We start from the raw sequence: 72089 nt of genomic DNA, 5'->3' as shown, positions 1-72089 counted from the left end.
ACGTGTCCCCTCCAGCTGAAATGTGGGGTGTACTACCCTTCCCCAGGGAGTTCCTCATCACTAAGGGGGAAAGACCTGGACAGACCGTCAGCATTGGCGTGATCTGTGCCAGGGCGATGTTCCACAGTGAAGTCCATACCCTGTAGGGAGATGGACCACCTCAACAGTTTTGGGTTCTCACCCCTCATTTGCATCAACCATCTGAGGGGCCGGTGGTCTGTCTGAACCCGTAAGTGAGACCCAAACAAGTAGGGTCTTAGCTTCTTCAGTGCCCAGACCACAGCAAATGCTTCTCGCTCTATTGCACTCCACCTACGTTCCCGTGGAGGTAACCTCCTACTGATGAAGGCTACAGGTTGGTCCCAGCTCTCCTCAGTCATCTGTGAGAGAACAGCCCCTACACCATGCTCTGAAGCGCCTGTTTGCACTAGAAATTCCTTGGAGAAATCAGGAGCCAAGAGCACGGGCGCCGTGCACATGGCAGTTTTCAGGGTGTCAAAAGCCTTCTGACAGGTGTCAGTCCAAATCACATTCCTGGGCTGCTTCTTGGAAGTCAGCTCTGTCAAGGGGGCCACAATAGTACCATAGCCCTTGACAAACCTCCTGTAGTACCCAGTGAGCCCCAGGAAGGCTCTCACTGCAGTCTGGGTCTTGGGGGTTCCCAAGCCAGGATGGTCTCAATTTTGGGTTGCAAGGGTGCCACCTTGCCACTCCCCACTTGGTGTCCCAAGTACACCACGTAACCCTGCCCCATCTGGCACTTCCTTGCCTTGATTGTGAGGCCTGCCTTGCGCAGGGCCATCAACACTTCCCAGAGGTATCGCAGGTGTTCTGGCCAGGTGCCACTGAACACTGCTATGCCATCCAGGTAGGCGGCACTGAACTCATCCAGCCCAGCCAACACCTGGTTGACCAACCTCTGAAAGGTGGCAGGGGCATTCTTCATTCCAAATGGCATGACCCGGAACTGGAAATGCCCATCTGGTGTAGAGAATGCTGACCTCTCCTTTGCCCCATCGGTCAAGGCGATCTGCCAGGACCCAGACGTTAAATCAAACGTGCTGAGGAACCGGGCAGCCCCTAACCGATCAATGAGCTCATCAACTCTGGGGATAGGGTGCGAGTCAGTCTTGGTGACTGAATTGAGTCCTCTGTAGTCCACACAGAACCGGGGTTCAGGTGTGGCTCCCGGCGCAGCAGCCTTTGGGACCAAGACCACGGGGCTGGACCAAGGACTGCTGGAGGACTCAACCACCCTAAGAGCAAGCATCTTGGAGACCTCCTCCTTGATGCAGGCCCTGACCCTGTCAGTTACCCTGTAGGCCTTATGCCTCACAGGTAAGCTGTCTCCTGTGTCCACATCATGGACGCACCAATCTGTGACACCAGGAACCAGGGAGAACAGATCTGGAAATGGCCCCAGCAATTGGCGGCAGTCTTCCTGTTGCTCAGGTGTCAGGGTGGGTGAGAGGTTAACTCCATCCACTGACCCATCTTTCTCAGAGGCTACCAAGAGGTCAGGAAGAGGCTCAGACTCCTCCTCCATTCCATCATCAGTTGCCAACAACATGCCCACTTCGGACCTCTCCAAGTGGGGCTTAAGGCGGTTAACATGTAGGACCCTCAAAGGGTTCCTGGGAGACTGCATGTCCACCAAGTAGGTGACAGGACTTTTGCGCTCCACAACCTCAAATGGACCTGTCCAATTATCCTGAAGTGCACAAGGCTCCACTGGGGCCAAGACCCACACCTTTTGGCCAGGTTGAAGCTCCACCAGAGTGGCATTCTGGTCGTACCACCGCTTCATCTCTTCCTGGCTGGCTTCCAGATTTGCCTCAGCAAGTTGCCTGAATCGCCTGGTCTGGTTTCTGAAGGCCAGCATGTAACTGTATACATTCTGGGGAGGTTTCCTGGGAGATTGCTCCCAGCCTTCCTTTACCAAACTCAGAGGTCCTCTCACTGGGTGACCATACAGCAGTTCAAAGGGGCTGAACCCTAGGGACTTCTGTGGCACCTCACGGTATGCAAAGAGAAGGCATGGCAAGAGGACGTCCCACTTACGCCTCATTGGACCTTCCAGGCCCATGATCATGCCCTTTAGGGTTCGGTTGGATCTCTCAACCAACCCATTTCCTTGGGGATGGTAAAGGGTGGTGAACTTGTAGGTTACACCACACTCTTGTCAAAGAGATTTCATATACTTGGATATGAAATTGGTCCCCCTGTCACTCACCACCTCTAGAGAGAATCCCACTCGTGAGAAAATTCCCATCAGTGCCCGTCCCACCATGGGGGCCGTCACTGTCCTCAGAGGGATGGCTTCAGGGTAACGGGTGGCATGGTCCACCAAGACCAGGATGAACCTGTTGCCCATGGCTGTCTTGGGGTCCAGAGGCCCAACAATGTCAATACCCACTCGCTGGAATGGAGTACCGACCACGGGGAAGGGTTGCAGAGGAGCCTTGTGCCTCCCTCCGCTCTTACCACTTGCCTGGCAAGTCTGACAAGATCTACAATGAGCGTCTGAGCTCATGTGCATTTGGGGCCAGTAAAAGTGGGTGACAAGCCTGTCATAGGTCTTGTCCATCCCCAAATGTCCTGCTAATGGCACATCATGAGCCAGCCCCAGTAGGAAGGCTCTGAACTTCTGGGGTACCACCAGCACACGGGCTGACCCAGGTTCAGCAGCCTTAGGCTCTGAATACAGGAGGTCATTCTCCCAGTACACATAATGTGTCTTGGCCTGAACACCATTGGCCTGGTATGCAGCCTGCTGCCGCATACCCACGAGAGAAGGGCATTCTTTCTGCTCCCTGCAGAATTCCTCCCTGGAGGGGCCTCCTTCTTGCTGCCAATGGGTCAGCTCAGGTAGGTCCCCCAGTTCAGCAATCTGTTCCCCAGTAGGCTCCAGGGCATCCCCCTCAAGGTCTGCTTCCTCCTGGACCGTGGGAACTTCAGGGGCCGGTTTCCCGCGCCCCCTGCACCTTTTCCCTAAGGCCGGTTCCTGGGCCTCTCCTTCAGGCCCCAGGATTTCTTGAGCACCCCTACTGGCTGCCATTGACCGGGTGGTCACGCAAGCCCAGTCAGGCAGACCCACCATCCTCAGGTGAGTCGTCTTCTCCACCTTTCCCCAAGGGGAGTCTTCCAAGTCATTCCCTAGCAAACAGTCTACAGGCATGGCTTTCCTCACACAGACCTGCAGAGTACCAGAGACCCCCCCCCCCACTCGAAGGGAACTTGAGCCATCGGACACTGACTCTCTGAATTATCAGCATTGATAACTCTACAGTAGGCATGGGGTACAACCTGCTATTGAGACACCAGGTGCTGCCTCACTGCAGTCCCACTGGCTCCTGTGTCTCTAAGAGCCTCAGCTTTCCTACCATTGATGGTCACCACCTGCCCATATTTTTTAGTGTTAGAGGGCAGGTAGTTCTCAGGGACCATCTCACTGTCTCCTAGCGAGACCAGGGTCATTTGGACAGGATCTCCACCCCTGGGGATTACTACTTCTTCCCCCAAATTAACACTACTTACTTGCCGGGGTGGAGCACCAGTGGGTGCTGTTTTACCAAACAGGCGACACTTGGGGTCACTGGCAATGTGCCCCGGTTCACCACATCTGTAACAATGGAAGGGCCCCTTTGGAACAGGTCTACCTGTCGGGGCCCGTTCTGCTTCGGGGGTGGGGGAGGCTGAGAACCTTTCTGCTGGTTCCCTGGGGGACTACTTTGGGGGCCTTTAGGGAACCCTTTCTGTTTACCCCTGTCCCCCCACTCTTCTGCTGGGGACCCTGCCCACCTTTGGCTGAGTCTCCCACTGGACCCTTGTGGACCCTGGTGCTGAGCCAGCGGTCCGCCTCCTCAGCAAGCTTCCTAGGGTTAGTCAGCTTGCTATCAATCAGGTGCTGGCGTAGCTCAGGAAAACAACTACCGGACAAGTGCTCCCATGCAATTAAATCAAAGAGACCTTGAAAATCATTCACCTTACTACCCTTCACCCAACCATCCAGTGCTCTGCAAAAAAAAGTCACATACTCCACATATGTACTCCCAGGAAGCTTACTACAACCCCTGAACCTCTGTCTATACATTTCAGGGGTAAGCCCATACCTGGTCATTAAGGCCTCTTCATGCGGGGATAGGAACTTTGTTCTTCAGTGGGCAAATCTAGCAGGGTGTCCCGCCCTTCGCTAAGGAACCTTCCCCACAACCCCGCTCCCCAATCCTTGCCAGGGACCCGGTGGGAGGACATGGCTACTTCAAAAGCCCTAAACCACTGTCCTATGTCATCCCCCCTAAAGAACTCCTTAACTACATCTTTGGGGATGTACACCTTGGACTCTACCTGCACAGGCGTTGTGCTGCCACCAGAGGGAGGATGCTCCAAACTTTTCTCCTTCAGACTCATCTCCCTCAATTTCACTTCATGTTCCATTTGTATTCTTCGCTCTTCCAGAGCCATTCTTTTGCTCTCAAGATCCAGTTCGCCCTTCAATTTTAACTCTGCCAGCTTCATTTCATGATCCCTGGTTGCCTGTCTGTCTGCCAGCTCCTCTGGCGACAGGCCTCTGCCAAAGCTATGGATGCTGTCTGCTCTTTCATGTTCAACAAGATCCACAGGTGTATCCTGATCCACAGGTGCATTCCTTGATTCAATCCAGGCTTTCAGGGCTCTGTGGTAATCCTCCTTGTTCTTGCACCCTGCATGTGGAACCTTGAATTTCTTAATAAAGCTCCATAGTTCTTTTCTCTTGTAGTCATCCAACTTTGATGCATCCCATTCTACCTCCAACACATCAGAGGCTACAGATTCTGCCCTCTCCACGCTGTTTGGGCCAGGCATGATTTCAACACTAGGGATCTTCTTCCAGCAAGGACTTTTTTTTTAAAAAAGTCTGTGGCTAAGTTACTGGACGGTGATCACTGTGCAAGAGTCAACAATCACTGCATGGACACTGCAAATGTAAATTTGTGATCCTCTCGCTGCTGCCAATGTTAGAATTGGGGGTCTCTGGTTGGCGCAGTGCAGCACTGGCGACAAGCAGGGACCCTCTCCTCTAAGTCAGGGCAAAGGATTACTCCCAGAAATAACCCGTGCTCACCCTCTAGGTAGTGTGGCGCAAGCAGTCTAGGCTAAACTCTGGAATACATAGGGTTAAACAGTTGCAGTATCACACACAATAACCATCAACCCCCCACACAATGACACAAAACTGTATTTCTGTAAAAATATCTTCTTTATATATATTTTTAAAGCAGGCTTGTAAATACGGTCTTTGTACAAAAAATGGTTCCAGTTACTTGTTTCAGGTTGCCACAGTTCTTGTTCAGCTTTTCACAATAGTCCTCAAAAAGGTGTTCTTTGGGGCCTTCTGCCCAGTTTCCACAGAGTACAGTATTCCTCAGCCTCTACCCATCCCTTGACTCTCCCCGAGGTCTCCCTTCATCTCATTCCTTAGCCTCTACCCACCCCTTGACTCTCCCCGAGGTCTCCTTAATCTCACTCCCCAGCCTCTACCCACCCCCTGACTCTACCCCAGGTCTCCCTTCATCTCATTCCTCAGGCTCTACACATCCCTCGACTCTCCCCGAGGTCTCCCTCCATCTCATTCCTCAGCCTCTACCCATCCCTTGACTCTCCCCAGAGGTCTCCTTCATCTCACTCCCCAGCCTCTACCCATCCCTTGACTCTCCCCCGAGGTCTCCCTTCATCTTACTCCCCAGACTCTATCCATCCCTTGACTCTCCCCGAGGTCTCCCTTCATCTCACTCCCTAGCCTCTACCCATCCCTTGACTCTCCCCCGAGGTCTCCCTTCATCTTACTCCCCAGACTCTATCCATCCCTTGACTCTCCCCGAGGTCTCCCTTCATCTTACTCCCCAGCCTCTACCCATCCCTCATCTCTCCTCTGAGGTCTCCCTTCATCTCACTCCTCAGTCTCTACCCACCCCTTGACTCTCCCCGAGGTCTCCCTTCATCTCACTCCGCAGCCTCCATCCATCCCTTGACTCTCCCCGAGGTCTCCCTTCATCTCACTCCCCAGCCTCTACCCATCCCTTGACTCTCTCCCGAGGTCTCCCTTCATCTCACTCCCCCGCCGCTACCCATCCCTTGACTCTCCCCCGAGGTCTCCCTTTATCTCACTCCCCTGCCTCTACCCATCCCTTGACTCTCCCCGAGGTCTCCCTTCATCTCACTCCCCAGCCTCTACCCACCCCTTGACTCTCTTCGAGGTCTCCCTTCATCTCACTCCCCAGCCTCTACCCACCCCTTGACTCTCCACGAGGTCTCCCTACATCTCACTCCCAGATTCTACCCACCCCTTGACTCTCCCTGAGGCCTCCCTTCATCTCACTCCCCAGCCTCTACCCATCCCTTGACTCTCCTCTGAGGTCTCCCTTCCTCTTACTCCCCAGCCTCTACCCACCCATTGACTCTCCCTGAGGCCTCCCTTCATCTCACTCCCCAGCATCTACCCATCTCTTGACTCTCCTCTGAGGTCTCCCTTCATCTCACTTCCCCGCCTCTACCCACCCCTTGACTCTCCCCAAGGCCTCCCTTCATCTCACTCCCCAGCCTCTACCCATCCCTTGACTCTCCTCTGAGGCCTCCCTTCATCTCACTCCCCAGCCTCTACCCATCCCTTGACTCTCCCCGAGGTCTCCCTTCATCTCACTCCCCAGCCTCTTCCCATCCCTTGACTCTCCCCGAGGTCTCACTTCATCTCACTCCCCAGCCTCTACCCATCCCTTGACTCTCCCCGAGGTCTCCCTTCATCTCACTCCCCAGCCTCTACCCATCCCTTGACTCTCCTTCCTGAGGTCTCCCTTCATCTCACTCCTCAGCCTCTACCCATCCATTGATTCTCCCCGAGGTCTCCCTTCATCTCACTCCTCAGCCTCTACCTGTTGGACTTGGCCCTTCTGGCAGGTTCACCCCTAAACGTTTTGCTTTTTATGGGGACCTGGTGATGGTGATTTTTGGGTTCTGCGCACTTTCACTGTGTCCCAGTGGATAGTGCGTGAAGTAAGGTTGGCCTGCCCTCCCATAGGAATACATGGGGAATGTATGTGTCCCTGGTAGTTCCTGATGCGAGGGGTGTACAGGCTCGAATCTGGTATGTGCGGACTCGTGTGATTGAATGCTGCGTGATGATGTATGCGGCGTGAATGTGTCTAGTGGGAAGTGCCACTTCTAGACATTGGTGTGTGTGTGCAGTGAGGGTGCTGGCGTCTGATTGGCTGGAGCTGGCTGGCAAACCTGGCTCCAGGAAGTCTGGATGGGTCTGCCCAGGAGTGAGTGGAGAGATCAGCCTGAGTGATGTGAGGGAGGGCTACACATGGTTCCTGATGGGGCTGGGCTTTCCTACACAATGCTGGCTCCGCCCCCTGTGGTGCGTCTAACGACCCTAGCCTCCCTAGTGAATGAAAGGGGTGGTTGAGCCATCAAGGGTGCTCCAAAACCAGCAGCGACTGGTTTCTCCCCCACCCTGCACCTCCAAACAAAGGGTTTTACAGTATAAGAAGGGGCTGTGTCCCCTTACCGTTGGTTCTCTTCCAGGATCCTGAGGGGGGCTGCTGCTGCTGTTGCTGGGCAGGAGGACCGCCACTTGGACTGCCTTCCTGCCTGGAGGCCCAGTGAGCCCAGCCTTGCCCCCCTGACTTCCTCAAGGACTTTGCCTGGACTTTGCTTCTGCTAAGCGCCTCGGAGCGCTTTACTTGGGCCCCTAGCGCTTGAGAGCGCTTTCTTTTGGTCCTAGCGCTGGGGAGCGCTTTTGTGCACAGCCGGTGCCCATCCGGCATTTGCCCGCTTTATTTGCTGATTTTAAAGCCCCCTGGCAGGTGCCCACCCTGCCAGGGACCTTGCCTCTATTTTTGTGCTTTTCTTACGGGAGCTCACCCTGTTTATTCCTGCCCGAAGATTTCACCGCCGCCGGCCCGGGACCCCCCCTGACATCATTCCCTGGGCCGCGCTGTGATTGGCTGCCGGCCCGGGATACCCCCGTGACGTTGTTCCCCCAAGCCGCGCTGGGATTGGTGCTCGCCGGGAGTTGCCCGGCAACTGAAGGAGCGTCCTCGAGGACGTTGGGAAATGGCGGCCTAATTGCGGCTGGGGCGCCGGCCGCACGTACTGCCCAGGAGAAACCGGAAGCAGCGGGAGCCGACCCCGTGCTCCAGTGAGGGAGGAAGAAGGACGTCAGCCCCGGAAGCAGGAAGCAGCGGGAGCCGACCCCGTGCTCCTGCGTGTGACCGCCAGCTAGGCTCCCCGCGTGGTGTGGGAGGAGAGCCCAGCACATGAGAGAAGAGCCCCCGCCAGAAGAAGTCGCACGGTAAGTGGAGCCGGGCCTGAGGGGACTCCGTAGGTGCAGACGAAGGGAGGAGGGCATCGGGGCACATTGCCGGTGCCCGCCCCTCCCCCCTGTGCTATCCTGGTTGCAGGAACATACCTAGGGGCATTGCTTCTAAGCCCTGGCGCTCCAACAGAGGGGCCATTGTTTTCAGAGTCCCCCGTGGGGGACTCCAACGGTCGGGGGCATTGGTTCCTTTCTTGAGCTCAGGAGGCTCACACGTCGATTCTCGCCCCATTGGTTGTGTCGAATCCCCAGAGGGGGACTCCACAGAAGGTGCCAGTTGTATTTAGAGCCCAGAGAGGCTCTGGGGCATTTCCTTGTCTTCGAGCCCTGAGAGGCTCTTGGGCCCCAGTTGTTCTTTAAGCCCAGAATGGCTCCAGACCATATTTGTTTTACGAGCCCAGAGAGGCTCGAGGTGCCATTACTTTGCAGAGCCCAGCGAGGCTCTTGAGGGGCAGTTGGTTGGTTAGAGCCCCGTGGCTCCCACGCTGTGTTTTGCCCCATTGTGTTTTTAGGCCACGAGGCTCCCACGTTGGCCCCATCATTTGCACCAGTTGCCCAGCACTTTGTGGGCAACTGCTACGTTTAGGCTTGTGTTCTTGGCTGCCTGCGCAGCCTGCCTGACATTTGGGACACGGGGCGTCCTAGCCCTAGAGAGGCCAGTTGGCCTAGGGACTGCCACAGGTTGTGGCTAATGTGATTCTGGCACATTTATGATTTATGTGCCAATGTGATTACTGCACAATTGTTATTGCTACACCTCTGAATGTTTTTAGGCATCATGTGTTTTCCTTCCTTACACCACTGAATGTATGTTATGCATCATGTGTTATGTGCTTATACCCCTACAGGTATTGTGATACCTAGGGGGTTGTTCTCCTAGTACAGGTGGTGCTTGTGAGGTCCTGGTTACCAGTGATTACTGGTTGTGTGCTATTTCTTGCTACAGTGATTTTCTATGCTATGTTCTAAGTGCTATTTCTAAAAGTGCTGATTTCTGACAGTGGTCTAGGTGGTCCTGTCTTGTACATATCCCCTGTAAATTCTGCCCGTGCCTGTTGGCACATTGTAAAGTGTGTGTTTTTATCTAATGTGTTTTGGTGTAATACAACGGCTATTTTTATACATAACCTTGTGTGGAGTTTCCTTTGTGGTGAGCCTTGGGTGTTGTTGCTGGGGGTGCGTGCGCAAACACTTAACTCACATTGCCTCCGAGTTTAGCCTTACTGCTCGTGCTACGGTACCAAGGGGGTAAGCAGGGGTTATCTTGGCGTGTAACTCCCTTGCCCTGACGTGGAAGTGGTGGTCTCTGACTGACCTTGGCGCAAGCCCTGGCCAGCCAGGGATCCCATTTCTAACACTACCCATCCCTTGACTCTCCCCTGAGGTCTTCCTTCATCTCACTCCTCAGCCTCTACGCATCCATGACGCTCCCCGAGGTCTCCCTTCATCTCACTCCCCAGCCTCTACCCATCCCTTGACTCTCCCCGAGGTCTCCCTTCATCTCACTCCCCAGCCTCCACCCATCCCTTGACTCTCCCTGAGGTCTCCCTTCATCTCACTCCCCCACCTCTACCCATCCCTTGACTCTCCCCGAGGTCTTGCTTCATCTCACTCCCCAGCCTCTACCCATCCATTGACTCTCCCGGAGGTCTCCTTCATCGCACTCCCCAGCCTCTACCCATCCCTTGACTCTCCCCGAGGTCTCCCTTCATCTCACTCTCCCACCTCTACCCATCCCTTGACTCTCCCCGAGGTCTCCCTTCATCTCACTCCCCAGCATCTACCCACCCCTGACTCTCCCCGAGGTCTCCCTTCATCTTATTCCTCAGCCTCTACCCATCCCTTGACTCTCCCCGAGGTCTCCCTTCATCTCATTCCTTAGCCTCTACCCATCCCTTGACTCTCCCCAAGGTCTCCCTACATCTCACTCCCCAGCCTCTTCCCACCCATTGACTCTCCCTGAGGTCTCCTTCATCTCACTCCCCAGTCTCTACCCACCCCCTGACTCTCCCCGAGGTCTCCCTTCATCTCATTCCTCAGTCTCTACCCATCCCTTGACTCTCCCCGAGGTCTCCCTTCATCTCATTCCTCAGCCTCTACCCATCCCTTGACTCTCCCTGAGGTCTCCTTCATCTCACTCCCCAGCCTCTACCCATCCCTTGACTCTCCCCCGAGGTCTCCCTTCATCTTACTCCCCAGCCTCTATCCATCCCTTGACTCTCCCCGAGGTCTCCCTTCATCTCACTCCCCAGCCTCTACCCACCCCTTGACTTTCCCCGAGGTCTCCCTTCATCTCACTCCCCAGCCTCTACCCACCCCTTGACTCTCCCCGAGGTCTCCCTACATCTCACTCCCCAGCCTCTACCCACCGTTTGACTCTCCCCAAGGCCTCCCTTCATCTCACTCCCCAGCCTCTACCCATCCCTTGACTCTCCCTGAGGTCTCCCTTCAACTCACTCCCCAGCCTCTACCCACCCCTTGACTCTCCCTGAGGTCTCCCTTCATCTCACTCCCCAGCCTCTACCCACCCCTTGACTCTCCCCGAGGTTTCCCTACATCTCACTCCCCAGCCTCTACCCACCCCTTGACTCTCCCCGTGGTCTCCCTTCATCTCACTCCCCCTCCTCCACCCATCTCTTGAATTTGAATTTGAATTGGGATTTGTAAAGCGAGTAGCTACCCTAGGGCGTCCCAGCGCTGACATGACCTAAATTCCAGAAGGGGAGTAGAAAAGTGACAGTTTATGGGAAGAGCCTAGTTTTTAATTGCCTACGGAAGGCCAGAAGATTGTGTTCTCTCCTCATGGCAAGTGGGAGAGCGTTCCACAGTTTTGGGGCGTTGTAAGAGAACAAACGCCCCCCGGAACGGGACTTTTTTATTCTAGGAACGCTGGTAAGGGAGAGGGAATCAGATCTAAGTTGTTTGGTAGAGTGATGGGGTTTGACGAAGGATCTCAGAATCGGGGGGCCTCTGCCTTGCATTATTTTGTGTGAAATGCATAAGGCCTTAAAGGTAATCCCTTCTTTCACTGGAAGCCAATGCAGGCTTTTGAGTGCCGGTTTAGCAGAGCATCTCGATTTGGTTCCGGTTAGGAGTCTGGCCGCAGCGTTCTGCGCGCATTGTAGTCTATAAATAACTGATGCCGGAGCCACCAGGTACAGGACGTTGCCATAGTCCAATCTGGAGTTCACCAGCCCCTGTAGCAGTAGCTTCCTTGATTGGAAGGGGATCAGATGGAGGATTTTTCGCGCCATTCGAATGAGTCCAAAGCAGGTGCCCGTGGTTTTTCTGGCCTGAGTTTTGAAGTTGAGATCTTGATCCAGCCAGATGCCAAGGCTTTTGACTTCGGGTTTGGGGGTAGGAGGCGTTCCCATGCATGGAGGCCATGAAAGGGATGAGGGGAGTTTGTGTGGGTTTCCTAGGAGAAGTATCTCGGATTTTTCTCCGTTTAGTTTTAATCGAGATTCACACATCCAGAGGAAAACGCTCTCGAGACACCTTTCCAGATTGTCTAGGCTTTTGCTCAGCTGATTGAAAGAGACCACCAGCTGGGTGTCATCGGCATACATGACTGTTTTTATGCCGAATGGGGCAATAACGTCCTCTAAAGGGGACATGTAGACGTTAAAAAGTGTGGGGCTCAGGGAGGAGCCCTGGGGGACCCCACACTGTAGCGGCAGGGCTTTGGACACGGCTGTGCCATCCAACACCTGGAAGGTTCTTTTTTCCAGAAAGGATTTGATCCAGGACAGGGCGGAGCCAGAGACTCCTATCAGACTTAGCCGGTGGATTAAGATGGCATGATCCACCGTGTCGAAGGCGGCACTCAGATCGAGAAGGATCACTGCCACTGATCCTCCTGCGTCTATGATGGTTCTTGCCTCTTCGACCACGGCTAGCAGAGCAGTGTCAGTTCCCTGTCCGGGTCTAAACCCTGTCTGAGATTGGCGGAGGAGGTTGTTGATTTCTAGGAAATTGGAGAGTTGGTGATTGACAATTCGTTCGGCCACTTTGCTGATAGCAGGAAGAAGGGAGATGGGTCTGAAGTTGGTTGGGTCCGTGGGATCAAGGTGGGGTTTCTTTAGAAGAGCCCTAACTGTGGCTTTTTTCCAGTTGGCTGGAACAGCGCCAAGTGTAAAAGAGGTGTTAATGAGGTGGGTTAAAGGAGGGGCAGCAGTGGAGGCGACCAGTTTTAATTTGCTCATGGGAGCTGGGTCCGATGGGGCACCACTTTTTACGGTTTGTAGAGTGGACAGAAATAGCTCTGTGGTAATCTGGGGGAAAGTTTGGAGGCATGGAGCCTCGGAGCAGGGGGGGGGGGGATGGCTGGGATTTGAAAGGAATTGGGGGAAGGAAGTGAGTTAAGAATTTTATCAATTTTTGATGAAAAGAACTCAGCAAGTTGGTTGCATCTAGTGCCCGATGGGTCGGGTGTGGGTACGGGGTCTGGGATTTTGGAGAGTGAGCGAATGATGCGGTAAGTTTCTCTCGCAGAGTTGGCTGCCGTTGATATTTTACCTCAAAGAAGGTTGCCTGCGTGTTTTTTATACAATTTTTGTAATTTTTGATGGCGGCCCTGTACTCGTTTTTGCTTTCCGTCGTCCAGTTCTTTCTCCACAGGCGCTCGAGATTTTGGCATTTCTTCCTGAGATTACGTAATTCTTGGGTGAACCACGGGGATTTGGCTGTTCTCTTTTTACTGGGGAGGGGTTTGACTGGCAGGGTGACGTCGAGGGATTGGGTAATCCACTCGTGAAGTTGGACGTCAGCTCTGGAGGGGTCTGGGTCCAGTACTGGTATAGTGGAAGTAAGTGCTTGTGCCCAAGAGTTTATATCCAGATTTTTCCACGGACGGGAGGGTGCTTGGGGAGGGGGTCTATCTGGTGTCTTAACCGAGAATTTTAGCGCAAAGGGGACTAAGAAGTGGTCTGACCATGGGACAGGGAGGGGGTTATTTACAACCAATCTCGTGAGGTTGGTAAATATGGGGTCCAGCAAGTGGCCCTTGTTGTGGGTAGGCTGGTTACTTTGAAGGTGGAGATTCAGGGAGGCTAGATCTGCTTTGAGATTGGCAGCTGTTTTGTTAGTAAGGTCATTGAAGTGGAGATTCATGGCCTCCCAAGACCATTAAATTCGGGGATAGACAGGCGAGGGAGGAGATGGTGTCCATTAGGGAATCACAGAATCGTCGTTGCAGTCCTGGTGGGCGATAAACTAGTATCCCTGAAATGGTAGTGGATGGAGGCCGATGGATAGAGAAATGTACGTTTTCACAGTCCAAGATGGGGCTTTCTTTAAATTGGCAAGATAGGAAGTCTCTGTAGATAATCGCTATCCCACCTCCAATACCGGCCGGTCTGTCCATGTGCTTTATAAGGTAGCCAGGGGGGAGTGATTGGATGATATCTGGCTCCGAGTCTGGGGTGAGCCAGGTTTCTGTGAGAAAAAGGGCCTCAATTTCCGAATCCTGCAGGAGCATGTTGATTTCTGCCTGGTGCTTCGGGAGGGATCTGCAGTTCAGCAGGGCCATCCCGAGCCAGCGTGGCTTGGGTGGTAAGTTGGGGGTCAACCGGTATGTACAGTTTGAACAGCGGGAGTGTCGCCCCTCTAAGGAAATGGTACAGCACAGGGCGCGGATGAAAGATCCCTTAGCCTGTGCAGGGTCTCCTGGGTATATCTTAGTGGTAATGGAGTAGGTGCAGCAGGGGTCCTGGGTTCTGGGCTCGGTCTGGCGCGGACGCGCAGACGGCGCTCCCGCTGCGCTCCTCCGCTGCGCTTCCGGCCGAGGCACATGATATATGCGGTTGCCGAGGGGGTGGTACCAGTGGGCGTGTCCTACAAAGGGGCGTGGCCTGAGTCCTCGCGGTGCTGGCGTTGTGAGGAGTGCTCAGGTGAAGGCTACGCGGCAGCGCTAATATCCGCTACCCGTGCCGATTTCGTGCTTGGTCAAGTGCCCTGCGGCGTGGTGAGTTATTAAAAGATACACAAATAAATTGAAGTGACAATAGTAAGTTTTATTAAAAAGCTGTGCTTAGCGCGAATCGCTCTCCCGGCTTCCGCCTCAGGAGTTTGGTCTCCCCGAGGTCTCCCTTCATCTCACTCCCCAGCCTCTACCCATCCCTTGACTCTCCCCCGAGGTCTCCCTTCATCTCACTCCCCAACCTCTACCCATCCTTTGACTCTCCCCCGAGGTCTCCCTTCATCTCACTCCCCCGCCTCTACCCATCCCTTGACTCTCCCCCGTAGTCTCCCTTCATCTCACTCCTCCGCCTCCACCCATCCCTTGACTCTCCCCGAGGTCTCCCTTCATCTCACTCCTCAGCCTCTACCCATCCCTTGACTCTCCCTAAGGCCTCGCTTCATCTCACTCCCCAGCCTCTACCCATCCATTGACTCTCCCCCGAGGTCTCCCTTCATCTCTCTCCCCCGCCTCTACCCATCCCTTGACTCTCCCCGAGGTCTCCCTTCATCTCACTCCCCAGCCTCTACCCACCCCTTGAGTCTCCCCGAGGTCTCCCTTCATCTCACTCCCCATCCTCTACCCACCCCTTGACTCTCCCCGAGGTCTCCCTTCATCTCACTCCCCAGCCTCTACCCGTCCCTTGACTCTCCTCTGAGGTCTCCCTTCATCTCACTCCCCAGCCTCTACCCATCCCTTGACTCTCCCCGAGGTCTCCCTTCATCTCACTCCCCAGCCTCTACCCCTCCCTTGACTCTCCCCCGAGGTCTCCCTTCATCTCACTCCTCAGCCTCTACCCATCCCTTGACTCTCCCCGAGGTCTCCCTTCATCTCACTCCCCAGCCTCTACCCGTCCCTTGACTCTACCCCGAGGTCTCCCTTCATCTCACTCCCCAGCCTCTACCCGTCCCTTGAGTCTCACTGAGGTCTCCCTTCATCTCACTCTCCAGCCTCTACCCGTCCCTTGACTCTCCCCCGAGGTCTCCCTTCATCTCACTCCCCAGCCTCTACCCGTCCCTTGACTCTCCCCCGAGGTCTCCCTTCATCTCACTCCCCAGCCTCTACCCGTCCCTTGACTCTCCCCGAGGTCTCCCTTCATCTCACTCCCCAGCCTCTACCCGTCCCTTGACTCTCCCCGCGGTCTCCCTTCATCTCACTCCCCAGCCTCTACCCGTCCCTTGACTCTCCCCGAGGTCTCCCTTCATCTCACTCCCCAGCCTCTACCCATCCCTTGACTCTCCCCCGAGGTCTCCCTTCATCTCACTCCCCAGCCTCTACCCATCCCTTGACTCTCCCCCGACATCTCCCTTCATCTCACTCCTCATCCTCAACCCACCCCTTGACTCTCCCCCGAGGTCTCCCTTCATCTCACTCCCCAGCCTCTACCCACCCCCTGACTCTCCCCGAGGTCTCCCTTCATCTCACTCCTCAGCCTCTACCCATCCCTTGACTCTCCCCGAGGTCTCCCTTCATCTCACTCCTCAGCCTCTACCCATCCCCTGACTCTCCCCGAGGTCTCCCTTCATCTCACTCCTCAGCCTCTACCCATCCCTTGACTCTCCCCGAGGTCTCCCTTCATCTCACTCCTCAGCCTCTACCCACCCCTTGACTCTCCCCGAGTTCTCCCTTCATCTCACTCCTCAGCCTCTACCCACCCCCTGACTCTCCCCGAGGTCTCCCTTCATCTCACTCCCCAGCCTCTACCCACCCCTTGACTCTCCCCGAGGTCTCCCTTCATCTCACTCCTCAGCCTCTACCCATCCCTTGACCCCCCCCCCAGGTCTCCCTTCATCTCACTCCTCAGCCTCTACCCATCCCTTGACTCTCCCCCGAGGTCTCCCTTCATCTTACTCCCCCGCCTCTACCCACCCCTTGACTCTCCTTCTAGGTCTCCCTTCATCTCACTCCCCAGCCTCTACCCATCCCTTGACTCTCCCCGAGGTCTCCCTTCATCTCACTCCCCAGCCTCTACCCATCCCTTGACTCTCCCCCGAGGTCTCCCTTCATTGCGCACCTGGTGCAGAACAATGCAGCTAATGTCCCAAAAATTTATTTTAAACGAAGAATACGAAAACTCCACATTTAAAATTCATATAAAAGGCCCGTGCAATCCCAGCAGCAGAATCCTGTGAATGGAACACCTGTGACGTGCCAGGCCCTGCACTGTGACGTCACGAGGTCCAGGCTAGCATCAGGAGCAGAATCCTGTGGATGGAACACCTGTGACGTGCCAGGCCCTGCACTGTGACGTCACGAGGTCCAGGCTAGCATCAGGAGCAGAATCCTGTGAATGGAACACCTGTGAAGTGCCAGGCCCTGCACTGTGATGTCACGAGGTCCAGGCTAGCATCAGGAGCAGAATCCTGTGGATGGAACACCTGTGACGTGCCAGGACCTGCACTGTGATGTCACGAGGTCCAGGCTAAACGCAGAGGGGAATCCTGTGGATGGAACACCTGTGAGGTGCCAGGCCCTACCCTGTGATGTCACGATATCCACACTAGCACCAGCAGGGGAATCCTGTGAATGGAACACCTGTGACGTGCCAGGACCTGCGCTGTGATGTCACGAGGTCGAGGCTAGCAGCAGCAGGGGAATCCTGTGGATGGAACGCCTGTGACGCTCTATGCCCTCCACTGTGACGTCACGAGGTCGGGGCTAGCAGCTGCAGGGGAATCCTGTGGATGGAACACCGGTGACGTTCCAGGCCCTCCCTCAGCCTGTGATGTCACGAGGTCGAAGCTAAGTGCAGAGGGGGGGCCTCCGCCGGAGCAGAGACAAGGAGAGGCCCCTGAGGGGGCAGAAGGTCGGGCAGGATTAGATCGTCTTTGAGGTTCATCGCAGGATCCTTTTGTGACTAAATAGATTTTTGCTTTTTTCTTAGGTAATTGAATTAATATCCGTGTCTCGGCTGCTCCCCCCCCCCCTTACACTGCAACACTTGTCATCGCCCATAAGCCGGTGATGCATGATGACAGGTTGAATGTCTATTGTGACGTGTCCGTGGTATACAAGGCTGGTAACCAGGCAGCCGCGGCATTGCACTCATGAGCACTGGATGGAGAGGAGCACTGCTGGCGGCCGGAGCCGAGGCCCCCGAGAGGCCGAGGGGCCGGGGCCTCACAGGCTCCAAAAAGAACTGGACGGGGCTGGGTGAAAGGGAGGTGAGTATAGAAACCAAATGAAAACCGAACTTGAAACCAAACTGAAACCGAACTTGAATCCAAACTTTAAACTGGCTTGATACTGACTTGATACTGGCTTGATACTGGCTTGATACTGACTTGATACTGGCTTGATACTGGCTTGATACTGGCTTGATACTGGCTTGATACTGGCTTGATACTGACTTGATACTGACTTGATACTGGCTTGATACTGACTTGATACTGACTTGATACTGGCTTGAAACATCCCTTCCCTCTTCCTTTCTCTTTCCCGTTTTTCCTTCTCTGCCTTACTTTCCTATCTCTCCTCTCCTATCCCCTTCTCCCCCTTTCTTTTAAGTTCCCTTTTTCTCCATCACTCTTTAATCCTCTCCCCTTCTGTCAATCCCCTCCCCTTTCCATCCAATCCATTCCTGTCCCACCCGGCACTCTCTTATCTCCTTTTCCATCTCCACCCTACCCCTTCCCTTCTCTTCCTCTCCATTCCCTCCCATTCACAGCCTCTTTCCCTTCCAATCTGTTCCTATTGCCTCCGCTCCTTTTCTGCTCCCCTTTCCCTTCACCCATCCCTTCTTCCATACCCTACCCTACCCCTCATTACCCTTCCCCTCACCTCCCTCTCTCTCATTTACCCTCTCCCCCTCTATTCTCAATTCCTTTCCCTGCCTTCCTCCTCCTTTCTCTTCTCCGCCTTCTTCCCCTCATTCTTCCTTTCCTTTCCTTTCCTTTCCATTCCCCAACCCATCCCTTCTTTCCCTTTACCCCACCCTCCAACTACCCCTCTCCCTCCATGTCCCCCCTCCCCCTTTATTTCCATTACTTTCTTCTTTACCTCTTTAATCCTCTCCCCTTCTGTCACCCCCCTTCCCTTCCACCCCATTCACTGCCTCACCTCCCATCCCATTCTGTTACCCCACACAAACCCCCCCACACACACAACCCCTCACAAACACCCCCCACACACACAACCCCACACACACAACACCCCACACTCACAACCCCACACAAAAACCCCACACACAACCCCCCCACACACAACCCCCCACACACACAACCTCAAACACACAACCCCACACACACAACCACACACACAACCCCCCCACACACACAACCCCCCCCACTCACAACCCCCCACACACAACCACAACCCCCCACACACAACTCCACAAACACACTCCCCCACACACACCCACACATACAACCCCACACACACACAACCACACCACACACAACCCCCACACAACATCCCACGCAAACACACAAACCCCCCCCACACATACATGACACACACACACAACCACAACTCCCACACACACAACCACAACCCCCCACACACACAACCCCACAAACACCCACACATACAACCTCACACACACAACCACACCACACACAACCCCCCACACACAACCCCCCACAACATCCCATGCACACACAAAACCCCCCACACATACATGACACAACCCCCCACACACAACCCCCCACACACAACCACACACAACCACCCTACCCCCCACACACACAACCCCACACACCGCACACAACCACACACACCCCCACAAACACACACAACCCCACATACACACAACCCCACACACAAACACACAACCCCACACACACACACACACAACCCCCCCACACACACACTCACTGTCACTCAAACACTCACTGTCACTTACAATCACTGACACAATCACTGACACACTCACTGACACTCACTGACACACTCACTGACACTCTCACTGAAACTGACACTCACACTGACACTCTCACTGACGCTGACACTCTCACTGACACTGACACTTTCACTGACAATCTCATCGACACTCTCACTGACACACTCTCACTGACACTCTCACTGACACTGACACTCTCACTGACACTCACTGACACTCAGACACTCTCACTGATACTCACTGACACTCTCACTGACACTCTCACTGACACACTCACTGACACCCTCACTGACACTGACACTCTCACTCACACTCTCACTCACACTCTCACTGAAACTCTCACTGACACTCACTGACACTCACTGAAACTCTCACTGACACTCACTGATACTCCCACTGACACTCTCACTGACACTCACTGACACTCTCACTGACACTTCCACTGACACTCACTGACACTCACACTGACACTCACACTGACACTTTCACTGACACCGACACTCTCTCTCACACTCACTCACACTTTCACTCACACTCTGACTGACACCCTCACCGACACTCACTGACACTCTCACTGACACTTACTGACACTCACTGACATTCTCACTGACACTCTCACTGACACTCACTGAAACTCTCACTGACACTCTCGCTGACACACTCACTGACGCTCTCACTGACACACTCACTGACACCCTCACTGACACGCTCACTGACACTGACACTCACACTCTCACTCACACTATCACTGAAACTCTCACTGACACTCTCACTGACACTCACTGAAACTCTCACTGACACTCTCACTGACACTCACTGATACTCCCAATGACACCCTCACTGACACTCACTGACACTCTCACTGACATTCCCACTGACTCTCTCACTGACACTCACACTGACACTCTCACTGACACTCACACTGACACTCTCACTCACACTCTCACTCACACTCTCACTCACACTCTCACTCACACTTCACTCACACTCTCAATGACACCCACTGACACTCTCACTGACACTCACTGACACTCTCGCTGACACTCTCACTGACAGTCACTGACAGTCACTGACACTCACTGACACTCTCACTGACACTCTCACTGACACTCACTGACACTCTCACTGACACTCCCACTGACACTCTCACTGAAACTATCACTGACACTCTCACTGACACTCTCCTTGACACTCTCACTGACACTCTCACTGACACTCTCACTGACACTCACACTGAAACTGACACTCTCACTGACACACTCACTGACACACTCACTGACACTGACTCTGACACTCTCACTCACACTCACACTCTCACTCACACTCACAGACACTCTCACTGACACTGACACTCTCACTGACACTCACACTGACACTGACACTCTCACTGACACGCTCACTGACACACTCACTGACACTCTCACTGACACTGACACTCTCACTGACACTCACACTGACACTCTCATTGACACTCTCACTGACACTCTCACTGACGCTCTCACTGACGCTCTCACTGACACTGGCACTCTCACTCACACTCTCACTCACACTCTCACTCTCAATCACTGACACTGACACTGACACTCTCACTGAAACTCTCACTGACACTCACTGACACTTTCACTGACACTCTCACTGACACTCACTGACACTCTCACTGAATCAACTCACTGACACTCTCACTGACACTGACTCTCCCACTGACACTCTCACTGACACTCTCACTGACACTCAATGACACTCTCACTGACACTCTCATTGACACTCTTACTGACACTCTTACTGACACTCACTGACACTCCCACTGACACTCTCACTGACACTCTCACTGACACTGACACTCTCACTGAAACTCTCACTGACACTCTCACTGACACTCACTGACACTTTCACTGACACTATCACTGACACTCTCACTGACACTCTCACTGACACTGACACTCTCACTGACACTCTCACTGGCACTCTCACTGACACTCACTGACACTCTCACTGACACTTCCACTGACACTCTCACTAAAACTATCACTGACACTCTCACTGACACTCACTGACACTCTCACTGACACTCTCACTGACACTCACTGACACTCTCACTAAAACTATCACTGACACTCTCACTGACACTCACTGACACTCTCACTGACACTCTCACTGACACTCACTGACACTCTCACTGACACTCACTGACACTCTCACTGACACTCTCACTGACACTCACTGACACTCTCACTGACACTCTCACTCTCACTGACACTCTCACTGACACTCTCACTGACACTCTCACTGACACTCATTCACACTCTCACTGACACTGACACTCTCACTGACACTCTCACTCACACTCTCACTGACACTCTCACTCACTGACAGTCTCACTCACACTATCACTCACACTCTCACTCACACTCTCACTCACACTCTCACTGACACTCACTGACACTCTCACTGACACTCACTGACACTCTCACCGACACTCTCACTGACAGTCACTGACACTCACTGACACTCACTGACACTCTCACTGACACTCTCACTGAAACTATCACTGACACTCTCACTGACACTCTCACTGACACTCTCACTGACACTCTCCTTGACACTCTCACTGACACTCTCACTGACACTCACACTGAAACTGACACTCTCACTGACACTCTCACTGACACACTCACTGACACACTCACTGACACTGACTCTGACACTCTCACTCACACTCACACTCTCACTCACACTCACAGACACTCTCACTGACACTGACACTCTCACTGACACTCACACTGACACTGACACTCTCACTGACACGCTCACTGACACACTCACTGACACTCTCACTGACACTGGCACTCCCACTCACACTCTCACTCTCAATCACTGACACTGACACTGACACTCTCACTGAAACTCTCACTGACACTCACTGACACTTTCACTGACACTCTCACTGACACTCACTGACACTCTCACTGAATGAACTCACTGACACTCTCACTGACACTGACACTCCCACTGACACTCTCACTGACACTCTCACTGACACTCAATGACACTCTCACTGACACTCTCATTGACACTCACTGACACTCTTACTGACACTCACTGACACTCTCACTGACACTCCCACTGACACTCTCACTGACACTCTCACTGACACTGACACTCTCACTGAAACTCTCACTGACACTCTCACTGACACTCACTGACACTTTCACTGACACTATCACTGACACTCTCACTGACACTCTCACTGACACTCTCACTGACACTCTCACTGACACTCACTGACACTGACACTCTCACTGACACTGACACTCTCACTGACAATCTCATCGACACTCTCACTGACACTCTCACTGACACTCTCACTCTCACTGACACTCTCACTGACACTCTCACTGACACTCTCACTGGCACTCTCACTGACACTCACTGACACTCTCACTGACACTTCCACTGACACTCTCACTGACACTCACTGACACTGACACTCTCACTGACACTGACACTCTCACTGACAATCTCATCGACACTCTCACTGACACTCTCACTGACACTGACACTCTCACTGACACTCTCACTGACACTGACACTCTCACTGGCACTCTCACTGACACTCACTGACACTCTCACTGACACTCTCACTGACACTCACTGACACTGACACTCTCACTGACACTGACACTCTGACTGACAATCTCATCGACACTCTCACTGACACTCTCACTAACACTGACACTCTCACTGACACTCTCACTGACACTGACACTCTCACTGACACTCTCACTGACACTCTCACTGACACTCTCACGGACACTCTCACTGACACTCTCACGGACACTCTCACTGACACTCTCACTCTCACTGACACTCTCACTGACACTCTCACTGACACTCATTGACATTCTCACTGACACTGACACTCTCACTTACACTCTCACTGACACTCTCACTCACACTCTCACTGACACTCTCACTCACTGACACTCTCACTGACACTCTAACTGACACTCTCACTGACACTCTCAATGGCACTCTCACTGACACTCAATCAGACACTCAATGACACTCTCACTGACACTTTCACTGACACTATCACTGACACTCTCACTGACACTCTCACTGACACTCTCACTGACACTCTCACTGACACTCACTGACACTGACACTCTCACTGACACTGACACTCACTGACAATCTCATTGACACTCTCACTGACACTCTCACTGACACTGACACTCTCACTGACACTCTCACTGACACTGACACTCTCACTGACACTCTCACTGGCACTCTCACTGACACTCTCACTGACACTCTCACTGACACTTCCACTGACACTCTCACTAAAACTATCACTGACACTCTCACTGACACTCACTGACATTCTCACTGACACTCTCACTGACACTCTCACTGACACTCTCACTCTCACTGACACTCTCACTGACACTCTCACTGACACTCTCACTGACACTCATTGACATTCTCACTGACACTGACACTCTCACTTACACTCTCACTGACACTCTCACTCACACTCTCACTGACACTCTCACTCACTGACACTCTCACTGACACTCTAACTGACACTCTCACTGACACTCTCAATGACACTCTCACTGACACTCAATCAGACACTCAATGACACTCTCACTGACACTTTCACTGACACTATCACTGACACTCTCACTGACACTCTCACTGACACTCTCACTGACACTCTCACTGACACTCACTGACACTGACACTCTCACTGACACTGACACTCTCACTGACAATCTCATCGACACTCTCACTGACACTCTCACTGACACTGACACTCTCACTGACACTCTCACTGACACTGACACTCTCACTGACACTCTCGCTGGCACTCTCACTGACACTCTCACTGACACTTCCACTGACACTCTCACTAAAACTATCACTGACACTCTCACTGACACTCACTGACACTCTCACTGACACTCTCACTGACACTCACTGACACTCTCACTGACACTCACTGACACTCTCACTGACACTCTCACTAAAACTATCACTGACACTCTCACTGACACTCTCACTGACACTCTCACTGACACTCTCACTGACACTCTCACTGACACTCACTGACACTCTCACTAAAACTATCACTGACACTCACTGACACTCTCACTGACACGCTCACTGACACACTCACTGACACTCTCACTGACACTGACACTCTCACTGACACTCACACTGACACTCTCATTGACACTCTCACTGACACTCTCACTGACGCTCTCACTGACGCTCTCACTGACACTGGCACTCTCACTCACACTCTCACTCACACTCTCACTCTCAATCACTGACACTGACACTGACACTCTCACTGAAACTCTCACTGACACTCACTGACACTTTCACTGACACTCTCACTGACACTCACTGACACTCTCACTGAATCAACTCACTGACACTCTCACTGACACTGACTCTCCCACTGACACTCTCACTGACACTCTCACTGACACTCAATGACACTCTCACTGACACTCTCATTGACACTCTTACTGACACTCTTACTGACACTCACTGACACTCCCACTGACACTCTCACTGACACTCTCACTGACACTGACACTCTCACTGAAACTCTCACTGACACTCTCACTGACACTCACTGACACTTTCACTGACACTATCACTGACACTCTCACTGACACTCTCACTGACACTGACACTCTCACTGACACTCTCACTGGCACTCTCACTGACACTCACTGACACTCTCACTGACACTTCCACTGACACTCTCACTAAAACTATCACTGACACTCTCACTGACACTCACTGACACTCTCACTGACACTCTCACTGACACTCACTGACACTCTCACTAAAACTATCACTGACACTCTCACTGACACTCACTGACACTCTCACTGACACTCTCACTGACACTCACTGACACTCTCACTGACACTCACTGACACTCTCACTGACACTCTCACTGACACTCACTGACACTCTCACTGACACTCTCACTCTCACTGACACTCTCACTGACACTCTCACTGACACTCTCACTGACACTCATTCACACTCTCACTGACACTGACACTCTCACTGACACTCTCACTCACACTCTCACTGACACTCTCACTCACTGACAGTCTCACTCACACTATCACTCTCACATTCTCACTCACACTCTCACTCACACTCTCACTGACACTCACTGACACTCTCACTGACACTCACTGACACTCTCACCGACACTCTCACTGACAGTCACTGACACTCACTGACACTCACTGACACTCTCACTGACACTCTCACTGAAACTATCACTGACACTCTCACTGACACTCTCACTGACACTCTCACTGACACTCTCCTTGACACTCTCACTGACACTCTCACTGACACTCACACTGAAACTGACACTCTCACTGACACTCTCACTGACACACTCACTGACACACTCACTGACACTGACTCTGACACTCTCACTCACACTCACACTCTCACTCACACTCACAGACACTCTCACTGACACTGACACTCTCACTGACACTCACACTGACACTGACACTCTCACTGACACGCTCACTGACACACTCACTGACACTCTCACTGACACTGGCACTCCCACTCACACTCTCACTCTCAATCACTGACACTGACACTGACACTCTCACTGAAACTCTCACTGACACTCACTGACACTTTCACTGACACTCTCACTGACACTCACTGACACTCTCACTGAATGAACTCACTGACACTCTCACTGACACTGACACTCTCACTGACACTCTCACTGACACTCTCACTGACACTCAATGACACTCTCACTGACACTCTCATTGACACTCACTGACACTCTTACTGACACTCACTGACACTCTCACTGACACTCCCACTGACACTCTCACTGACACTCTCACTGACACTGACACTCTCACTGAAACTCTCACTGACACTCTCACTGACACTCACTGACACTTTCACTGACACTATCACTGACACTCTCACTGACACTCTCACTGACACTCTCACTGACACTCTCACTGACACTCACTGACACTGACACTCTCACTGACACTGACACTCTCACTGACAATCTCATCGACACTCTCACTGACACTCTCACTGACACTCTCACTCTCACTGACACTCTCACTGACACTGACACTCTCACTGACACTCTCACTGGCACTCTCACTGACACTCACTGACACTCTCACTGACACTTCCACTGACACTCTCACTGACACTCACTGACACTGACACTCTCACTGACACTGACACTCTCACTGACAATCTCATCGACACTCTCACTGACACTCTCACTGACACTGACACTCTCACTGACACTCTCACTGACACTGACACTCTCACTGGCACTCTCACTGACACTCACTGACACTCTCACTGACACTCTCACTGACACTCACTGACACTGACACTCTCACTGACACTGACACTCTGACTGACAATCTCATCGACACTCTCACTGACACTCTCACTAACACTGACACTCTCACTGACACTCTCACTGACACTGACACTCTCACTGACACTCTCACGGACACTCTCACTGACACTCTCACGGACACTCTCACTGACACTCTCACTCTCACTGACACTCTCACTGACACTCTCACTGACACTCATTGACATTCTCACTGACACTGACACTCTCACTGACACTCTCACTCACACTCTCACTGACACTCTCACTCACTGACACTCTCACTGACACTCTAACTGACACTCTCACTGACACTCTCAATGGCACTCTCACTGACACTCAATCAGACACTCAATGACACTCTCACTGACACTATCACTGACACTCTCACTGACACTCTCACTGACACTCTCACTGACACTCTCACTGACACACTCACTGACACTGACACTCTCACTGACACTGACACTCACTGACAATCTCATTGACACTCTCACTGACACTCTCACTGACACTGACACTCTCACTGACACTCTCACTGACACTGACACTCTCACTGACACTCTCACTGGCACTCTCACTGACACTCTCACTGACACTCTCACTGACACTTCCACTGACACTCTCACTAAAACTATCACTGACACTCTCACTGACACTCACTGACATTCTCACTGACACTCTCACTGACACTCTCACTGACGCTCTCACTCTCACTGACACTCTCACTGACACTCTCACTGACACTCTCACTGACACTCATTGACATTCTCACTGACACTGACACTCTCACTTACACTCTCACTGACACTCTCACTCACACTCTCACTGACACTCTCACTCACTGACACTCTCACTGACACTCTAACTGACACTCTCACTGACACTCTCAATGACACTCTCACTGACACTCAATCAGACACTCAATGACACTCTCACTGACACTTTCACTGACACTATCACTGACACTCTCACTGACACTCTCACTGACACTCTCACTGACACTCTCACTGACACTCACTGACACTGACACTCTCACTGACACTGACACTCTCACTGACAATCTCATCGACACTCTCACTGACACTCTCACTGACACTGACACTCTCACTGACACTCTCACTGACACTGACACTCTCACTGACACTCTCGCTGGCACTCTCACTGACACTCTCACTGACACTTCCACTGACACTCTCACTAAAACTATCACTGACACTCTCACTGACACTCACTGACACTCTCACTGACACTCTCACTGACACTCACTGACACTCTCACTGACACTCACTGACACTCTCACTGACACTCTCACTAAAACTATCACTGACACTCTCACTGACACTCTCACTGACACTCTCACTGACACTCTTACTGACACTCTCACTGACACTCACTGACACTCTCACTAAAACTATCACTGACACTCACTGACACTCTCACTGACACTCTCACTGACACTCTCACTGACACTCTCACTGACACTCACTGACACTCTCAATAAAACTATCACTGACACTCTCACTGACACTCACTGACACTCTCACAGACTCTCTCACTGACACTCTCACTGACACTCTCACTGACACTCTCACTGACACTCATTCACACTCTCACTGACACTGACACTCTCACTGACACTCTCACTGACACTCTCACTCACACTCTCACTGACACTCTCACTCATTGACAGTCTCACTCACACTCTCACTCACACTCTCACTCACACTCTCACTCACACTCTCACTGACACTCACTGACACTCTCACTGACACTCTCACTGACAGTCACTGACACTCACTGACACTCTCACTGACACTCTCACTGACACTCACTGACACTCTCACTGACACTCTCACTGACACTTCCACTGACACTCTCACTGAAACTATCACTGACTCTCTCACTGACACTCTCACTGACACTCTCACTGACACTCTCCTTGACTCTCTCACTGACACTCTCACTGACACTCACACTGAAACTGACACTCTCACTGACACTCTCACTGACACACTCACTGACACACTCACTGACACTGACTCTGACACTCTCACTCACACTCACACTCTCACTCACACTCACAGACACTCTCACTGACACTGACACTCTCACTGACACTCACACTGACACTCTCACTGACACGCTCACTGACACACTCACTGACACTCTCACTGACACTGACACTCACTGACACTCACACTGACACTCTCATTGACACTCTCACTGACACTCTCACTGACGCTCTCACTGACACTGGCACTCTCACTCACACTCTCACTCTCAATCACTGACACTGACACTGACACTCTCACTGAAACTCTCACTGACACTCACTGACACTTTCACTGACACTCTCACTGACACTCACTGACACTCTCACTGAATCAACTCACTGACACTCTCACTGACACTGACACTCCCACTGACACTCTCACTGACACTCAATGACACTCTCACTGACACTCTCATTGACACTCACTGACACTCTTACTGACACTCACTGACACTCACTGACACTCTCACTGACACTCCCACTGACACTCTCACTGACACTCTCACTGACACTGACACTCTCACTGAAACTCTCACTGACACTCTCACTGACACTCACTGACACTTTCACTGACACTATCACTGACACTCTCACTGACACTCTCACTGACACTCTCACTGACACTCTCACTGACACTCACTGACACTCTCACTGACACTGACACTCTCACTTACAATCTCATCGACACTCTCACTGACACTCTCACTGACACTGACACTCTCACTGACACTCTCACTGACACTGACACTCTCACTGACACTCTCACGGACATTCTCACTGACACTCTCACGGACACTCTCACTGACACTCTCACGGACACTCTCACTGACACTCTCACTCTCACTGACACTCTCACTGACACTCTCACTGACACTCATTGACATTCTCACTGACACTGACACTCTCACTTACACTCTCACTGACACTCTCACTCACACTCTCACTGACACTCTCACTCACTGACACTCTCACTGACACTCTAACTGACACTCTCACTGACACTCTCAATGGCACTCTCACTGACACTCAATCAGACACTCAATGACACTCTCACTGACACTTTCACTGACACTATCACTGACACTCTCACTGACACTCTCACTGACACTCTCACTGACACTCTCACTGACACTCACTGACACTGACACTCTCACTGACACTGACACTCACTGACAATCTCATTGACACTCTCACTGACACTCTCACTGACACTGACACTCTCACTGACACTCTCACTGACACTGACACTCTCACTGACACTCTCACTGGCACTCTCACTGACACTCACTGACACTCTCACTGACACTTCCACTGACACTCTCACTAAAACTATCACTGACACTCTCACTGACACTCACTGACATTCTCACTGACACTCTCACTGACACTCTCACTGACACTCTCACTCTCACTGACACTCTCACTGACACTCTCACTGACACTCTCACTGACACTCATTGACATTCTCACTGACACTGACACTCTCACTTACACTCTCACTCACACTCTCACTCACACTCTCACTGACACTCTCACTCACTGACACTCTCACTGACACTCTAACTGACACTCTCACTGACACTCTCAATGACACTCTCACTGACACTCAATCAGACACTCAATGACACTCTCACTGACACTTTCACTGACACTCTCACTGACACTCTCACTGACACTCTCACTGACACTCTCACTGACACTCTCACTGACACTCACTGACACTGACACTCTCACTGACACTGACACTCTCACTGACAATCTCATCGACACTCTCACTGACACTCTCACTGACACTGACACTCTCACTGACACTCTCACTGACACTGACACTCTCACTGACACTCTCGCTGGCACTCTCACTGACACTCTCACTGACACTTCCACTGACACTCTCACTAAAACTATCACTGACACTCTCACTGACACTCACTGACACTCTCACTGACACTCTCACTGACACTCACTGACACTCTCACTGACACTCACTGACACTCTCACTGACACTCTCACTAAAACTATCACTGACACTCTCACTGACACTCTCACTGACACTCTCACTGACACTCTCACTGACACTCTCACTGACACTCACTGACACTCTCACTAAAACTATCACTGACACTCACTGACACTCTCACTGACACTCTCACTGACACTCTCACTGACACTCACTGACACTCTCAATAAAACTATCACTGACACTCTCACTGACACTCACTGACACTCTCACAGACTCTCTCACTGACACTCTCACTGACACTCTCACTGACACTCTCACTGACACTCATTCACACTCTCACTGACACTGACACTCTCACTGACACTCTCACTGACACTCTCACTCACACTCTCACTGACACTCTCACTCATTGACAGTCTCACTCACACTCTCACTCACACTCTCACTCACACTCTCACTCACACTCTCACTGACACTCACTGACACTCTCACTGACACTCTCACTGACAGTCACTGACACTCACTGACACTCTCACTGACACTCTCACTGACACTCACTGACACTCTCACTGACACTCTCACTGACACTTCCACTGACACTCTCACTGAAACTATCACTGACTCTCTCACTGACACTCTCACTGACACTCTCACTGACACTCTCCTTGACTCTCTCACTGACACTCTCACTGACACTCACACTGAAACTGACACTCTCACTGACACTCTCACTGACACACTCACTGACACACTCACTGACACTGACTCTGACACTCTCACTCACACTCACACTCTCACTCACACTCACAGACACTCTCACTGACACTGACACTCTCACTGACACTCACACTGACACTCTCACTGACACGCTCACTGACACACTCACTGACACTCTCACTGACACTGACACTCACTGACACTCACACTGACACTCTCATTGACACTCTCACTGACACTCTCACTGACGCTCTCACTGACACTGGCACTCTCACTCACACTCTCACTCTCAATCACTGACACTGACACTGACACTCTCACTGAAACTCTCACTGACACTCACTGACACTTTCACTGACACTCTCACTGACACTCACTGACACTCTCACTGAATCAACTCACTGACACTCTCACTGACACTGACACTCCCACTGACACTCTCACTGACACTCTCACTGACACTCAATGACACTCTCACTGACACTCTCATTGACACTCACTGACACTCTTACTGACACTCACTGACACTCTCACTGACACTCCCACTGACACTCTCACTGACACTCTCACTGACACTGACACTCTCACTGAAACTCTCACTGACACTCTCACTGACACTCACTGACACTTTCACTGACACTATCACTGACACTCTCACTGACACTCTCACTGACACTCTCACTGACACTCTCACTGACACTCACTGACACTGACACTCTCACTGACACTGACACTCTCACTTACAATCTCATCGACACTCTCACTGACACTCTCACTGACACTGACACTCTCACTGACACTCTCACTGACACTGACACACTCACTGACACTCTCACTGGCACTCTCACTGACACTCACTGACACTCTCACTGACACTTCCACTGACACTCTCACTAAAACTATCACTGACACTCTCACTGACACTCACGGACACTCTCACTGACACTCTCACTGACACTCTCACTGACACTCTCACTGACACTCTCACTCTCACTAACACTCTCACTGACACTCTCACTGACACTCTCACTCATTGACACTCTCACTGACACTGACACTCTCACTGACACTCTCACTCACACTCTCACTCACACTCTCACTGACACTCTCACTCACTGACACTCTCACTGACACTCTAACTGACACTCTCACTGACACTCTCAATGACACTCTCACTGACACTCAATCAGACACTCAATGACACTCTCACTGACACTCTCACTGACACTCTCACTGACACTCTCACGGACACTCTCACGGACACTCTCACTGACACTGACACTCTCACTGACACTCTTACTGACACTCTCACTGACACTCTTACTGACACTGAAACTCTCACTCACACTCTCGCTCACACTGACTGACACTGACACTCTCACTGACACTCACACTGAAACTAACACTCTCACTGACACGCTCACTGACACTCTCACTGAAACTCTCACTGACACTCACTGACACTCTCATTGACACTCGAGGTCAGAGACACTTTGTTGCCGCCATTCCGGGTCGCCTGCCACATTTGAGATAACGCCGACTTGGGGCTCATCATCGGAACGGACATCGGGACTGCGAGGACCAGGTTGCTTAGCGGCAGAGTCACCGGTCGCACCTGGGTCCTCTCCCCGGCCCATCTCCCAGCACTTGATAGCGCCTCGCGGCCCCCGCTACGCGGGAGCCGCTCGAGGTCAGAGACACTTTGTTGTCGCCATTCTGGGTCGCCTGCCACATTGGAGATATTGCCGACTTGAGGCTCATCATCGGACCGGACATCGGGACTGCGAGTACCAGGTTGCTTAGCGGCATAGTCACCGGCCGCACCAGGGTCCTCTTCCCGCCCCGCCTCCCAGCACTTGATAGCGCCTTGCGGCCCCCGCTACGCGGGAGCCGCTCGAGGTCAGAGACACTTTGGTGTCCGCCATTCCGGGTCGCCTGCCACATTGGAGATAACGCCGACTTGGGGCTCATCATCGGAACGGACATCGGGACTGCGAGGACCAGGTTGCTTAGCGGCAGAGTCACCGGCCGTACCTGGGTCCTCTTCCCGCGCCTCCCTATTTAATCACGCTCAAACACACGCAAGCGGGATGCTACCTTTTTTGCCCCGTTGCTTGGTAAATTCCTAGTGAATTTGTCAAGTTCAGCAAGCTGCTTTTCAATATGCATTAATCTGGTTTCTAGTGGTGCTAGAAAAGATTTAAGTAACTTCCCCATTCTTGCTAGAAGTTGACCTTTAGGTTCGTCCTTCCTTTCCCCATCTATGCTAACTGCTACCTCAATACTACTAGTGTCCAAAACCACATTTACATCATCTTTTTGCAATCGTTCGCACCGATTCTGTGGCGCTTGTTCAGGCACCTCCCCCTGCTTGTTAGATGTATCACAGGTACCCCTGGTTTTAGCAATTTTAAGTTTTTTGCCCCCTGAGCTGGTCCTATTGGCACATTTCTTTTTAGGTATTGTGCCCTCCCTCCTCTCCCTCGACTGCCTGGTATTTATTTCCCCCAGCGTGCAGTTCAAATTTAGTTCAGGGGTCTTCTCTAAAAGCAAAATTGACAATGGGTCTAGTAGAGGTCGGGAGTTTGACTGATCTACCCCCATTGATAGATTATGCATATCCACGTTTACATCTATCAAACCTGTTCCTTTGACAGGCTCAGGAGTACGAGCCGACGCAAAGTGCCCCATAGATGATCTTTTTGCAAGCGCTAAATCTTGGGACACTCTACGTTCCATTAGGCTAATTCCTTGATCTATGACTGAATTAGCCCTTGTTATAAAGTTGTCTAGAGTGCCTGTTAACTGAGCCCCCGCCACAGTTTTACTCCTACTTCCTCGTGTAGTCATATTAAAATGCGAACAATATATGTATCCACAAACAGATCTACTCTAAAATATAATATATTAATACAAGGACACACATACAGTTCACACTATAGCAGGGAAAAGAGGGGGGGCCCGGTCCGGTTTTGATCGGTCTTGAACGGGCTTAAACAGGCCCGCCCTTGGCCCGTTTAAGCCCTGACACTCATACTGACACTCACTGACACTCTCACTGACACTCTCACTGAAACTGACACTCTCACTGACACTGACACTCTCACTGAAACTCTCACTGACACTCTCAAAGACACTCTCACTCACACTCACTGACACTCTCACTGACACTCCCACTGACACTCCCACTGACACTCCCACTGACACTCTCACTGACACTCTCACTGACACTCTCACTGACAATCGCATTTACACTCTCACTGACACTCTCACTGACACTGACACTCTCACTGACACTCTCACTGACACTCTCACTGACACTTTCACTGACACTCTCACTGACACTGACACTCTCACTGACACTCTCACTGACACTCACTGACACTGACACTCTCACTGACACTGACACTCTCACTGACAATCTCATCAACACTCTCACTGACACTCTCACTGACACTGACACTCTCACTGACACTCTCACTGACACTGACACTCTCACTGACACTCTCACTGGCACTCTCACTGACACTCACTGACACTCTCACTGACACTCTCACTGACACTTCCACTGACACTCTCACTGACACTCTCACTGACACTCTCACTGACACTCTCACTGACACTCATTGACACTCTCACTGACACTGACACTCTCACTGACACTCTCACTGACACTCTCACTCACACTTACTCACACTCACTGACACTCTCACTGACACTCTAAGTGACACTCTCACTGACACTCTCACTGACACTCTCAATGACACTCTCACTGACACTCTCACTGACACTCAATCAGACACTCAATGACACTCTCACTGACACTGACACTCTCACTGACACTCTTACTGACACTCTCACTGACACTCTTACTGACACTGAAACTCTCACTCACACTCTCACTCACACTGACTGACACTGACACTCTCACTGAAACTAACACTCTCACTGACACGCTCACTGACTCTCACTGAAACTCTCACTGACACTCACTGACACTCTCATTGACACTCGAGGTCAGAGACACTTTGTTGCCGCCATTCCGGGTCGCCTGCCACATTTGAGATAACGCCGACTTGGGGCTCATCATCGGAACGGACATCGGGACTGCGAGGACCAGGTTGCTTAGTGGCAGAGTCACCGGTCGCACCTGGGTCCTCTTCCCGCCCCACCTCCCAGCACTTGATAGCGCCTCGCGGCCCCCGCTACGCGGGAGCCGCTCGAGGTCAGAGACACTTTGTTGTCGCCATTCCGGGTCGCCTGCCACATTGGAGATAACGCCGACTTGAGGCTCATCATCGGACCGGACATCGGGACTGCGAGGACCAAGTTGCTTAGCGGCATAGTCACCGGCCGCACCAGGGTCCTCTTCCCGCCCCGCCTCCCAGCACTTGATAGCGCCTTGCGGCCCCCGCTACGCGGGAGCCGCTCGAGGTCAGAGACACTTTGGTGTCCGCCATTCCGGGTCGCCTGCCACATTGGAGATAACGCCGACTTGGGGCTCATCATCGGACCGGACATCGGGACTGCGAGGACCAGGTTGCTTAGCGGCAGAGTCACCGGCCGCACCTGGGTCCTCTTCCCGCCCCGCCTCCCAGCACTTGATAGCGCCTCGCGGACCCCGCTACGCAGGAGCCGCTCAAGGTCAGAGACACTTTGTTGCCGCCATTCCGGGTCACCTGCCACATTGGAGATAACGCCGACTTGGGGCTCATCATCGAACCGGACATCGGGACTGCGAGGACCAGGTTGCTTAGCGGCAGAGTCACCGGCCGTACCTGGGTCCTCTTCCCGCCTCGCCTCCCTATTTAATCATGCTCAAACACACGCAAGCGGGATGCTACCTTTTTTGCCCCGTTGCTTGGTATATTCCTAGTGAATTTGTCAAGTTCAGCAAGCTGCTTTTCAATATGCATTAATCTGGTTTGTAGTGGTGCTAGAAAAGATTAAAGTAACTTCCCCATTCTTGCTAGAAGTTGACCTTTAGGTTCGTCCTTCCTTTCCCCATCTATGCTAACTGCTACCTCAATACTACTAGTGTCCAAAACCACATTTACATCATCTTTTTGTAATCGTTCGCACCGATTCTGTGGCGCTTGTTCAGGCACCTCCCCCTGCTTGTTAGATGTATCACAGGTACCCCTGGTTTTAGCAATTTCAAGTTTTTTGCCCCCTGAGCTGGTCCTATTGGCACATTTCTTTTTAGGTATTGTGCCCTCCCTCCTCTCCCTCGACTGCCTGGTATTTATTTCCCCCAGCGTGCAGTTCAAATTTAGTTCAGGGGTCTTCTCTAAAAGCCAAAATTGACAATGGGTCTAGTAGAGGTCGGGAGTTTGACTGATCTACCCCCATTGATAGATTATGCACATCCACGTTTACATCTATCAAACCTGTTCCTTTGACAGGCTCAGGAGTACGAGCCGACGCAAAGTGCCCCATAGATGATCTTTTTGCAAGCGCTAAATCTTGGCACACTCTACGTTCCATTAGGCTAATTCCTTGATCTATGACTGAATTAGCCCTTGTTATAAAGTTGTCTAGAGTGCCTGTTAACTGAGCCCCCCGCCACAGTTTTACTCCTACTTCCTCGTGTAGTCATATTAAAATGCGAACAATATATGTATCCTGTTGGACTGGGCCCTTCTGGCAGGTCCACCCCTGAAGTTGTGCTTGTTATATGTGACCTGGGGATGGTGATTCCCACTCTGAGTGCGTGTAGATGAGAGAAGCCTGCCCTCCCATAGCACTGCATGGGGAATGGGTGTGTCCCTGATAGTTCCTAGTGCGTGGGGGGTACAGGCTCGAGTCTGGTATGTGTGGACTCGTGTGATTGAATGCTGCAAGATGATGTAAGTGGCGTGTGTGTGTCTAGAAGGGAAGTGCCCCTTCTAGACATCGGTGTGTGTGTGCAGTAAGTATGCTGGCGCGTGATTGGCTGAAGCCAGCTGGGGAGCCTGACTCCAGGAGTCTGTGTGGGTCTGCCCCGGTTGTGAATGGAGAGATTAACATGCTGATGTGAGGGAGGGGCTGTGCCTGTGTCCTGTATGGGTCTGGGCTTTCCCCCACAATGCTGGCTCCACCCACCTGGGGTGCGTCTGGTGTCCTAGCCTGGCCAGTAACAAGAAATTCCTTATAACCAGTTCTAGCTGGTTCTCATCCTGCCTGCCCCTTTTTAGACAAAGGGGTCTCCTGTATAAAAGGAGGGTGTGCCCTCTTCTCTCTCTCTTTTCCTGCTTGTCGTGACTGGAACCCTGCAGGGGCGTGCTACTGCTTGGGCTCAGGGGGGGGCTTGCCTCCCTGGGCCCTGCCCTGCTCCTGGACTTCTGATGGCCCTTGTCCCTTCTAAGAGCGACTGTGCTCCCCCTGACATCCTGGACTTCCCATGGACTCTGCTTTCTATGCTTCTAGCGCCTGGGAGCGCTTTCCTGCTGTCCTAGCGCCTTGGGGCGTTTCATCTATGCTTTTAGCGCTTGGGAGCGCTGTCCTGCTGTCCTAGCGCCTTGAGGCGCTCATTCATGCTTCTAGCGCTGGGAGCGCTACCTCCACCAGCCGGTGCCCACCCGGCGTTTGCCCGTTCGTGTGGGGGGGCCAGAGCCCCCAGCGAGTGCCTACCTCGCTTGCCCCCGCCCTCGCTATATTTATCGAGGGAGCCTGGCCCTCGTTATCTCCCCCGTGTTCACCGCCGCAGCCCGGGACCCTCGTGAGGCCCTCCCCCGGGCCGCGCTCTGATTGGCTGCTGGCCCGGGCTGGGCTGATGACGTCTCCCCGGGCCGCGCTCTGATTGGCCGGCGGCCCGGGGAGCTGTGGAGGCGGAGGAGAGAGCCGAAAAATGCAGGGAGCGGCGGGAGCCTACTCCGCGCCCCTGCATCCCACCAGAAGACTGGCCGCTTCCCCCCCGGGGCCCCCAGGAGTGAGAGGGAGCCCCGGAGGGCGAGGAGAGACCGGCGCGGCCGCCGACCGGTGAGTGCTGCAGGAGGGGAGGCGGGGCTTCGGGGCACATTGCCGGTGCCCGCCCCTCCCCTCCAGCGGGAGCGCTCATGTGCTATTAGGCCCGTGGGGCCCCCAGCGATGCCGGGTCCCCCGAGGGGGGGCCCCGCCTGGCCATACCTTGCCCTCTGAGCCCCGAGAGGCTCCATCTGCATTTCTGGCCCCTGAGCCCCGAGAGGCTCCATCTGCATTTCTGGCCCCTGAGCCCCGAGAGGCTCCATCTGCATTTCTGGCCTCTGAGCCCCGAGAGGCTCCATCTATATTTTCTTATCCCCCGAGCCCCGAGGAGGCTCCACCGTGTCCTTGCCCCCTGAGCCCCGAGAGGCTCCACCTATATTCCCTGAGCCCCGAGAGGCTCCACCTATATTCTCTGAGCCCCGAGAGGCTCCATCTATATTTTCTTATCCCCCGAGCCCCAAGGAGGCTCCACCGTGTCCTTGCCCCCTGAGCCCCGAGAGGCTCCACCTATATTCCCTGAGCCCCGAGAGGCTCCACCTATATTCCCTGAGCCCCGAGAGGCTCCATCTGTATTTGAGCTCCCGAGCCCCGAGGAGGCTCCCCCAGGTGGCCCAGTGTCCCGGGCCCCGAGAGGCTCCTCCACGTGGCCCTTGCCCATCTCGAGCCTGCGAGGCTCCGCCCAGTTGTCTCGAGCCCGAGAGGCTCCCCCGTTTGGCGCCTTTTTCCTCCGAGCCTGCGAGGCTCCCACAATGGCCCCATCCTTGCTCTACAGCTGCCCAGCACTTCGTGGGCAGCTGCTACATTTAGGTTTATTGTCCCTGGCTACCTGCAGCCTGCCCTGAACATCGTGACATTGGGCGTCCTAGCCCCCGGAAGGCCAGTTGGCCTGTGAACGCTAATGGTTATTATTAATGTGATTGGGAGAGTTATTACGTGTTGCCCGTCTGATGATGCCTCTGCTGTGCTATGTACCTTGTCCTTCCTTCCCTCCTGAGTATCCGAGGTCCCAAGTATGTTAATCCTGGTTAGAGTGAGTTCTACCACTAGTTCCCTGAAGCTCCTGGGTGTAATGTGTTCTAGTGCTAGTTCAAGGAAGCTCCCAGGGATTATGTGTTCTAATGCCAGTTCCATCATGTGCATACCCCTGGCAGTGACCCCCGGGCCCTGCCCTGTATATAGTCCCTTGTAAACCCTGCCCGTGCCCCTGGCACCTTGTAAGTTGCGTATTCCTGTCCAAGTGTGTTCTTCAATACAAAAGCTATTTTCATATATATCTTGTGTGGAGTCCTTTTGTGGGGGGCCCGGGAGATGGTTGCTGGGGGTGCGTGCGCAAATGCTTTACACATGACCTCCAAGATAGGCCTGACTGCTCGTGCCAAGCTACCAAGGGGGTGAGCAGGGGTTGTCTTGGCGGGTGACTTCCCTACCCTAACTAGAAATGGTGATTTCTGCCTGGCCTTGGCACAAGCCTCGGCCAACCAGGGATCCCATTTCTAACATATCCACAAACAGATCTACTCTAAAATATAATATATTAATACAAGGACACACATACAGTTCACACTATAGCAGGGAAAAGAGGGGGGGCCCAGTCCGGTTTTGATCGGTCTTGAAGGGGCTTAAACAGGCCCGCCCTTGGCCCATTTCAGCCCTGACACTCATACTGACACTCACTGACACTCTCACTGAAACTGACACTCTCACTGACACTCTCACTGAAACTCTCACTGACACTCTCAAAGACACTCTCACTCACACTCACTGACACTCTCACTGACACTTTCACTGACACTCCCACTGACACTCCCACTGACACTCCCACTGACACTCCCACTGACACTCCCACTGACACTCTCACTGACACTCTCACTGACACTCTCACTGACAATCGCATTGACACTCTCACTGACACTCTCACTGACACTGACACTCTCACTGACATTCTCAGACACTGACACTCTCACTGACACTGACACTCTCACTGACACTCTCACTGACACTCACTGACACTCTCACTGACACTCTCACTGAAACTTTCACTGACACTCTCACTGACACTGACACTCTCACTGACACTCTCACTAACACTCACTGACACTGACATTCTCACTAACACTGACACTCTCACTGACAATCTCATCGACACTCTCACTGACACTCTCACTGACACTCTCACTGACACTGACACTCTCACTGACACTCTCACTGACACTGACACTCTCACTGACACTCTCACTGGCACTCTCACTGACACTCACTGACACTCTCACTGACACTCTCACTGACACTCTCACTGACACAATCACTGACACTCTCACTGACACTCTCACTGACACTCTCACTGACACTCACTGACACTCTCACTGACACTGACACTCTCACTGATACTTTCTCTGACACTGACACTCTCACTGACACTCACTGACACACTCACTGACACACTGACACTGAAACTCTCACTGATACTGACACTGACACTCTCACTGACACTCTCACTGACACGCAATGAAACTCTCACTGACACTCTCACTGACACTCACTGACACTCTCACTGACACACTCACTGACACTGACACTCTCACGGACACTCTTACTGACACTCTTACTGACACTCTCACTCACACTCTCACTCACACTCACTGACACTCCCACTGACACTGACACTCTCACTGACACTCTCACTGACACTCTCACTTACAATCTCACTGACACTCACTGACACTCTCACTGACACTCACTGACACTCTCACTGACACTTTCACGGACACTCTCACTGACACTCTTACTGACACTCTTACTGACACTGACACTCTCACTCACACTCTCACTCACACTCACTGACACTCCCACTGACACTGACACTGACACTCTCACTGACACTCTCACTGACAGTCACTGACACTCTCACTGAAACTCTCACTGACACTTTCACTGACACTTTCACTGACGTTTTCACTGACACTCTCACTGACATACTCACTGACACTCTCACTGACACTCTCACTGATACTGACTCTGACACTCTCACTCACACTCTCACTCACACTCACTGACACTCTCACTGACACTTACTGAAACTGACACTCACTGACACTCTCACTGACACTCACTGACTCTCTCACTGACATGCACTGACACTCTCACTGACACTCACTGACACTCTCACTGACACTTCCACTAACACTCTCACTGACACTCCCACTGACACTCTCACTGACACTCTCACTGACACTCTCACTGACACTCTCACTGACACTCTCACTGACACTGACACTCTCACTGACACACTCACTGACACACTCACTGACACTCTCACTGACACTCTCACTGACACTGACACTCTCAATCACACTCTCAATCACACTCTCACTCACACTCACTGACACTCTCACTGACACTGACACTCTCACTGACACTCACACTGAAACGGACACACTCACTGACACACACTGACACTCACTGACATTCACTGACACTCTCACTGACATTCACTGGCACTCTCACTGACACCGACACTCTCACTGACACTGATACTCTCACTCACACTCTCACTCACTCTCACTCACACTCACACTCACACTCACTCTCACTGACACTGACACTCTCACTGACACTCTCACTAACACTCACACTGACACTCACACTGTGGTATATAAATAAATAATACCGGATCTATTTTTGTCTAGGCATAGCAATAACAGATAGCTCAATAAATAAGAGTCAAGATTCGAGGTAGTAGGAGTTTGCAGGTTTATTACAGCATAAAGGACAGGAACAGGACAACCTGCACAGGAATAGGATGGCAGGGCCTGACAGGGGGGCCCCGACAGGACTAGCGTGGCCCGGCAGCTGCCGGGGCTGGATCTGGGATGAGCGCGCTAACATTTAATAACAATACACGATCATATATACTAAAACAGTTGCATTACAATACATATGATAGGCGGAGCAGTGGGTGTGGTCAATAGCAGTCGCGAAAGATAAGGGTGAAAGTAGGTGTAACAGAGGCGTATACATAGACATGTGATGCAAACGTAACAGAATATGTCATAAATGGGGCGGAAACATGGAAGGGGCTACCTAAGGAGCCGGGACCTCTGACCTAATGGTGCGCGCAAACTGGCAATGACGTGTTACTAGGAGAAGCTGGGGGCTATGAACTCTGTGCTAGGAGCAGAGACTGAAGTCTGGAGAGTCAGGGCGACATGTACCTAAACAGTATCTAGTATCTGATGTTTAGAGAACATGTTGATAGAATCCAAAAGTTATCGGGGTAAAGGCGAACAGACTCTAAGACTGGAGCATGCATTATTCTACATGTAGTGCGTGATGAAGAATATTAAATGACCATTAAATGCAGTATTTCTCTTACATGGAGACGTAAAGGCTAGACTATGACGGTAACTATTGATGCAGTTCAGTAGCTTTAGGAATGCAGAGAAGGAGGGCTGGACTGATAACTGGAATCATAACATACTCTTGGCAGACTCAGAGGCAGAGCCAGGCTGAACCGGGCACTGTGAGGCAGGAAGTAAGTGAAGGGTCGAGGATATAGGTGGGGGCTGTATCGCTCCTCAGCGAGGCTCAGGAGACAGAAGCTGAATCTGGTGTCCAGGCCCTTTTTGAGGCCTAGAAACGGGGACTTTACAATGGAATAACGTGCACACTGAGAAACGTGGCAATGTAACTTTACATAGGCCTGATATTCGTAGTATTCACGAGAACTGGAAACTGACATACTAGAGATGGACACAACAGTAATTGCGTCTTTAATCGAACATGGGGAATACATATGCATATTAATCATGCACACATAACATATGATGGAGGACGCGTAGGGACACAGAACATGGTAAAATTTACTTTTCCACATTCCCTCCTTGTCACTACGTTTCCATCAGGAAACATCAATATTCATGATACCATCTATTATTTCATACAGTATCATTTGCTCGTCTCGAATTTTCTTGGAACGGGATTTAGAACGGGGCTTGGGACTAGGAATACAAGAGGTAGCACAAATGCCGCAAATCGCAGGGCCACATTGTATACAGAGGCAGCAGCTGAATATGATCGCTACTGCAATACCTAGAAAGGACAAGACTTTCCATCCCCAAGCGGAAATTATATTCCAGAACCAACCGTACCATGTCCAGGTGCCTGGATCTTGGTGTAACAGATGGGCAATTTTATGGAGTCTGGTTATAGCTGAATAAACAGACGGTGCGTTATTTGGAATGAAAATGCAGCAACTAGATCCGATGACTCTACAGGCCCCGCCCCTATCGGCCAATATGACGTCAAGGACGAGACGATTCTGTAAAACGACAAATCTCATAGCAGATTGCTCTTCAGTTAAGTTACCTAGGGCAGAGGCAGTCTCATTAACTACTGCTTCAAGGGTTCTGGTTAACCTACGAATTAGCTTACTATTCTGGATAGGTCCTATAAAGAAGAAAAAACCTCTATTAAAATCTGTATACTGTTCTAGAGCAGTTTCAGTATAATCGACAATTGGGGACTCAATCTCCCTTCTATGTCTAAGGTGTACTAGATGTGTGTTTCTGTGATAATCAGATGGAGCTAGGAAAACAGGTGGCAGTAGGAAGGCAATGTAACAGGTTCCCTCCCAATCGAGGGGCAGACGAACATATGCGGTCTGACCACAAATAAAATAAGAATGACGTGAAGCTTTGAAAATAGATTTCCCACTGTCACTGTACTTGACAATAGTAGTACAATCGCTGTGTCCTACATGTACGGAACCATTATTTCTAACACATAATTCGCCTTTGACTGGTAGTACTGAAATAGCAGGTAAGTCTGGAGTGGAATCAGACTGAACATTCAGGACCATGAAATTCGAAGAATAATTTCCTAAATTGTAAACTTCGTTTTCTAGATCTAACCCTGTTCTGTGGGGAAGACCTTGCTTGTCTGGGAAACATGTACTGTTAAGAAAAGACATATCTGTTGAAGATGACGTTAACGTGGACCATGCTCCACACGAACCATTATGTGAAAATGGATAAGGAAAGAGTGGCAGAACTCCCTTCGGTGTCTGGAAAGGGGGGAGTCGACCACACACCCAACAATTAGTGGCATTGCTGGTCTGGTGTGAATAATGTAACATGCGGATAAAAGAATTGTTACGCATAGCGAGGCGGTAAGAGAGTTCATGAGGAGGCAGATCACTAAACGTGTGCTCTACTGTAACATTAGAAGACTTATTTACATGAGGAACTGAAAAATACAGATAAAACGCATAACTGGTGCAGGAAATCATAATACTGAGAAATAATATGAAACATAGAAAAACGATACATCGGATTGAGTTTTGACTAACTCTCTCACTATGGGGGTCTATTTTATACATGTCAGAAACCGGTCTAACCGTTTCACCTAGGGGAGGACTTAGACAATCAAACTGGCTGACTTATTTTACTAGACCTTAACTTTAATTTATACTCCTGTTGCGGAGTTTCCTCTAACAGGGAGGGTGCAGTATCAGTGTCTTTTGCGGGACAGTCCTTAAGAATAGTACTTTGGCAGTCCTTTAAATCCTGGGAAATGTTCTTTGAAATTGGTTTCAATCCATAAAATCTTTTGATATGTGAAAGATGCACCCAGCCTTTGCGTCCCTCCAACTTCACGGCTGTACGGGTGGCCAGGAGGACCAGTCGGGGCTCCTTCCAGCGAGGCTCCAGCGGACTTGAACGATCGAAATTTCGCACTAGGACCATGGATCCGGGAACGATTTCATGCGGTGCCACCTCGGTATTGTCTGGAAATGCGGCGGCAACCTGTGAACGACAAGAGTTGAGGGCAGACATCAAGGAAGCTAGGTAATCTGTCAGCATATTACTTGAAACATCGGTAATACTTCGGGGTCTAGGAGTACCCCACATGTTAGGGGGGCGGCCGAAAACGACCTCATACGGGGACAGACCTGATCTGGAATGTGCGACCATGCGCATATAGAACAGGGCAACTGGCAGAGCTACTAGCCAGTCCACACCTTTCTCTTGACAAACTTTTGCAATTCGAATTTTCAGGGTCTGATTATGTCTCTCTACGAGACCGGCTGCTTCAGGATGGCGTACACAATGGAACTTCCACTGGTACCCTAACAAAAGGGAAACGTGCTTCATGAGTTCAGATGAGAATGGCTGGCCGTTATCAGAATATACGACCCTAGGGAGTCCATAACGGGGGAAGAACTCACGAACCAACTGCTTGGCAGTAGTCGCGGCTGTGTAGTCTGGAACTGGATATGCCTCCGTCCACCTGGACAAAGCGCATACAACTACAAGGACATACTTGAAACCTCGACATCGCTCCATCTGAATATAATCCATCTGGAGGACTTCAAATGGGTGGTCAGGGGGCTGGAATCCACCTTGTTCCACCGGGACACTTTTACCTGGATTAAACTGGCAACATATCATACAGGTACGGACTTTCTGCTTGGCTGCAGCTCGTAAATGCTTGTTGAACCAAATATTCTGGATACTGTCTAACATAGCTTTTTCTCCTAAATGTGCTGGACTATGTGCGGTATTAATAATGACTTGAACCATAGAGTCGGGGAGAAACCATGTGGCTCTACCCTTCGTTAACCATCCTTGATCTGTCTGGACCCCTCCTTGTTCGGACCATTTCTTGATTTCTTCAGGAGTAGCATGTAACTGGATATCTATGACATCTTGAGTAGGGTCTTTAACTGTCATACATGTAGTCGGATCTGGAGTGTGTGTCGGTGTCTTATTAACTGGAATGTCTGGTGTCTGAGCTGTAAGCTTGGCTGTGCGATCTGCTAGATCATTACCTTGAGAAATAGTGTCAGTGACTTTCGTATGTGCTTTGCATTTCATGATAGCAATGGATGTCGGTAAATGTATTGCATCTAACAGAGCTTGAATAAGGAGACCATGCTGAATCTTGGTTCCATGAGAAGTCATGAAACCTCTCTCCTGCCAGAGCACTCCAAAGTCGTGTACGACTCCGAATGCGTAACGTGAATCTGTGTAAACATTAACTTTCAGGTTCTTGGCGTGTATGCAGGCTTGTGTCAGAGCAACTAGCTCTGCTGCTTGAGCAGACAGGGTGTCAATACGGTGTGTTTCTATAACTTCAGTGTCAGTAGTCACTGCATACGCGGCTACTAGTTCTCCTGTACTTGTTCTCATACATGAACCATCCACATAAAGTGTCAGGTCTGGATCTGGTAATGGAATATCTGTCAGATCTTGTCTTGGTTTTGTCGTAATGTTAACAACTTCCACACAGTCATGTGTGGCAGGATTCAAAGTAGCTGATGGTAACAATGTAGCAGGGTTTAGGACGTTGCAGCATCTGATTTCTATGTGTGGCTGAAACAGTGTCAATTCATAACCTGTTAAACGTGCAATTGTCAAGTGCTGAGTTTGTGTTCGGTTTAAAAGAACTTCCACGGAGTGTGGAACTTGTACTGTCAGGGAGTGTCCTAATACTATGGAATCACTTTGTCTGATAGCTAGTGCTGTGGCTGCAACTGATTTAAGGCACGCAGGCAGAGCCTGGGCTACAGGATCTAATGTGCTCGAAAAATAAGCACAGGGCTTGTATTGTCCTGCTTGATCTTGTGTGAGAACAGATAATGCTGTACCTTCGCGTTCTGTGACGAAAAGTGTAAAAGGCTTACTGTAGTTCGGTGTTGCTAGAACTGGAGCTTGACATAAAACTTTCTTTAACTCATTGAAACTAAGTGTATGTTCAGATGTCCAAGGGAGGACAGTCGATACGGCTGCCTCCTGTGTCGTTAACTGTGTCAGTGGTTTAGCTAGAAATGCATACTGAGGAATCCATTGTCTGCAATAAGAAGTGAGGCCGATAAAAGCACGTACCTCCTTCTGGGTCTTGGGCTGAGGAAGACTCGCTATTAACTGGATACGGTCTGGTGTCAACTGCCTACCCCTCTTGGACAGTAAGTGTCCTAAGTAGACCACTTGCTGGACACAGAATTGAAGCTTCGAAGGGGACACCTTGTGCCCCATCTCGGCTAGGAAATACAAGACTGTAAGTGATGCTCGCTCGCAAGCACGTTCAGAACGGGCTGTGATCAGTAGATCATCGACATACTGGAGCAGGGCAGTGTCAGTTGGCATGTGAATGTTGTCTAGTTGTCTCTTAAGTGCTTGACTGTAAATACTAGGCCTTTCTGTGAAACCTTGAGGAGCGCGTGTGAACATATAGCTCCTTCCATTTAAACAAAATCCGAAAAGAAACTGGCTGTCTGGATGAATGGGGACACTGAAAAACGCGTTCTTGAGGTCTATGACTGTAAAAAATGAGGCTTCGGAATCAATGGCTGTCAATAGGGAAGAGATATCTGGGACAACTGGGTACTGGGGAATAATACATTTGTTAAGCTCTCGGAGATCAATCACTAATCGATATACTGGGGGTGCATTTGGATCAGTACGTTTCATGACTGGAATGATCGGAGAATTGCATACATTGGAGTCAGTTTCTACAACTACTCCTTGAGCCATGAGCTCGTCAATAATTCTGGATAAGGCTGCTACAGCCTCAGGTGGCAATCTGTACTGTCTGATTCGTGGTAGGACTACACCTGGCTTGAGAGTCACACGATGGGGTGTGATTTGCATAAAGCCAACATCAGTTGGACCTTGCGCCCATAGATGCTGCGGAACATTAGACAATCTTGGATCAAAATCTCGTAATACATAGTGACCCTTGAAGTCACGTAGAAACAGGCGTATTCCCTCTGGGGAACAGCATATGACTGCACCTAATTCTTTCAGTGTCTTAATGCCTAATAGATTTTCTGGACATGACTTAGTAAGTAACAGGTCAGTAGTGCGGGACAATGGACCTACTTCTAGAGTAACTGGCTTTGATATTTCATTTACAATAGGTTTTCCTGAAAATCCAAGGGAAACATTTCTAGAGCCTGAGAGCGGAGCCCCTGGAACTTCGGCGTGACTTATAGTGGTCCTACTTGCCCCTGTATCAATCAGAAACTTTCTATCTTTCCCTAATACTTGACTATGAACATAGGGACCTTCTTGATCTACAGGTATCTCGATGAGAGGCAAGCCTACCTCCCTCTCTAGGCTGTTTCATGAATATGGCTGATACTCTGGATACTCAGACTGTGCATACTGGTACATCTGCTGTGTAACATGCTGTGTTGCAGCAATAGGCTGCGGTGCTGGAACTGTCTGTTGTGCATTCTGTGGCTGAGAAGTCTGTGAAACTTGCTCTTGTCTAGGCGGACGTGGTCTTTCTTTAGTCTTACCGGTAGCTATGTTGTGTTTCAGAACTGCACACTCGTTTATAAAATGACCTGGCTGTTTACAATAATTGCAGTTTCCTTTAACGGGAGCTGCAGGATGACTGGCTTGATTTGTACCCCTCTTCTGACTGTCTTGAGGAACGGATTGTGCAACTAGTACTTTCATTTTCGTGTCTTTCATACGTTTCCTTTCATGTTCTTGTTCTTCTCTGATTCTATTCTGGTGGTATTGAAGCATCTGTAACATTTGGGACGGGGTATTAGCTTGCCAGGTACTTTCGACTTTCAAAACTCGGTTTTTAATTTGTGGACTTGAATTCTCGACTAGTTTAGTAACAAAAAGATGAGGGTATGACTCGCTACTTGTCTTGAGGCCACTGTTTATGGTAAAACATTTCTCAAATCTGGAATAATAATCACTAATATCTTCATCTTGTTTCTGTTTACATGCTGAGATTGCATCCCAGTCTTCTTTTCTAGTTGTCAATAATCTAGGCAAAACTTGTATTAATAGTTCAGGTAATTCTTTACATTTATCTCCAAGACCGGTACCTGGTACTCGTGCCTTATCTTCAGCTTCTAGAACTGCCCAATCGATCTTTTTCTCTCCCACCTCCCATTCTTTTTCTTTGAGTTTCTCATATACCCCTGCGGGCAACAAGACTTTTAACATTTTAATAATATCTGGATACGTGTATTCTCCCATACGGAGCATGTCTTTTAATTCTCGGTGGAACCCTGCTGGATCTTTGTCATGACAGGGAATTAACTTTTTCATCTCTAAGAGTTCCATCTTTGTAATCGGAGTGTAAACAAACACTCGTTGCATCTCACCACCGTCTGTCTTAACTGGATGCACTTCTCGTAACGGATTCTGTCTGTCTATGTAAAAGGGTTTACTTTCTGGGGGTGAGACATGAACAAAATGTGGGTTCAGAAACGTTCTGTATTTGTGGCGCTGTTCTAGAATGACACTAATCAAATCGGTACCTAAACCTTTCCATTTATACTGGAGTAACTCGTTCAGGACATCATGTAATGGACCTGGATCAGAATGTTGATCCTCATACAATGTAATGAGGTGCTGGATCATATACATACCCGCCAGTCGTTGCTCGGCTGGGGGCATTTTCAGAAACATTTGGGCCACTATTTCGTCTGGAAAAGTGGTAGAATCAGTAATCCATCGGACTGCTGATCGGACTAGTTCTTGTTCATGCATAGTACTTAACTCACTATAACCGATTCGTGATTTTAGAATGTGATCGGTGGCTTGAAATACTTGTTCTAGAGAACCTGGTTCTGGTGCCGGATGAGGAACAGTTTTCTTGTAGTCTAGACGTGAATGTCGGTCTGAAAATCTAGATTTTCCTACATACGCTATTCTGGCGGGATTCTCGTCCTCTACCTCTTCAGTATCAGAGTTACTTTCTTTCTCGCTTACTCGTGCTTCTTTGCGTTGTTCGTGTATCCTTATTATTTCTTTACGAATCTTCTTGTACATACTCTCTATACTACTGATGGTCTTATGCTTACCCTCGGCTATATTATCACTCCACCTTGTCAGGATTTTCATTTCGGCTCGATCTTTGGTCGGATAATCTTGTTCTCGTATTAAACAATTAATCAGAAACTTTAATAACATGAGCTGGATCTCAGCTTTCCTTTGAGACATGACTTCACTAATACTTTCTGGATCATTCCCTGTACGGATGAAACGATATATTCTGTCTAGATCTTCTTTCATATCTGGTAGGGTGACTAGATACTCGGTCACCTTTCTCACGCGTAATGAATATAAAACCATATTATCCTCGCCTGGGACTGGATCATAGCCACATTCGGTAAGAGCTTTTCTTATTTCTGCAACAGACTGATATCTGGGCGTACGTTGTGACGCTTGTGCATGTAATTCGGCTAACGTTAAACGCTTGTGTGGCGGCGGGGTTCCTGGAGGACCTCCCCCTGCGGCCCCTAAACTAGAGTCGTCTACTGATGCTCTTCGTCCTGGCAGAGTGGGAAATGGAAATGCAGGCTGGACTTGTATGGCGGGCTGGACCGGGGGTACCGTAACAGGTACTCCGGTGTCTGGAGGAGCGGGAAGTGCCTGATTTACCGGGACTGGCGGAGCAGGAACAGTATTTGCATATTCTGGGACTGTGTCGTCCAAATAGGACGAAATGAAAATATCAGCTGCGGTCGGTTTGTGACGTAGCTTGGTCGGAACTAGTGGTGGCGGGAAGTTACTGGATGCCTCCGGGGTCGCTTTTGGCAAGCCCTCGGCAAGAAGAGGATACATACCCTTAATAAGGGCATGCCTCTGTCTGTCTGACTGTTCGGTTTTGACTCGTTCACCTATCTCGATTAGTTCCCTTTCTTGGGTTCGTTCTAAGGATTCTCTACTTAGTTCTGACTTTCTGATTTCTTTTTCGGTTCTTTTATGAGATTCTTTGCGCCATAACTCGATGGCATCTTTCTGTGACTGTCTGGCTTTCTTTTTCCATAATGCTTCTTCTACTCTCATGATGCACTCGGCATCCCATGTACCTGATACGGGCCATCTATACTTTTCTTCCAACTGTTTGGTATACTCTACCCATAAATCTAGATATAATATGGCACTTATGCCATGCTTTTGATACATAAAATGACCTGGACTGTCCCTAGGCGGGACAGGAACTGCTGCTTCTAGCAGACCTTTTCTGGTTTTTAACTGACGCAGTTTTGAAAAGAGCGGCATGACTGAACTATAATCTGGACACAACACAATACACAATAAACACGATAATTACTTCACACTCATACCACGACATTAAAATACATGAATAACATTCAGAATAACAGTTCGAACAGAATACTACCTGGAATACGGAAAACAGAATACATGAATTTTCTCGAGAACAGAACTGACTAGAACAGAAACTAGATGCACTGCTGAAACAGTACGAAACTTACCGGTCTCATACAGAGACACGTCAGGACCCGCATCCACCGAAGTGGACACTTCGTTTTGTGGGTCTGTGTACCACCAACCCACGGACCAGAGTCAATTAGATTGACCCTGTCTAGATACTACCCCAGCAACGGTACTCACCGGGCAGCAAGAACGGAAGGCCTCGGACTGGACTGGACTGCTTCGACGCCGGACGGACGAACTTCGGACTTCTGTTACGGGTGGGCCTCCGGATACCTCGGACCTTGGACTCTCGGCTTGGGCTCTGGTCGGGACTCGCCGCGTTCCTCCACCGTCTCGTCTGGATGCTGGACCGCCTCCTCCGTCTCCTCCGTGGGCCTGAGGGATACTTAAAGCAGAAATATCTGCCGGTGCGCAGAAGAGTTCCGTCACGACTGCAGAGGGTCAGGGGGCCGGCGTGGCTTCACCGACGCGTGGGGAAAGGGCAAGTCCCTATTCGGGCGCCATTATGTGGTATATAAATAAATAATACCGGATCTATTTTTGTCTAGGCATAGCAATAACACATAGCTCAATAAATAAGAGTCAAGATTCGAGGTAGTAGGAGTTTGCAGGTTTATTACAGCATAAAGGACAGGAACAGGACAACCTGCACAGGAATAGGATGGCAGGGCCTGACAGGGGGGCCCCGACAGGACTAGCGTGGCCCGGCAGCTGCCGGGGCTGGATCTGGGATGAGCGCGCTAACATTTAATAACAATACACGATCATATATACTAAAACAGTTGCATTACAATACATATGATAGGCGGAGCAGTGGGTGTGGTCAATAGCAGTCGCGAAAGATAAGGGTGAAAGTAGGTGTAACAGAGGCGTATACATAGACATGTGATGCAAACGTAACAGAATATGTCATAAATGGGGCGGAAACATGGAAGGGGCTACCTAAGGAGCCGGGACCTCTGACCTAATGGTGCGCGCAAACTGGCAATGACGTGTTACTAGGAGAAGCTGGGGGCTATGAACTCTGTGCTAGGAGCAGAGACTGAAGTCTGGAGAGTCAGGGCGACATGTACCTAAACAGTATCTAGTATCTGATGTTTAGAGAACATGTTGATAGAATCCAAAAGTTATCGGGGTAAAGGCGAACAGACTCTAAGACTGGAGCATGCATTATTCTACATGTAGTGCGTGATGAAGAATATTAAATGACCATTAAATGCAGTATTTCTCTTACATGGAGACGTAAAGGCTAGACTATGACGGTAACTATTGATGCAGTTCAGTAGCTTTAGGAATGCAGAGAAGGAGGGCTGGACTGATAACTGGAATCATAACATACTCTTGGCAGACTCAGAGGCAGAGCCAGGCTGAACCGGGCACTGTGAGGCAGGAAGTAAGTGAAGGGTCGAGGATACAGGTGGGGGCTGTATCGCTCCTCAGCGAGGCTCAGGAGACAGAAGCTGAATCTGGTGTCCAGGCCCTTTTTGAGGCCTAGAAACGGGGACTTTACAATGGAATAACGTGCACACTGAGAAACGTGGCAATGTAACTTTACATAGGCCTGATATTCGTAGTATTCACGAGAACTGGAAACTGACATACTAGAGATGGACACAACTGTAATTGCGTCTTTAATCGAACATGGGGAATACATATGCATATTAATCATGCACACATAACATATGATGGAGGACGCGTAGGGACACAGAACATGGTAAAATTTACTTTTCCACAACACTGAAAATGACACTCTCACTGACCCTCTCACTGACACTGACACTCTCACTGATACTCACTGACACTCACTGGCACACTCACTGACACTCACTGACACTTTCACTGACACTCTCACTGACACTGACACACTCACTGACACTCTCACTGACACTGACACTCTCACTGACACTCAATGACACTCTCACTGCCACTCTGACACTCACTGCCACTCTCACTGCCACTCTCACTGACACTCTCACTGACACTCTCACTAACACTGACACTCTCACTCATACTCACACTCACTGACACTCTCACTGACACTGACACTCTCACTGACACTCTCACTTACACTCACACTGAAACGGACACTCTCACTGACACTGACACTCTCACTGACACTCTCACTGACACTCTCACTGACACTCACTGACACTTTCACTGACACTTTCACTGACACCCTCACTGACACTCTCACTGACACACTCACTGACACTGACTCTGACACTCTCACTCACACTCTGATACACTCTCTGATACACTCACTGACACACTCACTGACACTCTCACTGACACTCACTGACACTGACACTCTCACTCACACTCATTGACACTGACACTCTCACTGACACTGACACTCTCACTGACACTCACTGACACTCACTGACATTCACTGGCATCCTCACTGACATTCACTGACACTCTCACTGACACTCTCACTGACACTGACTCTCTCACTGACACACTCACTCACACTCTCACTCACACTCTCACTGACACTCTCACTCACACTCTCACTGACACACACTGACACTCACACTGAAACTGACACTCTCACTGACACTGACACTCTCACTGACACTCACACTGACACTCTCACTGACACTCACTGACACTCTCACTGACACTCTCACTGACACTCTCACTGAAACGGACACTCTCACTGACACACACTGACACTCACTGACATTCACTGACACTCTCACTGACATTCACTGGCACTCTCACTGACACCGACACTCTCACTGACACTGACACTCTCACTCACACTCTCACTCACTCTCACTCACACTCACACTCACTCTCACTGACACTGACACTGACACTCTCACTGACACTCTCACTAACACTCACACTGACACTCACACTGAAAATGACACTCTCACTGACCCTCTCACTGAGACTGACACTCTCACTGACACTCTCACTGATACTCACTGACACTCACTGACACACTCACTGACACTCACTGACACTTTCACTGACACTCTCACTGACACTGACACACTCACTGACACTCTCACTGACACTGACACTCTCACTGACACTCAATGACACTCTCACTGCCACTCACTCTGACACTCACTGCCACTCTCACTGCCACTCTCACTGCCACTCTCACTGCCACTCTCACTGACACTGACACTCTCACTCATACTCACACTCACTGACACTCTCGCTGACACTGACACTCTCACTGACACTCTCACTTACACTCACACTGAAACGGACACTCTCACTGACACTGACACTCTCACTGACACTCTCACTGACACTCTCACTGACACTCTCACTGACACTCACTGACACTTTCACTGACACTTTCACTGACACCCTCACTGACACTCTCACTGACACACTCACTGACACTGACTCTGACACTCTCACTCACACTCTCTGATACACTCTCTGATACACTCACTGACACACTCACTGACACTCTCACTGACACTCACTGACACTGACACTCTCACTCACACTCACTGACACTGACACTCTCACTGACACTCTCACTGACACTGACACTCTCACTGACACTCACTGACACTCACTGACATTCACTGGCATCCTCACTGACATTCACTGACACTCTCACTGACACTCTCACTGACACTCACTGACACTGACTCTCTCACTGACACACTCACTCACACTCTCACTCACACTCTCACTCACACTCTCTCACACTCTCACTGACACTCTCACTGACACTCTCACTGACACTCTCACTGACACTCTCACTGACACACACTGACACTCACACTGAAACTGACACTCTCACTGACACTCTCACTGACACTGACACTCTCACTGACACTCACACTGACACTCTCACTGACACTCACTGACACTCTCACTGACACTGACACTCACTGACACTCTCACTGACACTGACACTCTCACTGACACTCTCACTGACACTCACGGACACTCACTGACACTCTCACGGACACTCTCATGGACACTCTCATGGACACTCTCATGGACACTGACACTCACTGACACACTCACTGACACACTCACTGACACAATGACTGACACTGACACACTCACGGACACTGACACTCTCACGGACACGCTCACTGACACTGACACTCTCCCTGACACTCTCACTGACACTGACACTCTCACTGACACTCTTACTGACACTGACACTCTCACTGACACTGACACTCACACTCTCACTGACACTCACACTGACACTCACACTGACACACTCACACTGACACACTCACACTGACACTCACTGACACTCTCACTGACACACTGACACTCTCACTGACACACTCACTGACACTCTCACTGACAATCTCAACACTCTCACTGACACTCACTGACACTCTCACTGACACTCACTGACACTCTCACTGACACTGACACTCCCACTGACACTCTCACTGACACTGACACTCTCACTGACAATCTCAACACTCTCACTGACACTCACTGACACTCTCACCGACACTCCCACCGACACTCTCACCGACACTCTCACCAACACTGACACTCTCACTGTGGGAGGGTGGTGTGTGTGGGGTTGTGTGTGTGTGGGGTTGTATGTGTATGGGGTTGTGTGTGTGGGGGTTGTGTGTGGGGGGTTGTGCGTGTGGGGTTGTGTGTGTCGTGTGGGGTTGCATGTGTGGAGGTTTGTGTGTGGGATTCTGTGCGTGTGAGGGTTGTGTGTGTTAGGGGTCTTGTGTGTGTGGGGTTGTCTGTGTGTGGGGTTGTGTGTGTGTGGGGGGGTTGTTTGTGTGTGTGTGGGGTTGTGTGTGGGGGGGTTTGTGTGTGTGTGTGGTTGCGTGTGTGTGGGTTTGTGTGTGGGGGGATTGTGTGTGTGGGGTTGTGTGTGTGGGGTTGTGTGTGTGGGAGGTTGTGTGTGTGGGGCTTTGTGTGTTAGGGGTTGTGTGTGTGGGGTTGTGTGTTTGTGTGTGAGGGGGAGGTTGTGTGTGGGGGTTGTGTGTGTGGTGGGTTGTGTGTGTAGGGTGGTGTGTGTGGTTGTGTGTGGTGTGTGGGGTTGTGTGTGGTGTGTGGGGTGTGTGTGGTGTGTGGGGTGTGGTGGAGTTGTATGTGTGTGTGGGGTTGTGTGTGGGGGTAGCATGTGTGTGGGGTTGTGTGTGTGTGGTTGTGTGGGTTTCTGTGTGATTGTGTGGGGTTGTGGTGCTGTGTGTGTGGGGTTGTGGAGTGTGTGTGGGGTTGTGTGTGTGGGATTGTGTGTGTGGGGGGGTCTTGCGGTTGCGTGGGGTTGTGTGTGTGGGTGTTTGTGGGGGGGGTGTTTGTGGGGTTTTGTGTGTGGGGGGTTGTGTGTGTGGGGGTTGTGGTTGTATGTGTCTTGGGGTTGTGGTTGTATGTGTGGGGCCTGTGTGTGTGGAAGGTTGTGTGTTTGTATGTGGGGTTGTGTGTATGTGGGGTTGTGTGTGTTTGTGTGGGTGTGTGGTGTTGTGTGCGGTGTGTGGGGTTGTGTGTGTGGGGGGTAGTGTGGCTGTGTGTGGTTGTGGGGTTTTGTGTGGGGAGTTGTGTTGTGTATGTGTGGGGGGTTTTGTGTGTGGGGGGTGTTTGTGGGGTAGTGTGTGTGGGGGGTTGTGTGTGTTGTGGTTGTGTGCGGGGTTGTATGTGTGGGTGTGTGTGGGGGATTGTGTTTGTGGGGTTGTGTGTGTGGGGGTTGTGGTTGTGTGTGGTGGGTTGTGTGTGTGGGGGTTGTGTGTATGTGGGGTTGTGTGTATGGGTTTGTGTGTGTGAGGTTGTGTGTGTGGGGGGGTTGTGTGTGTGGAAGGGGTTGTGTGTGGGGGTTGTGTGTGGTGTTTGTGTGTGGGGTTGTGTGTGGGGTAACAGAATGGGATGGGAGGGGAGGTAAGGCAGTGAATGCGAAGGAAGGGAAGGGGGAGTGACAGAAGGGTAGAGGATTACAGAGGTAAAGAAGAAAGTAATGGAAATAAAGGGGGGACATGGACGGAGAGGGGTAGTTGGAGGGTGGGGTAAAGGGAAAGAAGGGATGGGTTGGGGAATGGAATGGAAAGGAAAGGAATGAGAGGAAGAAGGCGGAGAAGGGAAAGGGGGAGAAAGGCAGGGAAAGGAAGGGAGAATGGAGACGAGAGGGCAAATGAGAGAGAGGGAGGTGAGGGGAAGGGTAATGAGGGGAAGGGATGGGTGAGGGGAAAGGGGAGGGAATGGTGAAGAGGAAGAGAGGTGAAGGAAGAATAAGGAACAAAGGATGGGTAAGTGGAAGGGGAGCAGAAAAGGAGCGGAGGCGATGGGAACAGATTGGAAGGGAAAGAGGCTGTGAATGGGAGGGAATGGAGGGGAAGAGAAGGGAAGGGGAGGAGTGGAGATGGAAAAGGAGATAAGAGAGTGCAGGATGGGACCGAAATGGATTGAATGGGAAGGGCAGGGGAGTGACAGAAGGGGAGAGGATTAAAGAGTGATGGACAAAAAGGGAACTTAAAAGAAAGGGGGAGAAGGGGATAGGAGAGGAGAGATAGGAAAGTAAGGCAGAGAAGGAAAAATGGGAAAGAGAAAGGAAGAGGGAAGGGAAGTGTCAAGCCAGTATAGAGTCAGTATCAAGTCAGTATCAAGCCAGTATCTAGCCAGTATCAAGTCAGTATCAAGCCAGTATCAAGTCAGTATCAAGCCAGTATCAAGCCAGTATCAAGTCAGTATCAAGCCAGTATCAAGTCAGTATCAAGTCAGTATCAAGTCAGTATCAAGCCAGTATCAAGTCAGTATCAAGCCAGTATCAAGTCGATTTAAAGTTTGGATTCAAGTTCGGTTTCAGTTTGGTTTCAAGTTCGGTTGTCATTTGGTTTCTATACTCACCTCCCTTTCACCCAGCCCCGTCCAGTTCTTTTTGGAGCCTGTGAGGCCCCGGCCCCCTCGACCTCTCGGGGCTTCGGCTCCGGCCGCCAGCAGTGGTCCTCTCCGTCCGGTGCTCATGAGTGCAATGCCGCGGCTGCCTGGTTACCAGCCTTGTATACCACGGACACGTCACAATAGACATTCAACCTGTCATCATGCATCACCGGCTTATGGGCGATGACAAGTGTTGCAGTGTGAGGGGGGGGGGGAGTGCAGCCGAGACACGGTTTTAATTCAATTACCTAAAAAAAATGCAAATATCTATTTAGTCACAAAAGGATCCTGCGATGAACCTCAAAGACGATCTAATCCTGCCCGATCTTCTGCCCCCTCAGGGGCATCTCCTTGTCTCTGCTCCGGCGGAGGCCCCCCCTCTGCACTTAGCGTCGACCTCGTGACATCACAGGGGAGGGAGGACCTGGCAAGTCACAGATGTTCCATCCACAGGATTCCCCTGCTGGTGCTAGCCTCGACCTCGTGACGTCACAGTGGAGAGCCTGGCGCGTCACAGGTGTTCCATCCACAGGATTCCCCTGCTGGTGTTAGGCTGGGCCTCGTGACATCACAGGGGAGGGAGGGCCTGGCACGTCACAGATGTTCCATTCACAGGATTCCATTGCTGGTGCTAGCCTCGACCTCGTGACATCACAGGGGAGGGAGGGCCTGGCGTGTCACAGGTGTTCCATCCAAAGGATTCCCTTGCTGGTGCTATCCTCGACCTCGTGACTTCACAGTGGAGGGCCTAGCACGTCACAGGTGTTCCATCCACAGGATTCCCCTGCTGGTGCTAGCCTCGACCTCGTGACGTCACAGCGGAGGGCCTGGCGCGTCACAGGTGTTCCATCCACAGGATTCCCCTCTGCTTTTAGCCTGGACCTCGTGACATCACAGTGCAGGGCCTGGCACGTCACAGGTTTTCCATCCACAGGATTCCCCTGCTGGTGTTAGGCTGGGCCTCGTGACGTCACAGTGCAGGGCCTGGCACGTCACAGGTGTTCCATCCACAGGATTCCCTTGCTGGTGCTATCCTCGATCTCGTGACGTCACAGTGGAGGGCCTAGCACGTCACAGGTGTTCCATCCACAGGATTCCCCTGCTGGTGCTAGCCTGGACCTCGTGACGTCGCAGTGCAGGGCCTGGCACGTCACAGGTGTTCCATCCACAGGATTCTGCTGCTGGTGCTAGCCTGGACCTCGTGACATCACAGTGCAGGGGCTGGCACGTCACAGGTGTTCCATCCACAGGATTCTGCTGCTGGGAAGGCGGGGCCCTAAGGCTGTCACTACTTGCACACACACACATCCATACAAGCACGTGTGAAGACACTCACACAGGGGGGCATACGCTACAATTTATTATGAACTTTAACAAGAGAGCCCAATTAGGGCCACTCTTCATTGGTCACAGTGAGATAACTTCGAACCAATCACACGCGGGAGCAGTTGTTGCGTCCCTGCTGATAGATTGGTCACCCCTCCTGGACGGTATATCATTCACAACAGGATCTCTCATTCTTCACCAGGCTCGTGACGGGGTCTCACTTGTGTTAATTTCTAGAACAATCTTTACTGTGTGTTGCTCCGGGGTGCTTCTACTTTTCCTGTGAGTCTTATCATAGCTGCCAAGTTTCTGCGGCCGTTGTGTGATGTGTGGCTCCAGTCCAGGTTTTCCCTCTGAATTATGGGACATGTAGTCCTGTTTTATAATGAAATAAACAAGACTACAAGTCCCAGAATTCAAGGAAAAACGTGGACTGAAGCAGCACACCACAGATGGAGCTGAAAAACTTGGCAGCTCTGCAAAAAACCTGTGCTCAGGTCAGGAGAGCAACTAGACCCAATCTTTTTTTTGAGGGGCGGGGGGCGTAGCACTTCCAGCAAGTGGTGCAGGCCAAGAATTTCAGGCAATGCGTGCAGAGCCACCTTGATAGCCAATATGAGGGAAAGAAGTGACACATTTAGCAGTTTAGGCACATTGGACAAACCCAATCTGATTATGATTAAAAGAATGGAGTCCATGTTTACCCCTATATTCCTCCCTAGGGTTGAGTGAGTTATGTGGGGGGCTAGCTACTAAGGCCAAATTGTTCATAGCACTGTTTGATCCTTTTGCTGCACATACATATTTTGATTTGTGACATGTTAATTTATTGTTAGAAATGGGGTTCTCTACTTGGCAGAGGTAGGTCCCTTTGCCCAAATTGGGACCGTTGCTTCTAGTCAGGGTAAGGGGGATACACACTTAAGATAACCCCTGCTCACCCCCTGGGTAGCTATGCACGACAGAAATCCCAAAGGCAACCGTTTTCAGCATTGATGAATTCTTCTATGGTTAGGAAGGTTAAAGGTGATTAATTGTAGTTACTTTCATGTTTTGTTTTCTGGTGAACTGGGCTGTGCTGCTAGAATTGTGGTTGAGCAGTGGGAAGGCAAGGAGGAAGACTGACACAGGTGAGTGGGAATTATTTCAGGTGTGTCCTGCAGACCGCCAGGGTCAGGGGTGTGAAGGCCTTTTTAGTGTGTTGCGAAGGAACCAAAATGTCTTTAGATTCTACCACTTCAGGTATTGCGGTTGAAGGAACCTTTCTGCTCTGAACTCTTCTAGAGGGGCTGTTGCTTGTGACATAATATTGCCTGAACATGCTATTGGGATGGGAATATTCCCTTCGAGGTACAAGTCATGATGCCCTATCCTGAAAACTTGACGGAGTAGCTGGTAATCCAGAGATTATTTAATTTTGGCCCTAGCCTTGTGGTAATGTAGTGCATAGAGGCCTATGCTGTCCCTTGACATGATGAGGTCATGGACCTATCCTGCAACCTTGAGGTACATGTCAAGTATGCCCTCATTTTCCTGATATTGGACTACCAGCCTGCCACAGGTTTAGCATGTAGATCGATGGCGCAGCATACCATGTTTTGTGTATACATAGTCATGATCAGGCCTTTTTATCTGTCACTGGAGTAACCCTTGTGCTAACATTCCAAATATATGCTGTGTGTGTTTATGTTGTGTCTTGTATGGTACATGCAATATGTACACAAGGGTGCCCGTGTAATGGATGCCCCTGGATTCCATTTTGGAAGCCCCAAATCTGCTCCTGTGCACAAGATGGAGGTGAGATTTTTTGCCCAGACAGTGGAAGTGTTTTGCTGACATTCCTAAAGCTGGAGGGAAGAGACGAAGACAACAAAGTGGGGACAGAGGAGACAAGACACCTTCAGAAAGTCACTGAAGCCCGTTTGCTGAGAGGAGCTGCTGATTAGTCTTCCTGTAGCACTGCCACTTGGAAGGTGGTGGCGGTGAAGGGTGAGGCTAAAGTCTCCTTTTCAGTGTGGAAAGGATCTTTTAGGTGAGCCAGCCTTTTGTATTTCCCCTGATCACTGCATGGTGTGGTTGTTGATACCCCCTGGTATAGAAAGCTCACACCTCTTTGTGCCTCTGATGTGGTTACTCCTGGATGGAGACTACCGTACTACAGGGAGCATCACTCTGCTCTGCAGCATACGCTGATGACTGCTGGGCACACAGAGCTACAAAAACTGGGGCGGGGGGGGGGATAGGCCCAAGGACCAGAACCAGGTAGGGGTTTACTAAATTTAATTCAAAAAGTGGAACCTGGCTCCGTTTGACATTATGCTCTTATTATTTTTGAGCAACAAACAGACCACTATCTTTTCTGTTTGAATGGAATTTTTATTAAACCATTCCTTTCTTTGCAATTGTTTATATTTACCTCAGAGCTGGCATCTGTCTTACAGTCAACTTCCCAGATGACAGGGGTTTTTCCCTGGACTCCTACCTTGCTGGAAGAGCTGTATCTCTGACCTTAAGTGCCTGGAAGCCAGCCGGCCTACTGAGAGAGGGAAATCTCCTGCCAACCCTGCAGGAGGTGTTGGAGTAACAGCCAGACCGAGTGCTGAGGGTCTAGCCAGGAGAATGGAGTCGGCAAAGACTGATTGGTGAGCCCAATAGTATGGGCACAGTCTCTCCAGAAGTGAGGTGGCAAATGTAAATTGTGGATTGGCCGCTAACCTCTCAGCAGTGCAATAAGAACGATTGGGGGTGTCCTTGCTGGTAAAGTGAAACAACTGTGACCATGGATATCTTTGCCATCAAAGCTAAGACTTGTGCCTGTGACTGTCACCACTGCTGCGTTTACAAAGTGCTCACTGTGACTGCTAGCATGCCGCTGTGCCCCTGTCTAAATGGCTACCCATCTCGTGCTCAAGTGACCCAGAAGTGGGTCCAGTGCCTGCCCTGTGACCCCCCACCACCAGTATCTGCATTTGTCAAAGAACTCCAGGCTACCAATTGAGCTACCCATCCTGTTAACAGCTTACCAAGATCAACTGCCTCTTCTGCAACCACCACGTCTCATCCCAGAAGTGGGAGAGATTGGAGACACTTGTGTCAAAAGGACATGGAGGCTGTGTTGTGGTGAGACTGTGTCCAAGGAGACTGGATTGAACTGAGCTCAAACATTACTGAACTAGGGTGTCTGCGTCTGAGCCTTGAATAGTGTTACACAAAACTCTCTAAGCCAAGGGGGACATGTTGGGCGTAGTTTGCAGAGTTTTGCTACGTGGACCTCCTTGAAGTTACAAAAAAACTCAGTGAAGTTCCGCTAGTGGCGGAGTGCAGTGCGATCTGCAGTTTGTGCTGGTATTTCTGCTGCTTGGGTAAAAATTGTTCCCGAGCGGCAGTTCACGCTTGCAAACTTACTGTTCGCGATCGCGAACTTACTGTTCGCAATCGCATGCGAGGAAAAAACTCCACTGCACATCGAAAGCGGAGTTTTCTGCACTCTGCGAGCTCCGCGGAGTGCAGAAAACCCCGCAAACTCCGCGAACGGAGTGAAGTTCAACGCCCAGGCCTAGTCCACATATGCAAGAGGAGGGAGCATTGCTGTTCACTTAGGGACCATTTGTGCTTGTTGCGGGTGGTGCACAGACCTTCCTGAAGCCCTGCTAAGTGGGGGCTTCATAACTGAACCCACACTGTTGACTCATCTGCCTAACGGGGGAGCCGCCGCAGCTGATTGCCACCACCACTGGGGACTCCAAGTCCCACATCCCAATGCTGGACCCTCACCTAATGTCTACTTTCCGCCCAAAATGTACTGTTGTTTGGTATATCTTCAACCCCTTGTTAAATCTAAGCATCTTAAGCTGTATGACTGGGTCAGTTTGCATTGTTGCCCTGATTGTTCTAGTCTACCTCACTGAAAATGTTGTAATCCACTATTTCATAGCTCTGCTTGCAGCTCTGGTATACGCCCGTGTCATTTACAAATGGGAACAAGCATTTGCAATGCAATAGGTCTCGCATTAGGCAAAGTTTGAGCTTTTAGTATTGTAAATGGCATTGGCTATTTTTTTTGCAGTAGTTACGTTTTGTTTTTATAAAAAGGGACATATAAAATATGTTGCATATTGACATATAATGATGCAGCCCACCTATGACTTATGCAGCAGCAAAATGGAGCAGCATTGAGATCAGAGTGCAGCTCTGGAGGCCACATGTCCACCCACATAAGAAATGTTAGAGGTTGTCCACTGACAAGTTTCCGAAATGGCGCCACCTCCTCTTCGTAACTGAATAATAAACAGATACAGAAAATACACACCACAAGCACTGCAATTTGGCAGCTGCGGCGTCTTCTGCATGATTATAGCCCCTCTCCTCCACATAATTCATCACTTGCCAAATAATGTATCACTTGCCACATAATTCATCGCTTGCCACATAATTTATCACTTGCCACATAATTCATGACACATAATTTATCACTTGCCACATAATTTATCACTTGCCACATAATTCATCGCTTGCCACATAATGTATCACTTGCCACATAATTCATCGCTTGGCACATAATGTATCACTTGCCACATAATTCATGACACATAATTTATCACTTGCCACATAATTTATCACTAGCAAAATAATTCATCACTTGTCACATAATTCATCGCTTGCCACATAATGTATCACTTGCCACATAATTCATCGCTTGCCACATAATGTATCACTTGCCACATAATTCATGACACATAATTTATCACTTGCCACATAATTTATCACTTGCTCTACAATTTGCAGATTTTAGCAAAAGCAAACATTCCTTTGTATCTGGAAAGGATCAGAAGTTACATCCTTACGGTTCCCCTACTTTCACTTATTGTAATGCGGTATTTAAAGCACATGCATGCATGTTCCCGTCCATATAAATCCCATTAACGGTTTCACCCATCTTATAATATTCCGACTGCGCATTTTCTACCTGGTGCGCCATACTCTAAAATCAATCCTTTGTATAGTTGACACTCCCAATCCATATATCTTAATACAGACATAAACACGTCATATTGTCAGTTGCCCCAACTCACGTTATTGTTATCTACCTAGATATAAATGTACACGTTCTTTCTGTCACTGGTATTAACGGTTTTCCCCAACTCTCTTTTTACGAACTGCACATTTGTTTGCTCCCAATTGTCACTATTACCTTATGTAAGTAACTTCCGCGCTATATAAAAAAAATGGATAGTTAAATAAAAAATAAATACCGCAAAACATCCTCGTTACTCTGCCGGCCTGCGACCAGGAAGTCAGGCAGGCCGGCGCGACAACAGGAAACAGGAAGTAGGAGGGCGGGAGCCTACCCCGCCTCCCACGGAAGAGCCGGAAGAGCCGCGATTGGTTGCAGCACCGGAGCAGGCAGGAGCCTACCCTGCGCCCCGGTGCCGAAGAATGGAGGAAGAGTCCTGCCGCCGGTGAGTGGGGCTTCGCTTTGTGGCTGGCCTGCGAGGGCGGGAGGGGGGCATGTGTGGGCGCGCGCGCGGCGGCGGCCTGTGTATGTGTGTGAGCGTGCGTGTGTCTTGGAGTCTGTGTGTATGCGTGTGTGACTGTGGGGGAGGAGGGGGTTGCCTGTCTGGGTGCCTGCGTGTCTGTGTAAGTGTAAGTGCGAGTGCGCGCGCGTGTGTGTGTGTGTGTGTGTCTGTGTCTGTCTGTGTGCATGCATGCATGCGCGGTAGGCTGGGAGTATGGGAGGGCGGCGCAGGACGGAACGTGCGCGTTCGCGCACACCAATCCAGCCTGGACTGCGCTCGTGCACCTTCTCGTCCGTCCTTCCCTCGAGACAGCTAACTATACGTCTCCAACCCTGGAAGCATCCTTTGGATGCTAATTCCAGGGCGAGACCTAAAAAGGAATGCCACTAAAGGGGATGGGTAAGGGGGTTGGTAAAAAAAAAAAAAAGTGCAAAAACATGCTGGAGGCAATTGTGTGCTTGACCGCTATGACAATCTGTTGGTTGAATGTGGGAGATATCCCCTCCAGCCCCAGCTGCCTTGCTTCCTCACCTCATTCACCCCCCCCCCATGCAGCACAAACAAGCAAAAGCAAATCCAGGGGATGTTTAAGGAACATACTCTTCAGGCCCAGGAGCAACATACTGTGGGTAAAGCACACTCACTGTTAACAACCGCACTAGTACACCCCGATTCTGTTCAGCGACTACAATCAACACTTGAGGATGCTTTACCTTGCAGTAAACGCTTTGCCCCATTGGCCAAGATGACAAACGACCAGGATGTTGCTAATATTTTGGTGCGTTCTTCCACGGCACCTGATGTTTCTGTTCCCATCTCCCCTGACCAGACCTCTTACACAGATTCTAGTTTAGATTTGTTTTGTTTGGGTGGCCAATACTTGTTTTAAAAATAAATATATTTTATTAACTTTTCTGATAACAATTTACATCCATATCTGTGAAATATATAATTTTGCTAATGTTTACATTTGTCACAATATTATATATATCTATTAACAATAAACGTGTTAAAAACTGTTAAAGGTTATTCACCACCCCCCTCCTTGCTTTTATCTTAGATTTGAAAACTGAGGTGGGGGATCTAAAATCCATGATTACATTACTGACCAATTCTTTGAAACAGCTTCTAGCTCTTAGCAACAAGCATGCATTTATTGGGTAATTGACCTACCCGGAACCATCTCCAGACCATCTGCTGCTGTAACCAGATGGTGACTCCTGTGAATAAGGGTGCCGATCCCATATTCGATGATGTTCCCACTGCTAATCACGATCAGCAAATTCCCAGTCATGTGCCTTTGTGGCCGCTTAACTACAACGGGGTAACTTCCAATACCTCGAGTACTCAAAGCTTAGGCGCTCATACTGGGCACTTGACTCTGGATAGTTTTCCCTTTTCTTCTTCCTTTGAGGCCTATCTCGGTCATAAACATAACAACTACCTGTGCCCCACTAAAGGTAGACCTGCCAGTGCTGATTCCATCATGATGATTGGTGTTCCTAAACCCGGTTTCTCCAATGAGTAGCTCGTGAGCTACTGGCTGCTCTCCAACCACCTGTAAGTAGCTCTCCTGTGTGCAGCGCAACCTACTAAATTAGACACTTTTGGTTAGTTGAATTAGTCGTGTTGACCACAATTTTAAAATGTCTATTCAACACAAAAATACTTGTATTTTTAAACCTCATAATTTCGCGAACATGTTTAAAGCTGATATTTCAGTGATAAATCAGGTGGCATTGGGGAGACGTAGTACTAATATTAATACCTTGGTGCCAGCTGCATTGCATCTACGGCTGTTATGTTTTATCCATGTAGAGCAGAGGTCTTCAAACATTTTCACTCTGAGCCCCATGTAAGCAAAATGTTTTGAGGAGGTCAGGCCCCCCTTTAAAACATTATGGCAAGGATTGGGGGAGCGGGAGGGACATGGCTCGTGCAAGGAACTGGGCTTATGAGACGATTTCAAGAATACTTTTTCTATAGCTTATGAACTGCACTAAATATGAGACTTATAAGACAGCAAATGCATCATACAAAAACAGACATCCCAAACAAACTGCTCCCCATAGTTGGGGTGTTGTGAGCCTCTCATACTCTTTGACCCCAAAGCAAATATACCTGCTGCACAAATGATAACCGCAGTCCTGAGTAACAGGCCATCTCCTCTGCATCTTTTACCTCTTCCCCACCATGATGGATCATCACCTCGGTCCTAATGATTGAAAGGAAAATAAGCTCCAATGCCCCTTTTTTAAAGGTAGACAGTCATACCCTCAAATTCCTGGGCCGCAGTCCTGATGCATCTGCTTCCTTAATGATAACCATAATTGTCTACTTACACACTTGGCAGCAGTACCAGCTTCACTAATGAATGTCCCTAAAAAACAAAACTCATATTGTCCCCTTCTTTGGGGTATATCTCTGAAGAAGCTGTCTCTGGCCATTTGTAACATAAAAATAAGTCCCCATACAGTGCTCCCTATTCTGGGCCTTCTCTGTGACAAAATCTATGAATCTCGCTCCTTTCCTCTGTCTCCTAGACCATTACTGTGAGGCCCCAGGGATCGAGAGGATTAGAGCTCTGCATTTGAATGCAACCCTGCTTGCCTTCTACATGCCACCCAATTGACTCAGCTTTCACAACAAAAACTGCCCCTGAATGGTTAATACTGACTTTGAGGTGCCTCTGCCTGAAAGCGAAGGGTGTGGTGGTAGTGCAGATAGTTTAAAAAAAACAGCCTTCTTACCAGCTATTAATTGATTGAGTCACTTAAAGCCAGGGCCACTGGAATTACGTGTTTCTGCATCAGCAGTGTTTTCCACATAATTATAGTTTTACTGCATTTGCTTCCTAATCTGCAGATTTGAACTAAAGAAACATGATTCTAGCTCAAACGGAACAAAAGTTACTTAAAGCGTGACAAAGTGTTCTGGAGAATTGGACGGCCCTTTGCAAAGATTCACTGGTAGTCTTGTAGTTGCTTACTGCTGTATTTGGGTGTTAAACTGGTAATAATGAGGTGAAATATTTCCTCTGACAGCGTTACCTTGAGTTAATATGACAAAATAAGGAAGTAATGCTAACCACAAAATGTGGCGCATTGTGCCGCATAATTTACCTTTTCATGCTGCATAATTTAGTCAAACATGCCGCATAATGAGGTCCTCTTCTGCTGAATAATTCCAGTGGCTCTGCTTAAGGCTTCATGGTGGCAAAGATTTATTCTTTTTGAGATGTAATGTAAGGGTGTTATCAGCCGAGATCTGGAATAGGGGAGACACTTACAAAAATGTCTGTATTGGATACATATGCAGCAACCTAGCTTAGAGTATGTAAATATTGTTTTAAAATAATGACTTACATATTCACAGTGCTTTCTGCCACAGGCTGAGACCTCATAGCACTATAAACAGGGGGCCACTGGAATTATTACGCAGGAGAAGGCCAAATTATGCAGCAGGGTTGACTAAATTCTGCAGCAAGTAAAGGTGAATTATGCTGCATAAGGCTGCATATTTCGTCATTAGCATTACTGCATTATTTTGCAATTTGTACACTTGTTAACACTGCCCTGGGTTTTATTGCCCCTCATAAGTACCACATTAATACCCACATATAGCAATAAGCAACATAAAGGAGATCAGTCAACCTTTAGAAAGGGCCTTCCACTGTGAGGTAATGTGTTGCTGCATTTTTAGTAACTTTTGAACCATTTGAGCTAGAAACAAGTTATTTTTAAATCTGCAATTTATGTAACAGACAATGGAATATGTGGCAAATGTGGGAAATCCATAACTATCCACAAAATGCCCAAACCTCACAATTGCATAATTCCAGTGGCCCTGACTATAAGTACAAAGGTCACTATTCCTCTGCACCAACTAGGGTTCAATTATGTGTTGCTTAGCTTTAACACACACAGACATCTGCAGTGATGGTAGTCACTAACTGAGGTTTCATATCCTAAAAGAGTGCAGTTATCACCAGTTAGTTTAACTTGCATTTATTAGCCAATTAAGTTGTTATTGCATTATTTTATACACACCTGCAAGACTGTGAAAACAACGCGTAGCCTTTTCATTTTATTTTTAGCAACCTCTTTGACCCTGCCAGCACACCAGGGTCGCAACTAGACCCGAACTTCAGGGGGCTAACACTCCCAGCCAGGGCTGGCCCTAGCACTGGCCGCACACGGTGTAACAGTCTTTTTTGGTGCCCCTCCCCCATTTTCCCCTCCATGAATTCCCTCACTACTACTCACCAGCAATGCACCTCATCTCTTTATAGCCCTGTAGCATCGTCCCGCCTGACCCTCAGGTTGAGACAGGACAGGCAAGCAGCAGGAAGAGGAAGTGAGCTCACAGGAAGCTACTAGTCTGTAAGTCAGTGTAAGGCTGGCAGGGAATAAAGAAGGAAGCAGAAAATATACTCCTGTGTCGGTGTGTCATTACGAGCGCTGCGACACTGGCGACGAGGGTGGGATCTCCATGAAACAAAACCCACACGCAGCTCATCGCTCAGCCACCCCATGTGGCCGACCACCGAGCCCTGCAGCGGAAACCAACGTCCGCCAAAGCCACGAGACACCTAGCTGCTGCCCAAGTGAAGCGCTGAGTGCAACGCGAAGAAGCAAGAGCGCGGGTACCAGCAACCCCGACCTCCGCTTGTGAGAAGAAAGGCGCGTATGCCAGAGTGCGCTCACCGCGTGCTCCCTCACCAAGTGCCCCCAGAAGAATGCAGTCGGGTTCGTGCGGCACCGAAGAGCAGTGCCCGATTCCCAGCGCGACCAGGAGGTGAAGAGCCAGAGACAGCGCGTAGAGCGAGGGTGAGTTCAAACCCTGCCGCTCCCATCACGCGCGCCGCCTAAACAGCCCAGGACCAAGACACGAGGCATACTGTCCCGCGCGGCGGCCATTTTGAAGTCAGGCGCCCGCCCACAGGCAGAACCACGCACCCTCCATGGCGGCCATCTTGAAGTCAGGCGCCACTCGGTTCGGGGGAAAATACTAATAATAAGCAGCAGCCAAGCTAGTAAGCAGCTCACGGAGCCACAAAGAATTAATAAATACTAATAATAAACAGCAGCCAAGCTTATAAGCAGCTCAAGGAGCCACAAAGAATAATAAAATACAGCGTGAAGCCAAAAGCACGCCAGCAGTCTGGACAACACCTAACAAAGCCAACCAGCGCCACTAAGAGCCCATCACCCGCAGATGTCCGACCAGGGCCCGGATAGCTCTTCAGGCACTGCCAGCACAGCTCCCAATACATCGAGCGCGACAAGGTCAGGAAGCCCAGCTCCCAGTACAGGAGGCCCAGCTTCTCCAACTAACGTGCCCGCGATGGCGAATAAACCCATTGGAGCCTCATTCATGCGCCAACCGCAGCCACTACCACTGACCCCAGGCAACAGTATGGGTCCGTCATGGAAAACGTGGAGTGAAGATTTTGATGACTATATGGTTGGCTCCCTAGTGCAAGACGATAAGCAAAAACTTGTGGCCTTGAGAAACCTGATTGGTCCAGACATTGCACAAATTATCAAAGAACTACCCAACGCTGCCATAGCCACCTATGATGAAACCAAGGCTGCCCTTGACAGACGCTTTCTCCACAAACGCAATGTAGATTATGAACGCCACACGTTCAACCTTGCCATGCAGGAGAAAGATGAATGCATGAGCGACTTCATCATGCGCATCCGGAGACTTGCACGATACTGCGACTTCGACAACTTCAAAACGGAAGATGCCCTGAGACTCCGTATCATTGACGGCTGTTCATCTGAAACACTGCGCCGAAGACTCCTAAAGAAACCATACACACTAGACGAAATCGAGGAACTGACAAGAATTAATGACCAGGCGGAGGACTACGCGAAGCGAATGGGAACACAGAAATCATCGGATCACAAAGACCACGCTTTACGCATTCAGGCTCACAGGTCCTCCAAGAGTAACAAGTCCTCATCCACATCCCACAGGTCCCAACCTTCACGTCGAAGCTCACGACACAAGAAGTCCGCAAAAACCACGTCCACCTGCTATAGATGCGGACAGGACTACCCGCACTCAGGACAATTCCCAGCAATCGGGCAGCGATGCCACCGATGTGGAAGAGACAATCATTTTGAGATTGCATGTCAAGCCAAACAACCAAATCACAGGTCATCGACCAAAGGACATGAGTCACGTCATCACGCCCGAGCCGTAAAAGAGAGAGGAAGAAGGTCCTCCAGCTCGTCCAACTCCAGCACTCAGTCAGCCTATTCACATCATTCAACAGATCGCTCCGGAAGTAGCCACCGCACCAGGCGTCACGTGACAGGCTCCTATCGGTCACGCAGAGACACCTCCAGTGAATCGCCATCACGCACCCTCACATCACAAGACAGTGATGAATACATATGCATGGTAACAACCCCGGATCGTGATGAGTACATATGCATGGTTGCAGACCCGGATCGACTGAAGCGGTATCCAAAACTCGACATCCTGATAGGAGATCACCCAGCAAAATTTGTTTTGGACTCTGGAGCCTCCCTGAACTATAGCTGTGCTTTAGAACACCAAAATATGAAACACATGCCCAAATTGGAACCAGCAGCTGTCCGTGTTTTCACGTGGATGTCACGCAAACCACTGCCTTGTCTAGGCCGTTTCCGCACCACTCTCACGTTCAAGGACCGGTCAATTGACGCTTACATCCATGTAGTGGAAGGGCCAGATCTGGCAGACTGTCTCCTCAGTCTACCCACGGTAGAAAGACTCAAACTCGTAGAACTCCTCTACATGACAGAGGACACCCCGGACATTGTTGCGAAATTCCCCAACTTGTTCAAAGGCCTTGGGAAGCTCAACCACTTCAAGGTAAAACTTCACATCAACGAAAATGTGACACCCATTG

Source organism: Lissotriton helveticus, chromosome 9 (genome assembly GCF_964261635.1).
Source record: "Lissotriton helveticus chromosome 9, aLisHel1.1, whole genome shotgun sequence".
NCBI lineage: Eukaryota > Metazoa > Chordata > Amphibia > Caudata > Salamandridae > Lissotriton > Lissotriton helveticus.
This window is presented reverse-complemented; position numbering follows the sequence as displayed.